Source organism: Anguilla anguilla, chromosome 12 (genome assembly GCF_013347855.1).
Source record: "Anguilla anguilla isolate fAngAng1 chromosome 12, fAngAng1.pri, whole genome shotgun sequence".
In the NCBI taxonomy this organism is placed as follows: Eukaryota; Metazoa; Chordata; class Actinopteri; order Anguilliformes; family Anguillidae; genus Anguilla; species Anguilla anguilla.
The window spans coordinates 2885416-2950054 of NC_049212.1; the positions used below are offsets into that span (position 1 = coordinate 2885416).

General features: G+C 45.4%; 2 protein-coding genes and 1 long non-coding RNA gene across 5 annotated transcripts; all 3 read left to right on the forward strand.

Moving 5' to 3' along the window:
• Positions 1-16046: 16046 nt before the first annotated feature.
• On the forward strand, positions 16047-35846 carry pld3 (phospholipase D family, member 3). 3 transcript variants are annotated; one of them, XM_035385289.1, is made up of 12 exons: positions 16047-16201; positions 20977-21069; positions 21776-21832; positions 23164-23279; positions 23434-23614; positions 23712-23835; positions 26740-26867; positions 28787-28987; positions 30652-30791; positions 32869-33034; positions 33239-33338; positions 34006-35846. In XM_035385289.1, exons 2-12 carry the CDS (start codon positions 21031-21033, stop codon positions 34191-34193), a joined length of 1440 nt encoding a protein of 479 aa, XP_035241180.1. In that variant the 5' UTR covers positions 16047-16201; positions 20977-21030; the 3' UTR covers positions 34194-35846. The 3 variants fall into 3 exon arrangements, with proteins under 3 accessions (XP_035241180.1, XP_035241181.1, XP_035241182.1); XM_035385290.1 differs by lacking the exon at positions 16047-16201 and adding an exon at positions 16260-16387; XM_035385291.1 differs by lacking the exon at positions 16047-16201 and adding an exon at positions 16402-19014.
• Positions 35847-37318: 1472 nt separating this feature from the next.
• Positions 37319-40196, forward strand: LOC118209721. The gene is made up of 3 exons (XR_004761753.1): positions 37319-37384; positions 37589-37688; positions 38356-40196. It is a non-coding gene; the product is annotated as an uncharacterized LOC118209721 (long non-coding RNA).
• Positions 40197-44126: 3930 nt separating this feature from the next.
• LOC118209558 (elongation factor 1-gamma-like) lies at positions 44127-57518 on the forward strand. The gene is made up of 13 exons (XM_035384974.1): positions 44127-44230; positions 45423-45581; positions 45788-45848; positions 48682-48824; positions 51791-51934; positions 52134-52254; positions 52505-52662; positions 52852-53046; positions 53170-53405; positions 53725-53897; positions 56227-56351; positions 56894-57078; positions 57159-57518. Exons 1-12 carry the CDS (start codon positions 44225-44227, stop codon positions 57050-57052), a joined length of 1680 nt encoding a protein of 559 aa, XP_035240865.1. The 5' UTR covers positions 44127-44224; the 3' UTR covers positions 57053-57078; positions 57159-57518.
• The last annotated feature ends 7121 nt before the right edge of the window (positions 57519-64639 follow it).

A 64639-nucleotide genomic window follows, 5' to 3' on the forward strand; every position in this document is an offset into this window, starting at 1 on the left:
TTTTTACATATTTCCATGCACACGTAAATTTTGATCTCAGATAAGAAAAAATGATGAATGCCAAAAAGTTTGTGGAAACATTTGCAAGCACAGTTGAGGATCAAATCTGATGAAATGCCTGTTTCCTGTTTCTTTAAAGGGGCACTTTTTTGTGGTCTGGATAGTTAAAACCAAAGATTGGTAGCTGATTAATGAGACGGAAGAAGTCTCTCCCCCCTAAAGGAGCTGAGTAAAACAGAAATATTTAAAAGCATTTATTTCAGAGTGCAGATAAGGTTTCCATGACTAGAAGTAAAACAGGCTTTAAAAGTACAGGGCAGATGAACAACAATAGTGCTCAGATAATTTCTGCACCAATCAGAAGAGGGCTTAGGTAATCAGTGACTTATCACTGCCATGTGGGGTGGTGCTCACCGGCGTTGATAATTACTATAATATATTTGAGATTGTCTGAAGATTAGTTGTGGTGCCACATTGGTTGGGGGGGGGGGGGGGGTTAAGAGAAAAGCAAAGATAGATCACACAGTGCCAGAACAATGCTGTGCTCTACCTTTCTACAAGTTTTATAAAGAGACATGGCTTTTGGTATTTTCATTGGCATTTTTCTGCCATCATGGTGTATATGTTTATGTTTTTGTGCAACATTGACTTCATTCATACATTTTTGACATGTCATCTATCCAGAATATATCAAGTCTAATAATAAATGTTATATGATCACCTGTTCTCAGTCAGAGTTTCTGGATTGGGAAGACGCAAAGAACAAAAAATTACCAGTTACCAGAGAGCTACCAGGCTTACCACCGTAAGTCGAGTTAGCACAGTTACCACAGTTACCAGGCTTACCATAGAGTTACCAGAGGTACCAGAGTTACCAAAGAGTTAAAAGTTACTACAGTTACCAGAAAGTTACCAGAAGCACAAGAGTTACCAGAAAGTTAACAGAAGTACCAGAGAGTTGCCAGAGTTACCAGAAAGTTAACAGAAGTACCAGAGAGTTACCTGAACCTGGAAGCAACATTGGTGTGTGCATTCTCCATGTGTAGGAAAGGTTCCTTTGTCTGCCAGATAGGTGACGATCTCCTGCTGCTGACACCCAAAGTGGCACGCAGAGCTGTCAGTGTGTGGGCCTTTAAGTCCCAGACCTGGGGGGAGGAGGCGGGAGGGACGTTTCTGCTTTACGGCCCTGGCAAACAAAGCCCTGATCGCTTTAATGGGATCACAGGGAGGCTCCCTGAGCCCAAGAGCTCTGGGCCTGTGTGTGACTATGAGGGGACTGGCTGATTGTGCCCTGTGTTTGCGGGGGCCTGGGTGCGAACTCTGTGTCCACACACAGGTGGGTCCACAGCTGCTATCAGAGGGCCCACACAATGAGCCCCGCCCCCTCCTGCCACCACCGGGTGGGGGGGGGGGGGGGGGGGGCATGGCACCGCTGCACACAATGTGAGGTGTAGCATTGTTCAGCCGGTCAGACAACGGATTAGGCCACATCTTAAGCTCTTTAGCCTTCCTGGCCCACCTGTGTGCTGCTGGAAGGAATGATGACAGAGCCACACGCATCCAACCCCAACCCTGATAGGGTTCTTCAGGGCAGCACACCGTCCCTTCCAGGGACCTAGTGTCTTTTCATTATTAACCCTGTTTTAATATTAGGACCCTGGAGCAATTACAATTAGGCTTATCTGAGAAATATTCCTGCTTCTGCAGAACTTTACCAACTGCAAATAGGAAAGCAGGAGCATTTTCAGAGCATTGTGTTAGCAGAGCATTGTGTTAGCAGAGCATCCTGTTAGCAGAGCACTGTGTTAGCAGAGCATCCTGTTAGCAGAGCATTGTGTTAGCAGAGCATTGTGTTAGCAGAGCATTGTGTTAGCAGAGCGTTGTGTTAGCAGAGCATCCTGTTAGCAGAGCATTGTGTTAGCAGAGCATTGTGTTAGCAGAGCATCCTGTTAGCAGAGCATCCTGTTAGCAGAGCATTGTGTTAGCAGAGCGTTGTGTTAGCAGAGCGTTGTATTGGCAGAGCATTGTGTTAGCAGAACATTTTTTTTAGCATGGCATTGTGTTAGCACAGTGTGTTACAGTGCTGCCACTGCCATTTCAAAGGCTGAACCTAATTGATGGAATTGCTTCACTGCATCTTATCTAACAGCCCTACAACGTCATTCTCCCTGCATTGACCCCGGCTTTGAGCTTTTCGGGTTAATTTCTGAAACGTTCACTGCACACCGTGATGTGGAAGTGTGCTTTCTGTCACTGACTGCCGTTAACAGTGGCAGGGATGCTGTGTGTACTGACCTGACGGAATGCAGGTTTAGTTGCATCATAGCTGCCCATTCAACCACCCACTACTCTGAGATCCCTGTGGGTGTACCGTAGTCCTCCAGAGGATTGCACTGAAACTAATTCAACATTCTATTGATTGAAGCAACAGGAAGGTGTAAGTGACAGTGAATGAAGGTGTTTGCCAAGCAAATAACAGCCATGACAATAAAGTAATAATGATTACTGTTATCCTAATAATCCCTCTATCAGAGTATACAAGTTCATGACAAATCATTAGAGTTGGATGCTTTCCATTGAAGCGCACGCGTGCATGTACACACACAGACACACAGACACACACACACACACACAGAGCACACGCACACACACACAGAGCACACACACACACACACACACAGAGCACACACATAGACAGTATATCAAAGTTATGAATAAAAGTTCCTTTGGTAAACATATCTATCTATTTATCTATCTATCATAATTTACATAGTACATTTTTTACTAGGGTCTGTTTATTTGAAATGTAATAAAAAATAAAATTAAAAAAGACATGAGTTTATATTTTAAAGCAAAACTTTCAGATCCTCTGGTAGCTGTCCACAGCTGTAGTGAATCTACGCTGCCTCTCTGTAGGGTTTCACTCCATACTGCCTCTCTGTAGGGTTTCACTCCATACTGCCTCTCTGTAGGGTTTCACTCCATACTGTCTCTCTGTAGGGTTTCACTCTACGCTGCCTCTCTGTAGGGTTTCACTCCATACTGCCTCTCTGTAGGGTTTCACTCCATACTGCCTCTCTGTAGGGTTTCACTCCATACTGCCTCTCTGTAGGGTTTCACTCCATACTGTCTCTCTGTAGGGTTTCACTCCATACTGCCTCTCTGTAGGGTTTCACTCCATACTGCCTCTCTGTAGGGTTTCACTCCATACTGCCTCTCTGTAGGGTTTCACTCCATACTGTCTCTCTGTAGGGTTTCACTCCATACTGTCTCTCTGTAGGGTTTCACTCCATACTGCCTCTCTGTAGGGTTTCACTCCATACTGCCTCTCTGTAGGGTTTCACTCCATACTGCCTCTCTGTAGGGTTTCACTCCATACTGCATCTCTATAGGGTTTCACTCCATACTGCCTCTCTGTAGGGTTTCACTCCATACTGTCTCTCTGTAGGGTTTCACTCCATACTGCCTCTCTGTAGGGTTTCACTCCATACTGTCTCTCTGTAGGGTTTCACTCCATACTGTCTCTCTGTAGGGTTTCACTCCATACTGCCTCTCTGTAGGGTTTCACTCCATACTGCCTCTCTGTAGGGTTTCACTCCATACTGTCTCTCTGTAGGGTTTCACTCCTTACTGTTTCACTGTCACTAGCTAACCACACCACAGCATCTGAGGGGTCTGCTGGGAACGTACCACAACAGCGTAACAGGCATGTACTGACATGTGTTAGGCCACGTAAACCCGAGTCAGCAGATATACAGCACACTGTACTAGCTGTCCAATAGCAGACCCAAACGCAGCGCATTACAGTCTCCTAACCTGTGGGTAATACACACATACCATAGCCTCACAGTGCTTGCCTGGGATGGCCAGATTCTTTCTACTATTTCTTCAGATGTCATGTGCCTCAAATTTCAGGTGACCTTTTTTGAACTTTGAGGCTGTTGCTCTGTGTTTTGTCCCGGTAGGATAAGGCACAGCTACATGCAGTGGTCCTTTGCAGTGTTAATGGATCAACTGGAAGGGTGCCTAAATTTTAGCACAAGCCACATTTTATGCTTCATTTTTTCATTCTGTTGAATCCAGCAAATGGTAACCGTGCATTAAAATTTACAAAAATATGTTGTGTGGCCTGCAGAGGCTGCGCTTCTTTTCACTTAGAAACCCAATGCAAATTGACCAGTGATGCCCAAGCTTTTGCATACACATATTAACCCTCTAACCTATATAGCTTAAGCTGCTGTTCAAATGTGTGGTAATGGTCAGTTTGCCTGATGAACCTGTCTAACATAGAACAGAGATTCAGTGGAATCGCAGTGGTTTTGATGCTGCCTTAAAGACATCACCATCACCTTCAAGATGAACTGTTCCTGTTTGCTCCTGGTCCCAGCTCCTGGTCCCTGCTCCTGGACCCAGCTCCTGGTCCCAGCTCCTGGTCCCTGCTCCTGGTTCCTGCTCCTAGTCCCTGCCCCTGTTCCAAGCTCCTGGTCCCTGCTCCTGGACCCAGCTCCTGGACCCAGCTCCTGGTCCCTGCTCCTGGACCCAGCTCCTGGTCCCTGCTCCTGTTCCAAGCTCCTGGTCCCTGCTCCTGGTCCCTGCTCCTGGCCCCAGCATCCCTCGGCGTGTTTGGACCCCCCTGACGTGCAGCTCTTTGGGGGGTCTGGCCGGCCGGCCCTTGCGTCCCGCTGAGGGCCCTTCTGCCGTCACCACGCCCGAGCAGAGACGCTGACAAGGTGGAATGTTTGCCAGCAGAGTTGGATGGGGGGTCACCTCAAGATAGATGCGTTCCCCCTCTGTTGATTGGTTTGCTCAGCTAAGAAGGGCTTATCCTGAGAACCAACAGTGAGTTTAGTGAGGATCAACTGTGACTCTGCACTGACACTTGGCCAGGTGAAGAATGGGGATCGTCCACGGAAAACCTCCCAAACAACAGGGAACATCTCATCATCTCATCATCCGTCAAACCATTGACCAGGGGAACGAGCGCTAAGCACCTCTGCCCTGCCTGAGGTTGAAAAGCGAGTTCCCCTTGTTCTCTTCTCTCTCTATCTCTCTCACTCACACACTCTCTATCCCTCCCTCCCACATTCTCTGTCTGTTCTCTGTCTCCCTCTCTCATAACTGGTCTTCCCCCATGACTTGTCAACTCAGATCCATCAGGTAAACCTGTAGAAGGTGTCATCAGCTGTGGCTGAAACGCTCCTCAAAGATCATCTCTGAAATCCTTCCTCTTCATCTTCTACTCAGTGACAGTTGTATCATTAAGCAGTCCCCTGTCTTGCCACATGGAAGCATTCCAAAAAACATGCAGCTAGCATGGTTTCAACCTTTATTTTGCAACCTCTGTGCAGCGACGTGCGCGTGTTGATGGGCATTTCAAGGTAAGGGACTGCAGGGGCCTAGTCAGAACACTGAAGGGCTGAAAGCTATCAGATATACACTGCCTTGGTCCAATGTGAACTGATAAGAGCTTTTTTGAAAGAAAAAAAAAAATCTCCCAGTCTCCACACTGGCCTGGCTTCGTTCCAACTGATAAAGGGGCAACATACCACATTTATTAATGATTGGTCAACTCCTCCCCCCATGTGGGTGATGACCGCAGAACACAGCGAAATCATGTGGAACCTCACTTCTGCAAGAGCGTCAGCGCTGCCATGCAGAATAGCTGCCGCAGACAATGCCTCTGTGCTGCAGCTAGCTCCTCCACCGCAGCGCCCTCAGAGGACTGCACTCGCCCAAGCACAGCACTGTCCTCACTGCTCCGTCACTGTTTTTTAATACAAGCTGTACGTTGAAATGACTTGGAAAACCATCATTAAGAATCTACGCACAAGACCTTGAACTGATTATGTAGAGCAGACAGGCAATATACTGTCACTTATGTTGACTATTTATTTGAATACTGGAAACCGCCCTTCAACAGTTATAAATAAAATGCACAATGTGTATAAGCCTTCTAAACTTGCCTCAATTGTGCTTTTACTGTATGTTTTGCTTAATTTGGGATTACTGAGGTCTGGGATTACTGGGTAAACTAGCAGGATGGCACATGTAGGCCCGGGCCAGCCCAGGGTCCAGACCGGCTCGCCTGCGGGTTTGCCCTAGCCCTGGGTCCAGTCCAGCTCGCCTGCGGGTTTGGGATTACTGGGTAAACTAGCAGGATGGCACGTGTAGGCCCAGGCCAGCCCTGGGTCCAGTCCGCCTGGCCTGCGGGTTTGCCCTAGCCCTGGGTCCAGTCCGGCTCGCCTGCGGGTTTGCCCCGGCCCTGGCGCCAGTGCCTGCACTGACGGAGCAGCCCTGATGGATTAAAGGAAGTTGTGGTTAATGAGTAGCTCTCAGTGTGCTGTAGCCTTCTGTAACAGGTGTGCTGGCCAAGGACAGGAACAGATAAGGCAGCAGACGAGGGTGGGGGGAGGAAACAGAATGCAAAAGAAGGCCTGGGGGGGGGGGAGGGGGGCAGTTTTTGTCGCTAGACACCACATATTGCCCCGTGGAGAGGGGTGCAGCCAGGGGTCACAGCACCCCGTGCCTAACCCAAACCACAGAGGTGAACAGTGCAGATGATGATAAAGGTCTAAAGGCTGACTCTGAGAAGTAGCCGCTACCACTGTGTCCTGTTATCTCCGACCTCTGACCTCTGACCTCAGCCGAGAGCTCCCAAAGTTCTTTTGCAGCCGGTCACTGTGAACAGTTATGTTCCAGGGGATTTACTTCACCCGTAAGCAACCAGTAAAATACATTCTACAAGTATGAGACATGTACAGTGCTCAGAGGAGACAACCTTAATGAATGGTCGGTTATGGCTTCTAGAGTAGAGGTGGTGATATCACCACATATTCATGAACATGTCCTGTGAAGTCTTTAAATGTCGTGCAGGGTAGTGTAACATTTCAGTTTCATTTCAAACCATCTGAAGCTGAGAATGAGGCCCCCTTCTCTCTAAAGGACACACTTGTGGATCGATAGTGACCAAATGTGGACAATGAGGCAATGCGAAGTGCCTGTTTATGTTATTGTTGGGACCGGTTTGGCAATGCCAGGGCTTTGTCAACAGAGCTGAGGGCAGTCAGAAGCCTGGGTGAATTGAAGGGACCTAGAGATGCCAGTCACACATTTGCCATCTTCAACAAGCGGTAAGTTCAATCAAAATACACTGTGGTTAAGTTTTCAGCTTCAGTGATGACTTTAAAGTTTTTTTTTTGTTTTTTTTTAATACTTTTGACATCTTTTGATTAATGCTGAAGTTAAGTGTAGACATTCCATTGTTAATAAGACAAATAAATGCTGTCCTTACTTTGCCAGAGGTTGTGACCAAAAGCTTTTTTTGTGTGTGTGGCCACTGGACCTGTTTGCGTGCCGCAGCTAATCTCAGTGGAATCTGGACTGTAGGGGCTCGAACCTCCCTGCCCTTCCTGTGCGGACTCCTCGTTCGACCGGATTGGGCAATGAATTACCTGGAATCGTCCCCTCCTGTTCCCAGTCAAACCCCCCCCCCCCCCCCCCCCCCACTCTCTAACAGCCCACCACTGACCCAGCTTTCATTTCCAGAACTTTATCTGCCAGACTTCACTCAGATGAACACACTGTTCCATGTTCCCCCAAACCTCCCCCCCTCCGCCCCCATACCCCCTCTCCATCCAGGGTTACCTGGTCCAAACCTCTTACAAAAACACAACTGTTAACCCACTCCCGGCAGGGCTGGTAGGCCAGTTCTGAAGCGCTGCCTCTCCACTGACATTAAATCCTTGTTGCTGCATTTGATTGATCTTCCCTGTCTGTGCAATGTGATCTTGCCAGGGCGAGGGGGGGGGGGGGGGGGCGGGGGGGCGGGGAATCAGGGGGGCGGGGTGCTCTGGTCTCACTTGGTAAACATTTGCCCTGACATGAATTTGAGTGTGTGTACAGCAGAGGGAAATTTTTGGATGTAACAGAGAGTCTGGACAGGTGGACATCCCAGGTTCTGGCCAGTGTTCCCACCTCTCAGCGCCATTGTTGCGCTGCTTGATAACCATGGAGATGAAGTTGGGTGGGGGGGGGGGTCAGCTGTGTGCTCAGCGACGTTGGATAAATAGGAGGGGCAGCTGCACACTCCCAGGCCTGGATTAATGGTGTAAGTTCCTACTCCGCCCCATCACCAGTTCACAATAGCTCTCAGTCTCCGGGATTACCTGCAGAGCCACATGCTTTCCTTCCCCAATCACACCCCCAACTGCTGGGAACATCCTGGTGGCTTGTGTAACACCCTCCACAGAGAAATGTCCCAACAAACTTTCCGTTGCTGCATGCACGCCTTGCAGCAAAGGATTATGGGTTCAGTTCTTCCCCGTGTCAGTTGTGTGACGGTACTACATCCTGTCTGCAGACCTGCGGCTCCCAGCCTCCGAGGCTCAGAAACAGGTTGAGTCATTGCACAGAGGGCTCGAGCTTGCCCTGCCATTATCTGCGTGTAACACACTTCTGTATGAAATACAGGAAAATGCCCTTAATAACCACCCAGTAAATCTGCATCTTTACATCTTTCCACAAGGGTACAGTTTTCTCATTTTTTGTCCTATTCATGCAAGAAGAACCTGAAAGCCGGGGACACAAAGGTAAAAACTGGCTCAGCGTCCACCAAAGTGACGACCATGAAAACAGAAAGCTCGCTTGCTTGATGAATGTCAGTTTCAGATTCAGAGATCCGCGGGGTTTTTAAACTCTTTGGCGCACAGAAGGCCAATCAGAAATACGCGGCCAGAGTGTTGATAAACTACAGCTTTATCACGGCGAGGAGATAACAGGGCGGGGAACTGTAAAAGGAGAGACGTCACCTGGGGGGGGGGGGGGGGAGAGAAGGCAGGCAGGACAGGACGCTGGGGGGAGATGCGTCACCTGGGGGGGGGGGGGGGGGGAGAGAAGGCAGGCAGGACAGGACGCTGGGGGGAGATGCGTCACCGGGGGGGGGGGGGGGGGGGAGAGAAGGCAGGCAGGACAGGGCGCTGATGCGTCACCTTTAATGACTGCGCGCGGGGCCGGGCTCGCTGTCATAAAAGTCCCCGCCAGCGCCTCGCCGCGTCTTCCGCACGCTCTCCTCGGAGCGCCGGGGCGCTGTTACTGTTGCCGTCGGGTTGTGTTCTTGGAACTGGGTTCATGCCGCACACCTGTCTTCCAAGCCAGTTTATCACTCGCCCCCTGACTTTACGATCTCCAGGTGAAGGAAAGGTCTTAGGATAGGTCCGGGAGTCTAAATATGGGCGTGCTTCCAAACCGGATCTCCAACAGTCGCCAGTTTTGCATTTGAAAGACACTCGTCTGTCTTTGTTTTGTAGTTATGGAAAAGTATAAGAAAAGAAAGATAGTCAGACACCCTATAATGCTCCCAAGTAAACAATTACAAAAAACAATGTTTCTTTCAACACACACACTGTCTTCTTCAGGGTGTAAGGTGTGGTTAGCATACATCCTGAAGAAGACAGCATGTATCCTGGCTTTTGTGATAAATTTATTGAGAGAATAACAGACTATCTTTCTCTTTTTATGATTGCTCTACATCGGTCAGCACCTTGCTCCACTTTGGGTGTGTGCCCTCCCTCCCTATCAGTAGTTATGGGAAAGAAAAGGAAATGCACGGTTTTCCTCAAACTGAACAGAGGATGGGGGTTTTTCCATAGCTGAGAGGAACATCAATAACATCTCAGCTTCCCTTGAGCAGGTTTCAATCACACTCTGTCAACATTTATATCAGAATGTACTCAATGTGCTTTTCATGTCCACGGGCTCCGCTGGTGGCACTGTTCTGCGGCTCGTATTGTGCGTTTGGAGAGCTCACAGCCAGCCTCTGTTAAACAGCCTCCATTTATCACCGAAGCTGCTTCAAAGGGTAAACATTTGACACCTTTTTCTTTGGCTGTCCCGAGGTTTCTTTGAAGCGGCTTTCCAAAGCGTGGGCTATTTGCCTTATTTGAAGAACATTTTTTAATAATGCACATGCCTGTTTAACTGACAGGAAATTGCCAGAGAGCAAGGGCGGGGTCATGGCATGGTTCAAGAGAGAGCCTGAGTGTTAGCCGAACAGGTTGAGAAATGAACACTTGTGTCACAGCAGAAACCAATACCAGGGCAATATTTAAAACAGGGAAGGAAAAAACTCAACTTTAGGGACGTATTGGGCCTGAATCATTCATTTCGAAGCAATGCATGGTATTTACTGGGGTCTGAATCCCTGGACTACCCACCTGACCAGACCTCCACCCAACACACACCCCTGATACCTGGATTAGGCCTTCCAATTTTCTACAGATTAGCGTGACTGTCTCTGGGCTTTCCAGTGGTGTCCTGTTTTTTATTACTCCTCACTAGCGTTAAATAGTAAGTCCATTAACATTTTTGTTATGGTTATAAAATGAGGTCACGTGCAGACAATATTCTGAATAATTTCACAATTATGCACTTGATGCACACTGTGATTCATAAGCTATGGTACAACAACTGCATCTATTGATGTTCGGAGAGTAAAAAAAAATGCTTGTCTATCAATTGAACAAATAGCCTACTACAAAACAAAACGACAGACGCAACCCACGCACACTGTAAACCGGTATTGTGTCCGGTTACAATAAAATCACGTTTAGCAAAGAAACAAATTTTAAAAATTCACCAAACATCATAATATACGCTCCCTGTCATATCCAGTTTGGGCGTAAAATGTAGGTTTCAAGAAGTAGGTATTATGTCATGACTATTAAAGTGAAATAAGAGAGTTTTAAATTGATCGTTGAAGATCGAACGCTGTGGCTTTCCCAAGGCAGCCTACGTTATTTCAGCTTCGTGTGTTCCGATAACAGGCCACCTAAGGAACCCTTATCCCCGCCGGATTCGGACGCTGGATCTCCACATACTGCCATCATGTGGCGATACTGGGTCCGGCAAGAAAGAGTAGTTGGTAGGTGGGGGGAAGGACATGCAGCATATATGTTGTCAATATAATAATTAGATGCAATTTGTTAAGCGCAAACACTGTCAAACCAAGTTCTCTGATTGCCTTCTAGCTAGTCTGTTGAACATTAAACATGAGTTCTATAGTTCAATAAAGGATATTTGAATAAAATCAGCTCTTGTAGCGTTCAGATGCAGTCATCGCTGTAGGTTATTTAATTTCTCGCAATTTAATTTCTCGCGTTTTGCTGATTTCTTTCTTTTTGTGATTGTTACTTTTCAATAGATGAAGAGAAACACTCCAACTCCCCAACTTCAGTTAAATTCTTTTTTAAGCAATGACTGCTTCTTTCGAGTGTGTTTTGTCATTTTTAATGTTATGCATAGAAGTAGGCTAAGCTTTCCATTTGTCTTATGCAGTGATATAAGAAGAAAAATATTATTTATTAGAAAAGCCAGAGGCTGACTGTAATAATTTCGATAGCATGCCGTTTATCCTTCTATTGCTTGGTTTATGTTGACTTTGGCTTTTTTATTATACGGCTTTTTCAGTCATAACAATAATAGTAAGCCGACAGAGCGCATATATTCACCTGGCACGGCTTTCAAGAGGCTGTAAACAGACAGGTGGAAATCACGTGGGCCGTTGCCAGCTTTGTCTGGTTTTAACTGTGTCTTCAGGTCCTGGATACCGAAGCAACAAGGATATGATTAATTAAGAGACGCTTTGTATCCTTTCCACGCGGGCGTGTCCCATTTTCCCGGATAGAACTGCCGCTAAGTCGAAGCCGTTAGCGCCTAAAATATCCTCTCGGCCAGTTTTCCCGGGTGCGCACAGAATGCGACTCTAAACCGCAATCTTTACTTAAGGAAATCAGATGGTAGCATAGAAGATTCGAGAATTAGTTTTAAACAGGATTCCACAAATTCAAACCAAGGAAACCGGGGTCTAACTGGAAACCTATTCGTTGGTTTTCTGAATGCAGTACCCTCCAAAAGTATGGCAACGGCAGAGTAAAATTAGTATTTTTGCAATATGCATAAAGCATTTGAATTTGAGTTTAAAAGATGAATAAAAGTGAGATAAACGTACAGCAATCATTTTATATTTCATACTGTTTAAATGTGCAAATGCTTTACCATTTTACAGACGCTGTTGTTTTTGTGTTGAGTCCCCCATTTTGAGCTGTGCAAAATTAAGTTAACGGATTAAAAAGTAAATGAAAGCAACAAAGTCTAATATTTGTTTGTGTAGTCCTAAAGTGCAATAACTGCATCAGGTCTAAGATCCATTGACACAAACATTAACTTTAGTAAACAGCTGCTTTTAGTTGATCTTTGTTTTTGGGCAGTTTCTGTCTTCAGTCTCCTCTTCAGCAAGTGAAATGCACGTCATTTGGATTTAAATCAGGCGATTGGTTTGGTCAGTCCAAAGCTTTCCACTTTTCCACATTGATTAACGCTTTTGTCACTTAGGGAATGTTTGGGGTCATTGTCTTGCTGCAGGGTGAAGTGCCAGCCGATGAGGTTGGAGAAATTTCTCTGTACACAACCTGACAAAATCTAACGATACACTTCAGAATTCATCCTACAACTGCCACCCTCTATTACATCATCAATAAAGATGAGTGAGCCTGTTCCAGAAGCAACCATACATGCCCAAGCCATAACACTATGTTCTCCACATTTTTGGCTTTCGATCACTTTGGTAAAGGTTTGCTTTGGTCTCATCTGTCCATCAACTTTGTTCCAGAACTGTTCTGGCTCGTCTGTATTTTATTATTATTTTTTTGGCAAATTCTAATTTGGCTTTCGATTTTTACTGCTGATGTAAGGTTTTCATTTTGCAGTGTAGCCCCTACAATTCTGCTCTTTAGACTGTTGTTTGAGGGTTTTTCTTCACAGAGCCTAAGATTTGTCTCTCATCAACTACAGTTCTCTTCCTTGACCAAGCTCTGTTAATTTCTGAGTCCATCAGTGGTTTCTTTCTTTTACAAGTCTTTCCAAACTTCTGTACTTGATATACCCAGTTTCGGTGCTATCCTTCTTAATTCATTCTTCTGTTCTCTCAGCTCACAGATTAGTTATTTATAGTCCTCTGAACTTTACGATGGTGTATGCGTCAGACTCCAAATGCACTCTGCACAGATGAAAACAAAGGCTAAAATCAAGCCTAGACACTCACTGCTCTTTTATGTGTGAACAATCCATGCTGAAGGAAACACCTGAGCAACGGTCATCAACTGTCAGTCATTCTTAATTTTGCACAGCTGAAAATGGGAGGACTAAACACAAAAACAGCTGTTTCTGTAAAATGGTGAAACATACTGTACATTTCCTCTATTATTGAATATTTGTCATGCTGAATGGTTTCAGATCTTTAGACAAAATGAACTATTCGACAAAGGGAACCTGAGAAAACAGAAAACACATTTTTTAAATTATTTCATTTTTTTAATAAAAAAAAGTTATCAAACACCTATATCACCTATATGTAAAAGTGATTGCCCCCATACACTTAATAACTTGTTGCACCACCTTTAGCAGCAATAAGTACAACCAAACACGTCCTGTAATTTGATATCAGTCTTTCACATCGCTGTGGAGGAATTTTAGCCCACTCTTCTTTGCAGAGCTGCTTTAATTCAGACAAATTGGTCCCAAGGAAGCAAAGCATCCATCCCCACACTACCACCACCATATTTGACTGTTGGTATTATGAAATGCTGTATTTGCTTTACACCTGACAGAATGGGACCCGTGTCGTCCATCATCCGGGTGCTTTTCTGCATTGATGTTTCTCTTGGATAGCAGTGGTTTCGGTCTCGCTGCTCTCCCATGAATCACATTTCTGCGCAGCCTCTTTCTTATTGTGGAGTCATGAACACTGAGGCCTGCAGTTCTGTGGATGTTCTTCTGGGACCTTTTGTGACTTCCTGGATGAGTTGTCGCTGCACCCTTGGAGAAATTTTGGCAGGCCGGCCACTCCAGGGAAGATTCCCCTGTTCCAAGTGTTCAACCATTTGGAGATGATGGTTCTCAGTGTTGTTTCGTTGGAGTCCCAGAGCCTTAGAAATGCTTTTGTAACCCTTTCAAAATTGATATATTTTAACAAATTTTTTCTCATCTCTTCTGGAATTTCCATTTCTCGTGGCATAGTGTGCTTGTAGACTACTTAACTCCAATGGTATGTGTCAATATGAGTGAGGTTTAGATTAAACAAGGCTGGCTGCAATCAAGCCTAGCTGTTTTAAATCAGCTGAATCTAATTATCAGTTAAATTTGGTTAATTGGTTTATTGAGTATCTAAGAGGGCAATTCATTTTTCACATGGGTGATATGGGTGATTGATAACAGACATGTGGATGTAAAGTTTTTATTAAATAAATGAAATAATAATTTTTTTAAAGTGTTTTGTATTTAATTAGTTTCCGTTTGTCTAATATTAGCTACATTTTGTCTAAAGATCTGAAACCGCAATAATCATATGTCAGGAAGGGGGCAATTTTTTCCCATGTAAATGTCATACAATAAAAACAGATTGTCTGTACTTTTGTCTCATAATAATCCTTTGATCTCAAATTCAAATTCCTTAAGCATCCGAAAGTATTTTTAAAAATCCAAAAGTATATTTCATTAAGACAAATTTAATTAAGACAAATTTCACTCTACGGATACCGCATTTTTGGAGGGCACTGTAGCTGAAGTTAATGGTCAGGTGGTTTTGCCCAGCGTTATCTTTAGGTCGAAAGGGACCTTACAGGAATGCCCTTCAAATGTTATTCATGTTTTGTTATTCAAGTTGAAAAACATAATACGACCTATACATGGGCATTCCTGCTAAGTTGTTCGAGAATACTAGAAACAGATTGCAGATACGCAATTTTGATACTACTTTCATCGGAATTCCTGCACTACACGGTCTGCATCTTTCTCATTACTAAATGAGACACAATGAGATGTTGTCAGTATTAAGCGACAGAGCCTAACCTACATGGAATGTGCTTTTGTAACGTTTTCTCATAACCTCCCCCAAGTTCCCCCTGTAAACGTTCGACGTTAGCTGGGCATTTTGCGTAGTGTTTCTAACAGTTAAGTCTGATTTGGGGTTTTACGATTTACATTATGTGAGCTCTTGTTTGTCTTATTTGAGTTGGAAAATAAATTTGTATTTGGCAAATTCATCTGCATGTGCATTTTAAGAGTTTTTCTCTCAATGCCAGGCTGAGTCTATGCCCCTAGTTATGGCCTAATGCAGCATAGATATACGGAAATATAAGGTAGGGTAATATATTCCGTTAATTTTAGTTATTGACTTCAGGGAACCTACTGACTCCATATTCTATTTAAACAATACGGTTATAACGGTTAGTGCTGTTACACTTCAAAGGCATTGTTAAGAAACAGACGCTCACGAAGAGCCAGCCCCTTTTATAGGCCTATAGTTGTACTCTGTACTTGGTTACATAGCACCTGGCCAGTATCCTGGTGTTAAGAATGAAGCAACTGACACGGCTTCTTTCTGAGAACGTCTTTTCCTCTCGTATAATTTAAACAAAGAACGATTTGACAGATTGTTTCATAGCCCATATGCTGATTTGTTGCATGTAATACATTTAGAATAATGATTATACATCATTAAGTGAACTATTATTTGTAAGATACCCCAAAAACGGCCAAAGAATCGCAGTTATTGTTAAGAGCAGGGGGCTCAACCACAGATAGCATAACTCTTTAGGCAACATATTCGGTTAAATAATATCATTTTAGAAAACAGAGGGTTCACTAAACTAAACGTGTCTCTTCATTCAATTCAATTTTTAAAGTGACATTGTATATTTTGATATTAGGTCTACTGTGCGAAACTCAGACCAAGATTCAAAATATGAATTAAATCCTGTAGCCTTCTGTCAATACGATGTTAGTAAGAGAAGACATTGTCCTAAATGATCTCTAGCCGTGATGAAAATATTAGATGGCATTACAAATTGGCTATGTTAGTCTACAGCGACCTCTGCTGGTCCATTATTATCAAGACGAGATGCTGATACCTTTGGCAGTTTTGTTAGTTGTGCTTTTACGTCATGATGAGCGTCTGAGATGCCTATAGGCTGAGCTTTTGGGAACGAGTCACATGACCGAACCATGGAATACAGAATCAGCGAAAATAACATTGTTAATATTTTTCTGGAGGAGCTGATAGCTGACTGAAAGTGTGTCATTCAGACCCTGCTGTCTAACTAACAAATACTTCAAAAGACTGGGGAACCATAGCTATAACGTTGTACAGGTAGGTTGCATACTACCGATTAGTTTCCACTTCATCCGAAGAATAGATTTTCTGAGGCAGTTCATTTTAGTTTGCTAGCATACCTAGCTAGCTGGGCTAGTATCAACCAACAGAGCAGAGTCAGCAGACCCGTCCGAATGCAGTTGGTTGAGTAACGCCGGCTAAGTCAGTGACACTTGAGTTCAGGTAAGTTTTAGAAACGTTGAGCAACACTGAGTTAAGGTAAGTTTTAGAAACGCCAAACTGCACCCAATTCATGTAAGGTTTACTAACTACACCGAGGTCACCTACGTTTTCATAACGTTGTCGTAAAATTTCTTCTTACCCCAAAGAATCCCCGACCTGCGTTTTTGTTTACTTAAATTTCTGTGGTTGCAAGCGAATCAAACTGTTTCCCTTTCAACTCTTTCGACACAGACTATGCTGGTGTTTTGTGCCGGCTTTCGACTTCGCTTCACTTGAATGCACGCGTGAAGCTATTCTCTAACTCTCTGCTTTTTTTGTTTAATTTATCCAGTTATTAAGACCAAAATACTGTGGATTGGGGGTAGGAACACGTAGAAAGTATTGCAAGGGTATACGCAGTTTGATTCGCTTGCAGTCGCATCTGTCCATAATGTAAACAAAAACGTCAACAATTCAGTAACTTCACGGTGTGAGGAAGTGGGACGACAACGGTAGACTAGTTAATTAGTTTAAAGTTACAGTTTGTTAGCACATTGTTGGCTGTTGGCTAGCTGCCGTGACTGTAATTGATCCCTTGTCGATTGGTCAGCTAACTTGTCAGCTAAAATAACACATTAACCATATAACGTTAACTTGTACTAAGTCCAGTTGATGGCTTGCTAGTTCGTTGCTTGATGTTTTTTTCAAATGGAAAGTTATCTAGCGCGCCTCGCAGGTAGCTAGGTACGTTGATAAATGAGTCAAATATAATATAGCTAATATAGGCAAACGTGTTAGTCTAGTTGCTAACATTACCTGACGTTTTTAATGCAGTAAGCCGGTTAGAAATTCGCTCGTTTTCAAGTAGGCGTACATTAGCATTAGTCCGGTTACTGTTTTCGAGTTGACACGTTCATATGAATAACTTATTTTCACTTGCAAGGTAGCTAAATTAACTAGCTAAATGATTGGCATATCCCATTTACTTTTAAAATTTGCTACTACTATCTGTCTCACGATTAAGTTGCTCTTTCTAATGATTTTTTATTTAAATTAAGTGATGGATTGGTGACGCCTGGCTAACGCTCATTTGAAGGATTACCGTAAGCACTGAGCAGTGAAGATATCAACCAGGCGTGAGCTTAGGTGCTACCGTTAGAGAAGTCTGTAGGAGTAGGACAGTCTTATTTATTAGTGAGCTAGCTAACCTAACGAACTAGGCTTAGAAAACAACCCTGCATCGTATCTCTTACAAAGCTTTTCACGATATGTTGCCTCAACTTTAACTGTCGGACTCTTTTGGTCGTTCATACGAATATCTGTCTTATAGTAGTTTTTATTATGTCTTCACTTTTTCCTAGTTTTGCTTCACTGCTTTGAAATAATCAAGGCCAGATTTTCCAGATATATTCTCAAATTCTCAACCTGTTTTTTGAATAGCTTTCTCTTTTCCAACATGGCTCTTTCAGATTTGCTGATGATGCAGATATAGGATGGTAGCCTGCTATGCGTTTTGGCCACTGGTCCACTATTGAGGCTGTGTAACGGCTTTACCGCTTTTGTAAATGAACGTATGGCCAAAAACAAAGTTGTGAAGGCAACTGAAGAAACCCAAGTTGTCACATGGTGCCATTAAGCAAAAGTTAAGAAGTTGTGAGTCACATTAGCATTTTTTTTAGGTTCATCATATCTTTGCTTCCTCTTCTGTGGGTGCTTAATGTAGGCTAATGTAAATTTGGACTGTATTGTGGTCCACAGCAGTTCATTCTACCCCAGCATTTATCACACCACAAATTATTTCCTTTTGTCAAAATATGTAGACCTCAAAATATACATGTTCATTATCCTAGAGAGTGACAAGAGCAATATATATTTTCTGTGTAGTTAAGAACATTGTTTTTTTTACTGGTAATTTTTCCCTCTGCTTAATTTTGCCAGTATTTTCCTGACACTCCACAGATTTATTTAGAGATGAACACCAACCAATTACTTCAAAGAATATTGGAATTTCCTTGCCAGAGCAGAAAAACAGTATATCACTGATTAACAGAACTTGTTCAATGATTTTGTGTGGACTGCAGAATTAGTGTTTGTTCTTGTGTTCTGCATCACAGGCAGTGGCTGTGACATGAATGTCAATGTTGTGCTGTATATTTCACGCAGTTTAGCCGACAGTATGTGCGCCTAGCATCGACTAATTTTAGGGATTAAACTGAATACTCACACAGCTTTATGCTACTCATTCAATGAGAAGCACTTGTCCATTTTGGAGTTGGAGAAACCGTCTAAATACCAGGCAGACTCACTCCACTAGCAGATTTTGCTTTTTCCCTTTTCATGGGAATGTGATTAGAGTTCTGTGGTAACATGTAGGTCAGTAGTAAATAAGGGCTTATGTTTTGTGTTAGCGGACGGTGCACTCCCCCAAATCGAATTTGAGGATCACAGTAGGCACTTTGTTAGCTACAATGCTCCTGTTATGCATTTCTTTACTGACCATGGCCTCAGCTGTATGTGAACAGTGGCCTTTGGGGTGGCTTGCTTTCCTGGTCTGTTTTCGTCATTACTGCTTCAAAGGCGAAGATGAGGAAGAGGCAGGAACTGAGGCAGGCCTGTGTATCTTGGACATGCTCAGAATGGTCATGGAGGTAATTCCCAAGTGCTCCTGGCCTGATCTCAGCGTGGTTTAGGCTGCTCCGTTAAGTCAAGTCAGGTCATTCAGATTTATATAGCACTTTTTCTGACTGAGTCAGCACAAAGTGCTTGAAGGGGAATTACACTTTATAACACTTCTGCATCTCATGACTGATATTGTCCTTCTAATAAACGTGTCGCCCTTCATTTTCAGTCATGAGAAGCAGAAGTGTTGCAAAGTGTAATTCCGAGAAGGAGAACTGCATTCTCTCTCTGTACACTTAATATGGAAATCGTCTTATGAAAGCCTACCACTTAAGCAAAGTATTTTACTGAAAGTGGCTGGGTTTTATTAGATTTTTTCCCCCGTTAAGAACGAGGGTAGCTTCCTGCAATGAGAGCAGCAGACACCCTTTCTTGTTTGTGCTGCAGGATTGTACCGCAACCACAACTTTTTAGTGGGTGTGTACCCACAGTATCACGAGTTATCAGGTTCCCTATAGTCATGTGGCGCGTAAAGTGCAGGAATGAGGAATAAAGTTAGGTTGTTTAAAAGATCAAGAAATGTTAGCATAATTTTAATTGAGTCTACCAAAAATATAATCCAGCAGCCTGGAAATAATTATTTGTGATTTGTTGCTAATTTGTCATATGTGTGCATATGTAAACGGATATTTGTCTAGAATGTGGGCTTGTTGCCATTATTAAACATCACGGAAGGTATGGAACCTGGGTGTAGTCAGCTGACTTCTGTGTACGTGTAGGCGTGCATGTATTTGTGTTGTGAATTATTTGTGTTGTATTTCATGCACCATTGTTTACACTTGCCAGTTTACGTTGTTTAAGCTTGTAAGGTCTGCAGAGCCTGTGATTGGGTAGGCGTTGGTTGGGAAAGAAGCGCTTGCAGGCAGCACTGTGCTAGCAGGCCTCGCCCTCAGCGGCGTCGACAGCGTCGCGGCGTTTAGCCTCTAAGAGTTTTCAGCAAAGATGCATCGTCATGGACACCCAGAAGCACGGCCCTGCTCACGTGCCTCTTCCCCGCTGGTGCTGTGCCGACGCCCAGCGCTTTCCTCATTGTGAGCACATGCAGACACGAGCTATAGAAAGGCATGGCTCAGTAAGGACGGACAATGGCGTGTGGGATGACCAGAAACCGGCAGCCCCCCCAGCCACCCACCCCCACCCCCATCCTGTTGTTCATTTACATTTTAGCCATTTAGCCGACACTTTTTATTAAACCAACTTACAGGAAGTGCGTAAGTTTGTCAAACCAGTGCAAAAGTTTGTAAATTGCAAGGGCCTCATTTAATTCAGTGATACTTGACTAATCTGGGAGGCAAAGCTGCAAACACATACTGAAGAACACGATGCTTAGCAGTTCCCTGGAATTGCTGTGTGAACTGGTACCATGGTCAGTTTTAAAATGGCCACACACACAGTCTAAACCCATTCCCCTCTGACGCATCTTATGCTTACACTGTAAGCCAGGAAGGATGCCATGCTCCTTTAAAATAGAGCAGTACTTCTCTTTTGTCAGTGTGTAGTTGAGCCTGTGCAAGTCACAGACTCTGGAATAGGCGAAACGGCTCCAAATCTGAATGCTGCCACCACCAAAAGTGGTTTGTAAAGTGCTACTCTTCCATTAAGGCTGTATTTTGCTAATCATCTTTTTGACTGTAATTTTACTAACTGGGGTAAGGTGTTCTTTGTTCAACTGGCTTTGAATAGTGGATGATGATGCTGTTTTGTCCCATAAGCATGTTCGCTTGATATATTGGTCTTCAGATGGTGTGGTTGCTTTGGCTCTCCCTGATCTTGCTTTGGATGAAAGTGACTTGGTTTCTGAAAACCTCTGTAGTGTGCATTGTAGACTATGTGTAAATGCTGTTTTCTGTTAAATTGGTCGTGTATAATGGTGATTTTTCAGAAAAACCTTTCAATTACTTGAATTGATTTCCCCCCTGTTTACTACGCAGTGCCTCGTGACCCATCGGCCGTTTTGACTGCTGGGGTCTTGTTTGGTGTTCGGGATGCCGATGGGAATGAACGCGGATGTTCCTTATGAGAAGGTAACTGGTTCTCCTCTGTTCTTCACTTCTTCGGGAATAGCACAGACTGGCATTGAAATGTCTGCATTGTAAACCAGGCGCACACGGTCCTCATTCACACTGGAAATGTCCGGCAGCATTCGCAGTCTGTGTGCACGTGTGTGTCGTGAGGAGACCTGAGCCTGTGGATCTGTAGGTTATGGATGTTGTCGTGTTTGGGGCGCTCATCTGGGTGACCGTGTGGCACAGTTCACCAGGTTCACAGGGTACTTTTGATGGTTTGTGGTTTGTTTTTCGCACACCCTACTAAACAGGGGCAGAATCCGAGGGGCGCAGGGTTGGGCGTTGCCTACCCTAGCCTCCATCTAGCCAAACCAATCAGAAAAGGAGAAAAATAAAGTTTTATATTGCATTATTTCATGACTGACAATATGTCAATCTAATTTGAAAACTAAACTGTCTGGCAGGACCTTGTGCCAATTTTTTCTCACTCCACCCACAAAAGCAAATGTATTTACACATACATAAATGGAAAATGTGTTGGAGTTCAAGATTTTGGCTCATATTTCTCTACAGTTATAGCCTCTCAGAAACAAGCCATTGGTCTGTCAGTTCTTTAATTTGTTTCCTTGTCTGCTCCTGAAAGCCAATGTTTGGCTCATTCGGGTGCTAGGAGGCTAATTTAGTGATTGATTTGATTTCTCATGTCATATTTTCACCCTTTCAGCTGGCTTCCATGAAGATGCTGGAGGAGGAGACGCAGCATCACTACAAAACACAGAAGGTATGGGAAACACCAATGGACCATCTCATGCAGTGTTACAGCGCTGGTCTCTCTGCAGTGTTACAGCACTGGTCTCTCTGAAGTGTTACAGTGCTGTTCTCTCTGTAGTGTTACAGTGTTGTTCTCCCTGTAGTGTTACAGCGCTGGTCTCTCTGCAGTGTTACAGCGCTGGTCTCTCTGCAGTGTTACAGCACTGGTCTCTCTGCAGTGTTACAGTGCTGTTCTCTCTGTAGTGTTACAGTGCTGTTCTCCCTGTAGTGTTACAGCGCTGGTCTCTCTGTAGTGTTACAGCGCTGGTCTCTCTGTAGTGTTACAGTGCTGTTCTCCCTGTAATGTTACAGCGCTGTTCTCGCTGCAGTGTTACAGCGCTGGTCTCTCTGTAGTGTTACAGCGCTGTTCTCTCTGCATTGTTACAGCGCTGGTCTCTCTGTAGTGTTACAGCGCTGTTCTTGCTAGAGTGTTACAGCGCTGGTCTCTCTGTAGCGTTACAGCGCTGTTCTTGCTAGAGTGTTACAGCGCTGGTCTCTCTGTAGTGTTACAGTGCTGTTCTCCCTGTAATGTTACAGCGCTGTTCTCGCTGCAGTGTTACAGCGCTGGTCTCTCTGTAGTGTTACAGCGCTGTTCTCTCTGCATTGTTACAGCGCTGGTCTCTCTGTAGTGTTACAGCGCTGTTCTTGCTAGAGTGTTACAGCGCTGGTCTCTCTGTAGCGTTACAGCGCTGTTCTTGCTAGAGTGTTACAGCGCTGGTCTCTCTGTAGTGTTACAGTGCTGTTCTCTCTGCATTGTTACAGCGCTGGTCTCTCTGTAGTGTTACAGCACTGGTCTCTCTGTTGTGTTACAGCGCTGGTCTCACTGTTGTGTTACAGAGCTGGTCTCGCTGTTGTGTTACAGAGCTGGTCTCGTTGTAGTGTTATAGCACTGGTCTCTACAGTGTTACAGTGCTGGTCTCTGTAGTGTTACAGCACTGGTCTCTCTGCAGTGTTACAGTGCTGTTCTCTCTGTAGTGTTACAGTGCTGTTCTCTCTGTATTGTTACAGCGCTGGTCTCTCTGTAGTGTTACAGCGCTGGTCTCTCTACAGTGTTACAGTGCTGGTCTCTGCAGTGTTACAGCACTGGTCTCTCTGCAGTGTTACAGTGCTGTTCTCTCTGTAGTGTTACAGTGCTGTTCTCCCTGTAGTGTTACAGCGCTGGTCTCTCTGTAGTGTTACAGTGCTGTTCTCCCTGTAAGGTTACAGCTCTGTTCTCGCTGCAGTGTTACAGCGCTGGTCTCTCTGTAGTGTTACAGCGCTGTTCTCTCTGCAGTGTTACAGCGCTGGTCTCTCTCTTTGCAGCTCTACTGGTTTGTCTTGCTGGTGTCTGCCCTGCTACTGGCTGTGCTGGTCCTCCAGGCCCTGCTGGTGCCCCTCCCTGTACACATTCATGGCCAGAGCTGCTCTGACCCCTGCAGGTGTGTTAGCAGAGTGCCCCATCCGCACAAAGTCCATCAATGATGACGTTTCCTGCTGGAAGGTCTTACTGCAAATGTGGCGGTGGTTTTAAGGACTGAAATGGAGAAATGGCAGCCGGTTGAGTTTGTATATCATGTATATGTATCATTATAGACTCGTCTTGGTGGAGAGCATTCCGGAAGGGCTCAGTTTCAACTCCAGCACAACCAACCCATCCATCTACCAGACGTGGCTCGACCTGATTGGCGAGGCCCGGAGCAGCCTCGACATTGCCTCTTTCTATTGGACGCTCACCAACAAAGACACAGGGACCCAAGAGCAAACAGCCAATCAGGTGCGTGATCAGTGCTCCCTGTTGTGGTCAACGCCCAGGACTCGTATTGTGAAATGTGTAGTCGCGCTTTAGCGGGTTTCGCTTTCTTGCCCTTCAGGGTGAGCACGTCCTGGCGGAGCTCGCCCGTTTGTCCCAGGAGAGCGGCGTGTCCGTGCGCGTCGCCGTCAGCATGCCACAGGAGTCACAGCCCCAGGAAGACCTCGTCGTTTTACAGAACGCAGGTAACTGCATTTTCACAATGTGAAAGCCCCAAAGAATCTGCAATAAAATGTAACTTATTTAGCAGCTATCATCAGACATTGAACAAAATGTTAAAAAGTATTTGTATTGGCATTAGATGCAGATCCATCTTGGATTATGAATTCAGTTTTTGAACTGAATCAACTGCAAGAAATAAAACAGTTTGTAACATGGGTTTTTGTAGGGATGTATGGACAGACTAACAAACGGGGGTTTTCTTCAGGCACTGTAGTATTTATTATTGGCGTTAAACATGAAATCCAGGCCAACAGTGAAAGTAGCAAAACAACAGACAACCCACCCAACCGCGTGCGTGCGTGCCTCTGTGGCCGCCCGGTCTCACTGCAGGCAGAGCAGATAAAGGCTGGGTGTGATTACCTAGTGGCCTGCACCTGTGACTGCTGGTCCATTAACCCCTCCCCTCCCTCTGGCCCTCGGCCTGTAGCGACTAACCATGCCCCTCCTCCTCAGACTGTTTATGTAAATGAGTATGACCGATGGCCGGCCGGAGTCTGCAGCACTAACATTCCAGTTGTGTGATTAATCTGTGGTCTCCGTAACCTAGGTGATCCGCCAAACTTCTTATATTCTCACACACAACTTTGCTTCTGCGCTAGCTTAGAATTCAACAAACTAAACAGAATTAGCCCTGAAATGGGCTGGTGGCTGAGCAATTTCACTTATCCCACACTTTTTGTTCACTGGGATTTACCTTACCCAAGTGCTATAGTTGAACCCTGCCTTTGAGTAGGATGTGAGGTCTGTAGTCAGTCATGAGATGGGTATAAGCCTGCCGCAGTATGACTTGTCTTTCACTGGCTTGGAAGCCATTTGATTGAAAACCCTTCTGTCTTATCAAAGCCACTCTAGATACTGTGTACACAGGACAAACTGTGAAATTCAGTAGGCTGGTAAATTGGACTACATTTTTCCTGTTGTTGTTAAAGGGGTATTTCTGATGAACAGCTGGTTTTACCATTGCTAGTATCCGGCTTTCAGGGGTTTGTGGTCTTCGGAATTTTAATAGCCTTGAGATTTGCATGTATGCAAATCTCAAGGCTATTAGAGACAAATTGAGGTAAAGAGGCACTAGTATTGTACAGTCCCTTTCTTAACTGTATGAACCGTAGAGTACTAGACCCCACACAAGCACATTTCTGCCCTTTATTTCAGACTTTGTTCTGTTCATCTTATGTTAATCTCCTTTCCACAGAAGTTAAAGGAACAGTATAGCTGGGATTGTGCTTTCTACTGAAACAAACTTCTGCCAGTTCGTAGGAACTAAATTACTTAAAATGACGAGTTTGTGGAGAAAATGAAACTCCAAGTTGGCTTTGGCCCCAGAATGGTGCACATCCCTCCAGGCAGAACTAGTCAAGATGTTCGTAAACCGACATCAGTGCAAAGATTGCCTGCAACTAGTCCAAAACATCTCATTGGCTGTGTCCCATCTCCTCGTTTGATTGAGCGGACATAAATACCATTTTCTCTTTCTTCTAGGCTTGTAAAGGTGTTACTGTTTAGTGTTTCTTAACGGTATCAAACGACCCTTTAAAACGATCATTGGTCTCACCCTGCATTCATTTAACTTTATTAATAAGCGTGCTCACGATCCAAAAAATCCATTGGCAGGTAAATACAGCTTCCTTCTTCAGATCATGTTCGGGAGATTACACTAGGCTAGAAATTCCATTTAGAAAAAATCTGTTTTAATTACTCAGTAGCCTACGCTTAAGGAAAAAAACTATAGCCTACACCACTCTCTTAACTACTGCTTTAGCTTTAAGCACAACCTGCAATAAGGGTTAACTTTAACAAAACATGTGGCTTCAACATGGTTTAAATTGCAAAATCTGCACAGCTTTGCCATGAATGATCTCCTAAGTGCCAGTGCGGAGTACATGTATCCACAATTTTAAATGGGCTAATGTTGATAAAATGCGCCCAGTTTCATGAAGCTAATAAAATGATTTTATTACCTGTAGCCTGATTGAGGAGAACTGGATATATGATGGTATTGAGTATTATGTGAAAGTAATTAATTTCATAACATCAATATTGAAGCTCTGAAGTACATTTGTTTCTTTTTTTTACTTTTACTTTATTTTTAAATTGTAATTACAAAATACCGAAATTGACAGTGTGGAAATAACTCCTGTTTAGGCTCACGCACTGCATGTCACTCATTAAACCAAACATCATGAAAAGCCAACATTATTCTTTTCTTTTTTTACCTTGCTAAATAAGCTGAAGCAACTTTGAAATCACGGATGTTGATCAGTCGGACGTTTCTGTTTGTTACTGAGCTATTGTCTTGTGTTTGGTGTGGCAGATGTTGTCACTTCTGTGTTTTCTGTGGTTGTGACAACCACAGAATCTGAATCTGCACTGTCCACTGGCTTGAAGCCGCAATGAGTATACTCACGTTTGTATGTGGTGCCGCGTTCAGCTGTGGTTCCATTTCAGCTGAGCTCTTTTTCTTATCAAGTATACTCTGAGCCTAAGGGCTGCTTCTTAAGGTGCTGATGTCACAGACCCATGTGACTGTAAGGGCTGCTCTTTAAGGTGCTGATGTCACAGACCCATGTGACTGTAAGGGCTGCTCTTTAAGGTGCTGATGTCACAGACCCATGTGACTGTAAGGGCTGCTCTTTAAGGCGCTGATGTCACAGACCCATGTGACTGTAAGGGCTGCTCTTCAAGGTGCTGATGTAACAGACCCATGTGACTGTAAGGGCTGCTCTTTAAGGTGCTGATGTCACAGACCCATGTGACTGTACGGGCTGCTCTTTAAGGTGCTGATGTCACAGACCCATGTGACTGTAAGGGCTGCTCTTCAAGGTGCTGATGTAACAGACCCATGTGACTAATGGCTGCTCTTTAAGGTGCTGACGTGCGGAAAGTGAACATGCGGGAGCTGACCACTGGCGTGCTGCACACTAAGTTCTGGGTGGTGGACCGGAAGCACATCTACATCGGCAGCGCCAACATGGACTGGCGGTCCCTGACCCAGGTGAGCGCCAGCTTTAACCAGCTACAGGCTACAGGAAGTAGCCAGCTACAGGAAGTTAGCTCGCAGGAACTCAGTGTCTGATTGGTATAACACATGAGCTCATTTTCTGATCAGTGTAGAGCAGCAGCTCAGGTACTGATTAGTGCAGAGCAGCAGCTCATCTTCTAATTGGTGTAGAGCAGCAGTGTCTGATTGGTATAGAGCAGCAGCTCAGTTTCTGATTTGTGCAGAGTAGCAGCTCAGTGTCTGATTGGTATAGAGCAGCAGCTCAGTTTCTGATTGGTGCAGAGCAGCAGCTCAGTCTGATTGGTGTAGAACAGCAGCTCAGTCTGATTGGTGCAGAGCAGCAGCTCAATTTCTGATTGGTGCAGAGCAGCAGCTCAGTTTATGATTGGTGCAGAGTAGCAGCAATGTCACAACAATGCAAGAGTTGTCTGCTATCAATTATCAACTGTAAGCTAACATGATGGATAGATGGCTTAGTCACCAGAACATAAGGAAGCCTTGGTGGTAAATGCTGGTATATTGAGATGCATCAGTTTCCGTTTGAGTTAGTGTTGTGTATCCTGTGTTAACCATAAAAAGAAAGATGCCCCATGCACTAGGGTTGGGTCGGTTTCTGGTTTTGCCGGTTCGGTGTACAAGCTTAAACCGGTTTGATATTATGCGAACCGACTGAACTGCCATTTGTCATTATGAGACGTAGCCTACTGGCAAATTAAAAAGTAGCCTACATCAGCAACCTGTGCCGATGGCGCTAAATCCAACTTGTATTGCATTAGTATTAATAGCCTGAGCAATATGGCAACGTGATTAACATAATATTATGTTTGTTTATAAACGGAGCCACTAGTGTCTGAGTGCAAAGAAAAAAAAGAAAAAAGATTGACAGGCACAATTTAGTGCCTGGTCGCGATCGCCGTCGTAGACGTCAGAAGGAAATGTCACTGACAAAATTTTAAAAGTTCGCTCTCTTTGCAGTGGTTCGGGCTGGAAACGAGCTGCACTGCCTACTGATCGTAGATGAGATCGCTGTGAGGTTGCTTTCCGTAGAGGATTTCAGCTGCATGCTCATATTCCTGAAAATGCTGCAGCGGTGGCTAGCTAGCTATAAGTGCATACCACCGTATGAGTGCTGTGTGCGATGCCGATCACGACCACAACATTTATTTTGCCTTTTTGTATAGCTATTTCCGTGGATAATCCGCATTTATTATTATTATTATTATTATTATTATTATTATTATTATTTTCTGTTAAAAACATTTAATTCATATCCAGGGAGCCAACTACTTGCAGGTTAGATGACGTGTAGCCATTTACAAATACGATCGCATTTCAGGCTGGAAAATAACCCGTTAAATCAGTGAAATTGCTGAGTTGTCTTAGAATCTTTATGCAACAGAATGTATCAAGGCTGGCAGCGTCCGCATAGTAACCGACGCTGTAACGGAACGTTAGATACGTCACAGTGGGTATAACAGCTGTTTTAGAATGTCATTGTGTCACCCAGATCACAGGGCGACGCGGTTGGCTCTAGTGTTACCCAGGGAGGGAGGGCTCCGGTCACCCAGGGTGACAGCGCCTCACTGGGCACCAGCAGCCCCCACTGGCTGCTCTGGACCGGGTGTCCAGTTACATGTCCAATTTACAAACCTGCTGCTGACAGCAGACCGTTCTATATGACGGTGTGGGTGAAAGTGTGAATCACCAATCACATCGTGAGTTTCGCCTGAACGCGTTAAGGCTATTTAAGGGCAGGTGTTTGGTTGAAAAGGAGTCCAGTGTGAGAGTCTTGGAGATAAATCATGTGCTTGCTGGGTCAGGATTAGCTCCTCTGTGTCTATACGGGTGGTGTGGAAGCCAGCTCCATCACAGGTGTTTGAGGATGACCCTGCTTGTGTTGCCTACATTCTCAGGTGAAGGAGCTGGGGGCGGTGGTGTACAACTGCAGCTGTTTGGCAGAAGACCTGGGGAAGATCTTCCAAGCCTACTGGTACCTGGGAGAGGCCGGGAAGACCATTCCCTCCCATTGGCCGTCCAATTACTCCACCCCTTACAATAAGGACACACCCATGGAGCTGTCACTCAATGGAACCCCATCGAGCACGTACCTATCAGTAAGCAGGTCCCGGGCGTCACTGTCGCTGTTCTGCAGAGGGACTGCCCTTTGAGCCACTCGTCCAAAAAGTGTCAATATGTCTCCTCATAATTATCATTTACAGGGCATTTATGGATGCTCTATAATCTGCCCACAGTTGTTACTTAGTATTTATGTTTAATCTTAGCTTTAAGTTAATTGTGTCTTTTCTGAGAACTATGTCTCCACATATTTATAAACGAACCCCAGGGCAAGTACCAGTTACACACCAAATAAATGCAGCTTAAAAGCGTGTGCCCTGATGGTGAGTTTGCGTGTGCCCTGATGGTGAGTTTGCGTGTGCCCTGACTGTGAGTTTGCGTGTACCCTGATGGTGAGTTTGCGTGAGGTTTGCCGGTGAGTTTGTGTGCGCCTTGAAGGTGAGTTTGCGTGTGTCCTGACTGTGAGTTTGCGTGTCCTGACTGTGAGTTTGCGCGTGCCCTGACGGTGGGTTTGCGTGAGGTTTGACGGTGAGTTTGCGTGTGCCCTGACGGTGAGTTTGCGTGTGCCCTGGCGGTGAGTTTGTGTGCGCCTTAAAGGTGAGTTTGCGTGTGTCCTGACTGTGAGTTTGCGCGTGCCCTGACTGTGAGTTTGCGTGTGCCTTGAAGGTGAGTTTGCGTGTGTCCTGACTGTGAGTTTGTATGAGGTTTGATGGTGAGTTTGCGTGTGCCCTGAAGGTGAGTTTGTGTGTGCCCTGACGGTAGTTTGCGTGTGCCCTGAGGGTGAGTTTGCGTGTGCCTTGAAGGTGAGTTTGCATGTGCCTTGAAGGTGAGTTTGCGTGTGTCCTGACTGTGAGTTTGCGTGTGTCCTGACGGTGAGTTTGCATGTGTCCTGACTGTGAGTTTGCGTGTGCCCTGACGGTGGGTTTGCGTGAGGTTTGACGGTGAGTTTGCGTGTGCCCTGACGGTGAGTTTGCGTGTGCCCTGGCGGTGAGTTTGTGTGCGCCTTGAAGGTGAGTTTGCGTGTGTCCTGACTGTGAGTTTGCGCGTGCCCTGACTGTGAGTTTGCGTGTGCCTTGAAGGTGAGTTTGCGTGTGTCCTGACTGTGAGTTTGTATGAGGTTTGATGGTGAGTTTGCGTGTGCCCTGAAGGTGAGTTTGTGTGTGCCCTGACGGTAGTTTGCGTGTGCCCTGAGGGTGAGTTTGCGTGTGCCTTGAAGGTGAGTTTGCATGTGCCTTGAAGGTGAGTTTGCGTGTGTCCTGACTGTGAGTTTGCGTGTGTCCTGACGGTGAGTTTGCGTGTGTCCTGACTGTGAGTTTGCGTGTGCCCTGACGGTGAGTTTGCGTGCGCCCTGACTGTGAGTTTGCGTGTGTCCTGACTGTGAGTTTGCGTGTGCCCTGACGGTGAGTTTGCGTGTGTCCTGACGGTGAGTTTGCGTGAGGTTTTACGGTGAGTTTGTGTGTGTCCTGACTGTGAGTTTGCGTGTGTCCTGATGGTGAGTTTGCGTGTGCTCTGACTGTGAGTTTGTGTGTGCCCTGACGGTGAGTTTGCGTGTGCCTTGAAGGTGAGTTTGCATGTGCCTTGAAGGTGAGTTTGTGTGTGTCCTGACGGTGAGTTTGCGTGTGTCCTGACTGTGAGTTTGCGTGTGCCCTGACGGTGTGTTTGCGTGTGCCCTGACGGTGAGTTTGTGTGTGCCCTGTCTCAGAGCTCTCCCCCAGGCCTGTGTGCTGACGGCAGGACCGAGGACCTGGACGCCATCCTCAGCGTGATCGAGGATGCCCAGCAGTTTGTGTACATCGCCGTCATGAACTACCTGCCCACCATGGAGTTCTCGCACCCCAAAAGGTCACCAGCCCAGCCTGTGTGGCACGCTCAGCTGTTTGATTTTTCCTGACCGCTCTTGTTACATGTGTTACTGCTCTGTAATCGCTCCGGTAGAAGGCCCTCCTGTCTGAACAGGAACAGCCAATGAGACTAGGGTGGTACGTGCGATCCTTGGCCCTGTAAAGTTAGCATTGTTGCTGTCATTGCTAACATTAGCCAAATTTTTAAATGCTGTATCTAGGGATGCACGGTGATATTGGCATTGTGTCAGCATTGCCCAATTATCGATTAAAACCAGTCTATCAGTGCTAGCCAATGAGAGCAGATTTCAGCAGATACAATGAACTGATATGATAACAGTCATGCACCGGACAGGCGATGCTTTTGATGTGCCGCTGATGCCGTAAATTAAGTGAGAATGTCAAAAAGTGCCTTATCATAATCGTCCAATCCTCTTATTATGTTTTAATCAATTTTACCAGCCAAACAAGTATAGCTATACAGAGAATCAATAATCAATCACTTATTGATTCGGACGGCCGCCTGTCGCCGCGTATAGTGTGGCTCCACCATAAGTGCGCGTCCCCACAATCGGCTGTTTGTGGGTGTCACCTATTTTTGACAGACAGTTGTGTTTGTTAAATGTTGACCGGGTTTAATGTTCTGTTTCATATTCATTGTCCTGTCTGAATAAAAATCATTTTTGCAGTAACCTAGATCTGAAAGATGTTAGTCAGCTGCCTAGCTATGCTGTCTAATGTCTAGCTGCTGTGAGTAACAACCAACAACAAAAACATTGTCTGGATAATTAGCCAGCTAATGCCTTCAAAGTTATATCTGGTTAGCTAGCTAGGTGGCTGGTAGGAACGAACAACTAGCAATTAATACATTAGGAAGATTTTTTTTGTTGTTGGTTGTTACTCACTAGCTAGACATTAAACAGGCTAGCTAGGGAGCTTATTAACATTTCAGAGCTAGGTTACTGCAAAAATGATTTTTATTCTGACCGGACAGTGATAACTAATAGTAACGGCGATAGCTAGGCTACATAGCAGAGCCACCGACAATTTCAGAGACTATTCTCCATGCTGCGTTCCTCTTATCAGTGTCTCTGTAGGAGATTTTATTAAGTTGGGAAACCCGATACGGCAATTACGAGTTAGGTCCTCCATTGTGGAACGATAAAATGTGGAACTTAAATTAGAAAAAAATAGGGACAATTTACTTGACGGATCATTAGATCAAATCACATTGGTTACCGCGACGCGGCGAGGGGGTCAGAGTTGAACGCGGCAGGGCTGCGTACAGTGTGGCTTCACCGTTAATAAGCAAGATAAAATATTTGGTTATACAAATAAAATTTGTCGCATTGCTCTTTCATATGTTGACATTCCTGCTCACCTGCTTCTCACTTGAATGGAATCCTGGAAGGGGGTAGCCTTTGTGCTGTGCTGTAAAAGGGAGACATCGGCATGGATCAGTATGACAGTAATATGTGTTTGTGTGTAGGGTTAGGGTTTGGCCACTATTGGATGCAGAATATCAATGATGCAGATCTCTCGGATTGTTTTCCCCATCTGGAAATCCCATTCGTGCTCACACTGCGGTGCTCCGTGTCTGCTCTGCTCCAGCGTGATGTCACCCCCCAATACACCCCCCCTTTCCCTCGGCACTGTTGTGCGTCACCCTGCAGGGCTACTGCTACAGCACTGGCATGGGTTCCATAGGAAGCCATGAAGATTAATAGCTCATTTTTTTTATGTAAATGCTTGTTCAAGGTATGCTAAGCTAACAGTTCTTAGACTTTTCTGTTTCTATGAGCTGCTGTAATTACAGTGATTTAAACAACCATTTTACTCAGATGTCTTTTATAAACCGTTTCTTATTTTGTAAGAGTACCACCTGTAAAATATGAGCCAGAGACTCACTTACCAGAGAAATGCTTTGAGACAGAACGCTAAGAGAAGCACTTTGAGACAATGCTAAGAGAAACGCTTTGAGACAGAATGCTAAGAGAAGCGACAGAATGCTAAGAGAAGCAGCAGAACCCTGTGGTCCGAGGTGACCTCTGACCCCGGCCGCTCCCTCCCCCCGGCAGGTACTGGTCGGACATCGACACGCAGCTGCGGCGCGTGGCGTACGAGCGACGCGTGCGGGTCAGGCTGCTCATCAGCTGCTGGGCCAGCACCCAGCCCGTCATGTTCCCCTTCCTGCGCTCCCTGGCATCCGTCAACGACCCCAAAAGCAGGCTGGACATCCAGGTGGTGAGTGGTCCCCGTGTCCCTCTGCCCTCTGATGTTATGGGGCCCTCAGCAGGGGGGGGGGGGTTTATAAAAGGTGCTGTCTATATATACCAATGTGATTTTAATGGACTGGTAAGCACAGTGATGTCAGTTCTGAAGCCCCTCCCCCTTTAGCTCTCTCTCCGCTGTAACTGCAGTTCTTCACTCTGTTCCTCTGCCTCACAGAAGCTGTTCGTCGTCCCCGCCAGCCCTCACCAGAAAGAGATCCCCTACGCCAGGGTCAACCATAACAAGTACATGGTCACAGACAAGGTGGCTTACATAGGTACGGGTCTGTTATCCCCGTCATTCCTGCGTGTGTGTTCACGGAGGGGAGATTTACGAATCAGTCCCCTCTGTGGTTCTTGCTGCAGGGAGGCTCCTGGACACTTAATGTTGTTTAAAACGTCCCCTGAATATACACGATTAATATATATTCCATAATCCCCTTGCCACGCTGCAGTTTTGTCTCACTGTCATTTGTTTTGGATTTGCTTTGAGCTTCTAATTGTTACAGAAATGGTTTAGTTTAAGCAACCTGGAGTTTGAGAAAGGTGCTGTACGAAGCTCATTATTGTTGTTATTTCCGCTATCAGGACCTCACTGATTGCACCTCTCAGTTTATAAGAAGAAGAAATATGAGTTATTTGCCAAGTAGCCCTTCAAATGAAACCATTAATTAATGAATCTGAGGGATTAAAAGTGCTTGGATGCAACTGTGGGACATTTAGTGACGTAACTACTTATGACATAATGCGATCTTAAGAGGGTAGCTGGGTTGCAATAGTGGCTGGAAAGATGTCTAGCATATGCCTGAGTCTGAGAGCCTGTGATTGAGAACAACTGCAGGTGGTCAAGGACTACAATACAAACCTCACAATGGAGTTTTGTGAATAAAGTAGACGTTCTGGGGTACACTGTTTATCTAACCTCTCCGCACGCTGCTACCTCAGGAACCTCAAACTGGTCCGGTGACTACTTCCTGCACACGGCCGGGTCTGCGCTGGTGGTGAACCAGACTGCGGCCCAGTCCACGGGGCCCAGCGTCCAGGAACAGCTCCAGGCCGTGTTCGAGAGGGACTGGGACTCCTCCTACAGCTCCCCCCTCAGCCAGCACACCAACCGCCGCACCCTGTGTTAGACTGGCTCCACGCTGCCGTTCCTCCTCACTGCCAGCAGGGGGAGACATTCTGCAGGCAAGCGGAAGGACTTCCTCTCCAGTGTCTGTCTTCTTCACTGATGCCTCAAGCAAATACCCGGAGCACACTAGTATTGCCAATCCATGGAGCGGGCTTTCATTCCTGCTAAGGTTTAGCCAGCACAGCCATCAAGAAGGCTAACACTGATTTTAAATGGTTTACGCTGTATATATCAAGGTTTCAAATATAGATGTACTTTTTAGTAGCCAGGCACTCCTAATTGGATGCTTTCATATAATGTTTTTTAGGTATCGAGTACACAAAACTACTTCCTTAGTTGTTTTATAGATTTCATCCACCAGGCTGCAGTTACTTGGACTGCAACCTGGTGGATTTTTTTAACAGCTGAAAACATACAAGTCAATGCAACGAGAAAGAAAATGCAACTAGAAAATGCAACAACAAAGAAAAGTCCCCAGTAAAAATATTCAAAATATTCATATTAATAAAAATATTTTATAAATAAAATAAAAAATGCTCTGAAGAAGGTCATTTTGACCGAAAGCTGAGCTAATTAAACTAGATTTGCAGTATACTCGGTGTGCCAAGTTCTTCTTTTATTAATCGATTTTTGTTCTTGTAACTGAGCCATAATTGGGCTGAATGTGCGGAAATAGTCTTTTCACTATTTACATATTTTATAAATTGCAAACACACATGTCCTAGGTCATGTTATGATTACGAGGTCCCTTGAGAAAGAAACTTGTCTTTGAGCGCGATCTGGCAAAGACAGCAATATAATACAACATAAGATTTCCATGTTAAAAGCAAACGCACTACAGTATTTTAATACAAAGTACCTGCACCGTGTCCGTGTCAAGAAACACAGTGTCCTACAACATAGCGTATTTGCAATCTTGAAAATGTTTTACGAGCATGGGATTTAAAGTGGGATTATTTCCCATCCAAAGTGAATCCTCGAAAATGGCCTTTTTAAATATTTGTGAGTGACCTCGGGGCATTTAAAAAAGTCACTTTGGTGAAGCGCGGCTGATAACTGCTCCGTAGTGAGAGGGAGGCAGGACGTGACCCAGTATTGATTCTGAACTAAAATACGCCCATGCAGCCCCGTCTCGCAGGTGGAGGCTATGTGTGTGTATATAACATCGCCATAGTGGATGACTTCCTTCAGTTCTTTTTTTAAGACGTGGTGCTCTAGGAAATAATGAATCTCAGGGAGAAATGTAACTTTTCTATTCAAGGCTGGACTTTTTAAATGTAGCGATTAAGAAACGAATGTGATTGTGTTTGCCTTGTCAGGAGGACCTTCACTTTTAATTGAGCATTTGGTTTAAATTTTTGTTTTATTCTGCTAGTGTTTTCACTTTATCTTTCTTACTATGACTCTCTATGGTAGCTGATTTGAATGAACCTCACGATGATTTCATACGTACAGGAAATGGTCTGGGTAGCCTTTGATGGGTAAAATTTTGCTGTACTTGTAAACAAAACCATTTATATAGGCCTACCTCTGAACTTTGGAGCATTGAGTACAAAGAGCTGAAAGCAATATGAAATAATTGAACAACGGTCTGGAGGGACAACCCCCAGAAAGTGTACATCGTTGCAGTTTAAATAAAAGCACTTTAATATTATTGTGTGTTTACTCATTTCTAAGATGTACTATTACACAAACGCTTCATGAACGCATAAACACTGTTCCTGACTCGCTGGTGTATGTACATTAGGCTAATGCATGACATTGGGATAGTAGGTATGCCATCCCACCAAGTTACGGCATGGTGGATCGGCATGCCCCGTACCTGTAGGCTACAGCACCAAGGGTTTGGCCCTTTTCAGGGGTCCCTATAAATAGCCACAGTGACCACAGACTCCCAGCCCTTAAAAACAACTTCTCTACCTTCTGACCCCATGTAAACATAATTCATTTTTAAAAACTTAACACACCCACACAATAAAGCCTCAAACTTGGGGGATTTAGCATTTTTCTGCATCTTATTTTTCCTGCTGATTACATCACAAATGTTTCAGTTCCACAATCAATAATTCTGCCCATTGGACATTTAGCTAGGCCTACATCGGTAGTAATAATATCCGATATTGCAACTAGCCAGTTGCACACGCAAAATGGACATATAGCTTAAGGAAGTGTACACTTTTTTAAAAAAATTTTGGAGTGGCCATCTTTGGTTTGTATGGATGCTAACTTGCTTGCTAACCAATGATTAAAAAAAAAAAAGAAAAAATTAAACTATTGCTTTTACACCTGTATAATCTTTGTGGAAAACTCATTAATATTTATGAAATGCATTCTCTATCATTTTACATGCAAACCCCACATAATATTGTTTCATGACTAGGGGTGGGTATCCTTTAGATTTTGGCAATGACCCTGTTCAATCGATAACTTTTGAAATGGTACGGTGCCTGAAGGTAATCTGGGTAGCCTGCTACCTTCTTTAAAATAAGTAGCAAATGACGATTGTTTGAACCCTTGAGGGTAAAATCCAGTCACACTTTAGACAGTTTCACTTTTTCCATTCTGAGTTTAACGTTAGTTAGCTTGCTAATGGCACCTGCTGTCAGCTGTCAGCTAGCCTACCTAACGATACCCCTTGAAACCGAGGAGGGAGTCATTGACACGAAAATTCAGTAGCCCAGAAACTACCAGTAGGCCATCTATATTTCTGCAATTACTCAATTACTTGAACCAGACATAACAAGACCAGGTCAAAACCGAGTATATGGCTGGACCAGCCGACCAATGGTGTAACTTCATAACTCGGCCGGCCAACCCGCTGTTGCGGTCCAGCCAAAAATAAGTTCACTGCAAATACTTTTCCAATATAATAAACAGTAGCGGTCGACCGATTAATCGGGCCGATATCTGGCATTTTGAGATAATCGGCATCGGTCGATTCCTGCGCTCACGAGGCCGATAAACAAAAAATGTCTGCAGGCGCATCTGCAGGCAGCCTTGTCAGTGTGGCTGCTGTGGAACGATGCTAGCACTCCCCCTTGTGTCAGTTTCGCCATTCTATGGGCAGACGTCAGTGGGTGCTGTGGAACAGTGGGAAACGTGCCAACGCTGGATGTACCTGAGAGAATGTTCCCCTTCCTGCGCTCCCTGGCATCCGTCAACGACCCCAAAAGCAGGCTGGACATCCAGGTGGTGAGTGGTCCCCATGTCCCTCTGCCCTCTGATGTTATGGGGCCCTCAGCAGGGGGGGGGGGATTTATAAAAGGTGCTGTCTATATATACCAATGTGATTTTAATGGACTGGTAAGCACAGTGATGTCAGTTCTGAAGCCCCTCCCCCTTTAGCTCTCTCTCTGCTGTAACTGCAGTTCTTCACTCTGTTCCTCTGCCTCACAGAAGCTGTTCGTCGTCCCCGCCAGCCCTCACCAGAAAGAGATCCCCTACGCCAGGGTCAACCATAACAAGTACATGGTCACAGACAAGGTGGCTTACATAGGTACGGGTCTGTTACCCCCGTCGTTCCTGCGTGTGTGTTCACGGAGGGGAGGTTTACGAATCGGTCCCCTCTGTGGTTCTTGCTGCAGGGAGGCTCCTGGACACTTAATGTTGTTTAAAACGTCCCCTGAATATACACGATTAATATATGTTCCATAATCCCCTTCCCACACTGCAGTTTTGTCTCACTGTCATTTGTTTTGGATTTTCTTTGAGCTTCTAATTGTTACAGAAATGGTTTAGTTTAAGCAACCTGGAGTTTGAGAAAGGTGCTGTACGAAGCTCATTATTGTTGTTATTTCCGCTATCAGGACCTCACTGATTGCACCTCTCAGTTTATAAGAAGAAGAAATATGAGTTATTTGCCAAGTAGCCCTTCAAATGAAACCATTAATTAATGAATCTGAGGGATTAAAAGTGCTTGGATGCAACTGTGGGACATTTAGTGACGTAACTACTTATGACATAATGCAATCTTAAGAGGGTAGCTGGGTTGCAATAGTGGCTGGAAAGATGTCTAGCATATGCCTGAGTCTGAGAGCGTGTGATTGAGAACAACTGCAGGTGGTCAAGGACTACAATACAAACCTCACAACGGAGTTTTGTGAATAAAGTAGACGTTCTGGGGTACACTGTTTATCTGACCTCTCCGCACGCTGCTACCTCAGGAACCTCAAACTGGTCCGGTGACTACTTCCTGCACACGGCCGGGTCTGCGCTGGTGGTGAACCAGACTGCAGCCCAGTCCACGGGGCCCAGCGTCCAGGAGCAGCTCCAGGCCGTGTTCGAGAGGGACTGGGACTCCTCCTACAGCTCCCCCCTCAGCCAGCACACCAACCGCCGCAGCCTGTGTTAGACTGGCTCCACACTGCCGTTCCTCCTCACTGCCAGCAGGGGGAGACATTCTGCAGGCAAGCGGAAGGACTTCCTCTCCAGTGTCTGTCTTCTTCACTGATGCCTCAAGCAAATACCCGGAGCACACTAGTATTGCCAATCCATGGAGCGGGCTTTCATTCCTGCTAAGGTTTAGCCAGCACAGCCATCAAGAAGGCTAACACTGATTTTAAATGATTTACGCTGTATATATCAAGGTTTCAAATATAGATGTACTTTTTAGTAGCCAGGCACTCCTAATTGGATGCTTTCATATAATGTTTTTTAGGTATCGAGTACACAAAACTACTTCCTTAGTTGTTTTATAGATTTCATCCACCAGGCTGCAGTTACTTGGACTGCAACCTGGTGGATTTTTTTAACAGCTGAAAACATACAAGTCAATGCAACGAGAAAGAAAATGCAACTAGAAAATGCAACAACAAAGAAAAGTCCCCAGTAAAAATATTCAAAATATTCATATTAATAAAAATATTTTATAAATAAAATAAAAAATGCTCTGAAGAAGGTCATTTTGACCGAAAGCTGAGCTAATTAAACTAGATTTGCAGTATACTCGGTGTGCCAAGTTCTTCTTTTATTAATCGATTTTTGTTCTTGTAACTGAGCCATAATTGGGCTGAATGTGCGGAAATAGTCTTTTCACTATTTACATATTTTATAAATTGCAAACACACATGTCCTAGGTCATGTTATGATTACGAGGTCCCTTGAGAAAGAAACTTGTCTTTGAGCGCGATCTGGCAAAGACAGCAATATAATACAACATAAGATTTCCATGTTAAAAGCAAACGCACTACAGTATTTTAATACAAAGTACCTGCACCGTGTCCGTGTCAAGAAACACAGTGTCCTACAACATAGCGTATTTGCAATCTTGAAAATGTTTTACGAGCATGGGATTTAAAGTGGGATTATTTCCCATCCAAAGTGAATCCTCGAAAATGGCCTTTTTAAATATTTGTGAGTGACCTCGGGGCATTTAAAAAAGTCACTTTGGTGAAGCGCGGCTGATAACTGCTCCGTAGTGAGAGGGAGGCAGGACGTGACCCAGTATTGATTCTGAACTAAAATACGCCCATGCAGCCCCATCTCGCACGTGGAGGCTATGTGTGTGTATATAACATCGCCATAGTGGATGACTTCCTTCAGTTCTTTTTTTAAGACGTGGTGCTCTAGGAAATAATGAATCTCAGGGAGAAATGTAACTTTTCTATTCAAGGCTGGACTTTTTAAATGTAGCGATTAAGAAACGAATGTGATTGTGTTTGCCTTGTCAGGAGGACCTTCACTTTTAATTGAGCATTTGGTTTAAATTTTTGTTTTATTCTGCTAGTGTTTTCACTTTATCTTTCTTACTATGACTCTCTATGGTAGCTGATTTGAATGAACCTCACGATGATTTCATACGTACAGGAAATGGTCTGGGTAGCCTTTGATGGGTAAAATTTTGCTGTACTTGTAAACAAAACCATTTATATAGGCCTACCTCTGAACTTTGGAGCATTGAGTACAAAGAGCTGAAAGCAATATGAAATAATTGAACAACGGTCTGGAGGGACAACCCCCAGAAAGTGTACATCGTTGCAGTTTAAATAAAAGCACTTTAATATTATTGTGTGTTTACTCATTTCTAAGATGTACTATTACACAAACGCTTCATGAACGCATAAACACTGTTCCTGACTCGCTGGTGTATGTACATTAGGCTAATGCATGACATTGGGATAGTAGGTATGCCATCCCACCAAGTTACGGCATGGTGGATCGGCATGCCCCGTACCTGTAGGCTACAGCACCAAGGGTTTGGCCCTTTTCAGGGGTCCCTATAAATAGCCACAGTGACCACAGACTCCCAGCCCTTAAAAACAACTTCTCTACCTTCTGACCCCATGTAAACATAATTCATTTTTAAAAACTTAACACACCCACACAATAAAGCCTCAAACTTGGGGGATTTAGCATTTTTCTGCATCTTATTTTTCCTGCTGATTACATCACAAATGTTTCAGTTCCACAATCAATAATTCTGCCCATTGGACATTTAGCTAGGCCTACATCGGTAGTAATAATATCCGATATTGCAACTAGCCAGTTGCACACGCAAAATGGACATATAGCTTAAGGAAGTGTACACTTTTTTAAAAAAATTTTGGAGTGGCCATCTTTGGTTTGTATGGATGCTAACTTGCTTGCTAACCAATGATTAAAAAAAAAAAAGAAAAAATTAAACTATTGCTTTTACACCTGTATAATCTTTGTGGAAAACTCATTAATATTTATGAAATGCATTCTCTATCATTTTACATGCAAACCCCACATAATATTGTTTCATGACTAGGGGTGGGTATCCTTTAGATTTTGGCAATGACCCTGTTCAATCGATAACTTTTGAAATGGTACGGTGCCTGAAGGTAATCTGGGTAGCCTGCTACCTTCTTTAAAATAAGTAGCAAATGATGATTGTTTGAACCCTTGAGGGTAAAATCCAGTCACACTTTAGACAGTTTCACTTTTTCCATTCTGAGTTTAACGTTAGTTAGCTTGCTAATGGCACCTGCTGTCAGCTGTCAGCTAGCCTACCTAACGATACCCCTTGAAACCGAGGAGGGAGTCATTGACACGAAAATTCAGTAGCCCAGAAACTACCAGTAGGCCATCTATATTTCTGCAATTACTCAATTACTTGAACCAGACATAACAAGACCAGGTCAAAACCGAGTATATGGCTGGACCAGCCGACCAATGGTGTAACTTCATAACTCGGCCGGCCAACCCGCTGTTGCGGTCCAGCCAAAAATAAGTTCACTGCAAATACTTTTCCAATATAATAAACAGTAGCGGTCGACCGATTAATCGGGCCGATATCTGGCATTTTGAGATAATCGGCATCGGTCGATTCCTGCGCTCACGAGGCCGATAAACAAAAAATGTCTGCAGGCGCATCTGCAGGCAGCCTTGTCAGTGTGGCTGCTGTGGAACGATGCTAGCACTCCCCCTTGTGTCAGTTTCGCCATTCTATGGGCAGACGTCAGTGGGTGCTGTGGAACAGTGGGAAACGTGCCAACGCTGGATGTACCTGAGAGAAAACGGTAAGACTTAAATGCCTAGCTTTCAAAGCTCAATATATTTAATTGGCCACTCTTAATAACATATACAATGTTTACTGTCTGTATAATTAGATTGATTCCGGTCTTTTAGCGAGAAAATGCAAATAACTTTATTTGGGAATTGTAACGGTAACGTTAGCAAGCCTTCAACCAGCTAAACTAGCTTACAGGGCTCAAAAAACTATTGTATGGCGTCCCCAGCCCCAACTCCTACTCCCAACTTGCCGTTTATTTCTCACAAAAGGAAAGAAAACCTGTTTATGGGGGTAGTACCAAACAACTTACGTTGAGCTTCTTGCATGCGTTTCTCGATTCAATTTAAACTAGTTTATTCCTCTTCATTTAGATATCTTCCAGTCATAGTCAGTTTAAATGGTAGCTAAAAGTAAACCAGGTTAAAACCTAGTATATGGCTGGACCTAACACACGGCCGACCAATGGTGTAACTTCACAACTTGGCCGACCAATGGTGTAACGTAAACACTCACTCAGTCAGTCAGTCAGTCAGTCACAGACATTCGCGTTTGTAGGGCTGGCCCCACTTATTATTATCAGTTACTCATAACAAACACAGTACAAAAAGAAATGATATCTCATGAAAAACACATCTTCAAAGTATAAAAATGCCAAGTTACTCACACATACAAAGCACTGTCTGTAAGTCATTCATTAAAACTTGCTAAATCCAGTGCTACCATTAAAAGTATTGGTATCAAAATGAGGCTAAGTTACAACAAACAATATTGGCTATCTTATCTCACACTAATTATTATTATAAAGCAATGCTACCCAATATTTCCTAAATTATTTAATGTAACTTGTGTTTTTTCATCTTACCATCTAAAGAGAATGTGGTAATTCAAGCTTTGTCACATCAAAGTGTCAAATAGCCTAACAAAAAATTCCTCATGGAAGAAGATTAAAACTTTAATGAATGTTTTAAATAGCTCATGAAACGCTCCAGAATGGATATGTTTGTGTTTGGTTGTCAAGTTAATTTTACAAAAATTTATTGTATATTTGCAATTTTAAATAAATACCAATTGTAAAATAGATCACGTAGGCTGCATAGATAGATAAACAGATAGAATACTTATCCACTTATATAAGAATAATTTTAAAAATCTTATTTGTGAACACAATTTTCTAATAATCATAATCATAATCACACTGATGCATTTTATGAATGATGTGCTTTTCATACACCTAAAATACTGTATGCAGACAATTGCTCAAACATAATGATCAAGCATATAATGTATCATGTAAAAAAATTTTAGGAGTAACTCAGCTGACAGGTTATTTGCACTATAAATGATTGCATTTGATACTTTCATGTGACATATAAAGTTTAAATGATCATATTCTCTTAATATGGTAAGATGAAAAATCACAGGGCAAAGTTACATTAAATAATTTAGGAAACATTGGGTAACATTGCTTTGGAATAGAGCTTGTTTGATTTGTTTTAACTAAGATAGCCAATATTGTTTATTGTGACTTTTTGCTATCAATATCTTAAATGGCAGGCCTGTGGTTTTAATTAATTACTTATACACAGTGCTTTGTATGCTCGAGTAACTAGGTACGTAGAAAATGTATTTTTGTTGAGATCTATATTACTGGCATTGGAGCGACGCTTTCATCCAGAACAACTTAACAGATTTACGTTTGTACATTTATACATTCATGAATACAGTATAGTTAATTTTAGGTTAAATAACTTGCTCAAGGTTACAGCGACACCGTCTTACATGGAAATCGAACTGGAAAACTTTGTGCATGTGTGTGTGCGTATATATTTTCACAGTTGGCATGGTTTGGATGTTTATATTAGAGTAACTATAAAGGTATTAACTGGAGAACACCTATTTTGATAGCGATCCTCCTTAAGCGTGCGCCCGGAGTTAACGGAGGTAGCCATCTGAAAAGGGGCGTGTGTGTAGGCTGGGGTCGCTGACAAGCTTGCGTTGGCCAGTGATAGGAGGGAGGGAAAGTTGCAGAAATCGAGAGACACTTTTGCTTTTGGCATCTGTGAGGGGGGAGTGAAATAAACATTCAAAGGTGGAAAGTCATGTCGTGTTTCCTCCGTCCAGAGTTTGCTTCGTTCCTCCAATTCAACCATCTGATTAATTAGTTCTACCTCCTGGCTGAAGAATTGTGCTAATTAGCAAATCCAGTTGCTTGGAACAAAATACTGGGGAGGACTTCCACTTTCTGAACCTGGATTTTCCACCTCTAGGCTAAAACCACGGCTACTAAAACAAGTTCGTTTAGAAATAGTAATGTAGCTTATATATTTTCCCCCAAAAAATGTATTTATTTATTTATTTATTTATTTATGTATTTATTTATTTTTGTGAACAATTATTTTGTTTAATTGTCTTGGGGGGCAATTGCATGTTTGAATTAAAACCACGCCCTGAATCTCGCCACCTCTTTATTACTAGTGGTCCCCATCCATCATTAGGCCTGCTATACCCCTAAAACGAAGGAGCAGTGTTGGGCGTCTGCAGTTGTGCAAGTAGTAAAGATGGCGGTAGGCTGCTTCGGCATTTCATTTCAGGACCGTAAATTTTCTTTTTCTTTTAGCCTAATTAATATGAATTTAAGGTAGGTCTGCATCTTTAGTAGACGTACTAAGGAAATGTAGTCGGGTAAATACTTTCTGAAATCAGTTTTACGGCGATATTCTGGAGTATTATACATTGCTCACTGATTCAGATGTAACTTGAACTTCAACTTTTTCGATCAGACTTAAAAGCATCTTAAGTTATTGGTATTTAAGGGAATTCAGTTGCGGCGACTCGGATGCGGGTAAAAATGTGGTAAATAACGGAAAAACCTCACTACTGCTCGCATTTTAATGATGATAAATATAAGAAATATGCTTATTACAATGCGCGTTTGAAATCTGTGCATTTCCATTTGGCAGCTTAAATCTCTGTATTTCCATGTATTTCACTGTGGTTAAATGTAGCTAGTGGGTTGAAAAATGAAAGCTTGTAGCAAAATGTCGGCCTTTCAGTCGTGTGAATAGTAGAGTGATTGCACTATTGTTGCCTTGTCCAGTGCATGTGTCCCGACATTTTTATTTCTTAAACGCTTAATTTTTAAAACCTCCGACAATAGAATGCGCGTGTTTCACGCTCCGCTTAATTTTTTTAAATCGATATTATTGTCAACCCGCCATGTCTCGTTAAGGTGACATTGCACTGGTGGGGGTTTGGATTCAACGCACTTGCGGTGCGCTTTTGGAATTCGAGAAATGTAACCCTGGAGTGGTTTATAAGAGCCAGTGCAGACGCGTCAGCACGTAACTTAACTTTTTTCACAGCGTTGACTATGAAGACTACTCAAACCTGTTCGCCCGTGGATTTTTTTCCCTTTCTGCATAGCACGCCTAACTCGCTGTTCTAAACGCACAAAGGTCATTGTTTTGCACATTTTCCCCTCGTTACCGCATGTTGTAGCCTATAACCGTTCTAAACGTGGCGGTGCCTTTCTTCTATACCCACTTCCAACTTTGCGTATCTGGATCTAAGGTCTAAACTTTGGAACTCTTTTGAATTGTTCAAAACAAGTTTTTTGCTGTGCTATAAAAGGGGGGAAACTAACTATGTATTGGGTGCTCCATCGCCTTGTATCGACGTAGTTTGGAAAAACATTGCTATTTCTTGTGAAATTCACACCTGTTCTGGTCTAATGTCTGTCTGTTGTCTGCCATATAGACTCTGTACACTCCCCGTGATTTCTGGAGGTCTTACCCAATCCTCATCTCGGCTCAGTATAGCGGGGCCCGGATAACGGTGGACCCTTCCTTCCCTGGCTTTAAAGGGGAGGACAGCAGGGAGACGGACTGCTTCCTGTCTGACTTCCCTCTAAGAAAGGTTAGCTTTCCATGCAATGAAAAGTTTCTAAGCATGAAATGCAATGGTGTGCTTGCATTGGGCAATTCCTCGAAGTGCAGTCTTTAAATGTTAAACTCAGCATTTTTTGTTATTGTTCAGTGTTTGATGCCAGGAAAGTATTGGACTACTGACCTGTTTGCTTCTGTAGTTGTCATGTAAAATGAGAGGTTTTTGTTTTCCTCTAGGTACCTACTTTTGTGGAAAATGGCTTCTGGATCCAGGAGGCCAGTGCCATTGCTAATTATGGTAAATTTATCTGACATCAGAGCACGTTTAAAAGACCAGATGATAAAGAAACCATATAATCCTTCACAATCTTGTTGATTTCTTTACCGGTCTTTACTTGCCTGACAAGCCTCTGAGCACAATCTTGTAACTTGAATAACTTAATGATTTTGTTGGCATTGAGAAGCCGTGCAATTTCAGATACGCTGGTTTTCTGTATTGCAGTAGCCCATTTATAACACCAGTGGGCAGTGTTGATGCATTTAAAATCTTGTTAAACTGGTTGTCCAAGCTGAGTTTTCTAGTCTGTTTTGTTTACCCAAATCAGTCCTGATCCCAAGAGCATCGAAATCAATTTTGCGTTTGTGTTTGCACACTATTTTCAGGATTTCTCAATCCATACACTTATTTCTAAAATCCTGGAAAATATAAAAAGTATATAGCTAACTTTGTGCAGCATAGGTCCATAGTTTGTTTTCCACTTCATTGGTTGTGGGAATTACACATTATGTGGTTCCCTTGGTCATGTATTACTTGTTTACTTTGTGTTGCAGACCCTCAGTATGTACTCATTTGCCTGTGAAGAGCATATAAACTGAAATTTGCCTCCTGTTGGGGACCGCGCAATTCTAACGCGTTCAGATTTTCAGATGGTTTGTCTTTACATCATGATTTCTTTATATATTTAAGTGCTTTTCATAATTTATAAATCCTGTTGGGCCAAATGGAAGCATTCATTTTTTCAAATTTGCAAGATGTAAAATTCTGTTCTGCAAATGCCTCTTCTGCTTTGGATTGGTCGATTTATTAATTTTTTATTCATTGATTATTATTAAATTTTTTTGTTTTGTCCACTTCCTGATACTGAAGTAGATGTGATAAAACACCCAAATTATGGCCAACAAGTGTTTATTATGCACATTGTTGCTGAACGAGTCCAGACAGTCATGGTATTCTCAGTGCTCAGGCTGTGATGACACCAGTCTCCTTCCTGGTCCTTGGGTTTAATTTTAACCCCACTTCTGCCCGTTTGTTGCCCTTCATGTCATTGGCTGAGCTGCTCTGCTTCCCCCTGTGATTGGCTGCATCGCAGGGATGAGCCTGCTTTGCTCTGACCCTGTAGATCCAGGGGTCAGTGTGGTGAGCTCTGGGGATTTGTGCTTTGTGGCATTGCTGTAGAAAGTGTCTGTGCCAGTTAAAACACAGGGGAATGCTAGCTAGCATGCAAAGCTTCTCTAGGTCCCCACTTTTTGTAATTTGTATTTGTCCTAATATTGTAGCTTGTTCTTCCTTGTTCGGCTCGGCTTAAGTTAGGTCAGAATAATGTTCACCGCGTGAACTGAACTGTGTTCTTGGCTATAAATAGCTGTACGAAATGAGTATTGTACCTTATTGAACCTGTGTTTTGTAGTTGTCCATGCTGTGCACTTTTGTACGTCGCTTTGGATAAAAGCATCTGCTAAATTAATGTAATGTAGGTCTGCGCAGTGTCTGGTTATGTCTTGTAACGTAGTACAAATGAAAATCTGCACACACTGTCCTGTTCTGTGATTGGATCATTTAACCTATGCTTCCTAGGCATAAGGTGTGGTCTCATTTAATGCAAATGAGAAAATTTCACCCAACAGAGTGCCAGTCAAACCTGTGTATCTGACAGTAAATTTACATGGTAGAATTTATTTGTGGGACTTTTGGGTGCGATTAATTTTGGTGCCCCCACCCCCCCAGCTGTCGGTGGTGCTGTTGGACCTCCGGTGGCATTATAAATCAGTGGGCCCGTGTTGGTTACGTGCCGATCGGCAGGGTGGGTCCCGTTTCGGTCTGTCCCACGCCAGGAAACCCCCCGCCCTTGATGAGGATGTCCTGTGTTTACAGAGCAGCCACGGCACCCCATCCACCGCGAGAACCCGCCCGAATCGCTCAGGAAATGTTTGGCAAGGCCCCCCTCCTCTGTTCACCCAGAGGTGGAAAAGCCCAAGGCCTCACGGGAAGAGCAGCTGTTATTGGGGGAAAAAACTGCTAAATTCTTCCCCCTCCGTCGGGCCTTCCTGTGCTGCTGCTCTCTGAGGCGACGAGCCGCTCGTGTGTCCGGCAGCCTTTCGGCTGTTAAACCCGCGATCTGTCTGCCGACGTTTGTGATGTTTTCTGAGTGACAGCTCGGCGTGAGCGGCTCTTGGTGCAGATTTTTTTTACTTTTTGCTGTCCGATGATTGTTGTGCGAAAACGCAGCAAGCCTCATTCTCCTTGTTTAGCCGAAGATCCGATACAATGCGCGCAGTATATGTTTGTTTGGCCGGACTTGGCCGCCTCGTCCCGCTGGGTGGGGAATAATGGCTTTCTTTGTGGTGCTAAATTCCTGTCCCGTTTGAGCGATGGGATGTGCTGTCAGGACGGAGGGTGGGCTGGGGAGTGGGCACTGCAAAACTTTCCGTTCCACCTTTCAGTCGACCCCTTTGTCTAAACTGCTTCCACAGTGGCTTTTTATTTGGATTGTTCTGGAAGGGTATTGGCAACAGAAGTAGTCTTGATCAGCTGGGGGGGGGGGGGGGGTTGAGGTGGCCTGCCTGTCTGCCCTAGGTCGGCATGCGTTTCGCTCTACTGGCTCTGTATCTCCAGACTGATCCCTGGTCAGTGCAGTGTGTGATTGTATTGGCTCTGTATCTCCAGACTGATCTCATGTCAGTGCAGTGTGGGATTGTACTGGTTCTGTATCTCCAGGCTGATCCCTGGTCAGTGTGATTGTATTGGCTCTGTATCTCCAGACTGATCTCATGCCAGTGCAGTATGGAATTGGATTGGCTCTGTATCTCCAGGCTGATCCCAGGTCAGTGTGATTGTACTGTGTTTGTTGCAGTGGCCAGTGATGTGCTTCGTGGAAGCGGCCCTCAGGACCAGGCCTTGGTGCAGCAGTGGGTCAATCTCGCCGAGGGGGAGATCGTTCCCTCCATGGCCACCTGGGTCTACCCAGCAATGGGCAGGGCCGCCTACAGCGAGAAGGTAAGGGTGCTCACTGTCAGTGCAAATGTCCTGTGCTGAATTTCAACAGATTAGATCCGCGAGTTGGGATGTGCTGCTTTTCTTTGAATGCCAAAGACATATTGTGTGTGCAGGAAGGTGGTACATAGGGGTTCATCTGGCTGTGTGCTTGCCTTGAATTCCAGAAATGCTGCACAACAATCTCTTCTATCTGTACTCATGGTTGGTGGGCATTCCAGAACTGTACCCTGAAGCGTCAGCGCTAGTCCTGAAGCCTGAGAGCCACAGCAGTGTCCACTGGCCCTTAGTTTAAATTCCTGGGCAAATTAAGATGACTAAAATAACCAGATGAGGTGGCGTCACCATGTAATCAACTTTATTCATGGAGGTACTGAGTCATGACAAATCAGCACGCCCTGTCTTTCTCCAGGCCCAGGGTTGAAGAGTGTTCTGCAGTCACCCTCCCAACTGAACACCGTACCGTGTCTCAGTTTACCAGCCTGCCATATGATTCTCCCCTGGAGCACAGTCCTAGGCCTGTACATTTAAAGAATCTCACCGAAGTGTTGATCCAGAATCAGTTCTGCCTTTTCGATCATATTTGGATCCACCCGTGTGTGTCATGATGGGATTTAAAATTGTACTTCTGTCGTTATCTTCCAGGGATTCATTCAGGAAATCTCATGATAGAATCAGTTATGAAATTGTACCACAGAGTGGCTATTTGTGATATTTTTACAAAGCATTGAGTTGACCAAATACTGGGAGAGTGACAGAAAGGGAAGTGGACATGGAATGTGTCCCGTCCTAGCACTTGGAAAAACTTGTTTGAGCAGATTAGGGCAACCATATCTGCTTTGTACACTGCACACAATTCTGCATAACTTCTGCATAACCATTTTAATAGCAAGTCATGCAATGATGCACTGACATTTGAAAACAAATTAGTTATGGCTCGCAATCTGTTGGCCCAGAATCCACCAGTGGATTGTGAGCAACATCACCACACCCTCAAAGACTCCAATGAGGACGCGGTAATATTAAAGACAACAACAAAGGGGCGTTATCTATCTAAAGATGTGAAACGGTCTTATCAGCCTGCATACCAGCACAGTGCATGTTGCACAGTCTCCCTGGCAGCCAGTGTGCAGGTCCAGAACCCACGCCCATGTGAAGTGGTGTTTGATAGTCCGGTGACCAATCCCTCGCAGATGTTCCAAAATAGGAATTTGAGTAATTATTGACCTCTTGTTGTAACCTGTAACGTTTTCCCAAATCTTCTTTAACTAAGCATAATGCTTAAAAGCAGGCGGTTTTACCAAGCTCATGGTTGAGTTATCCATATCGTTAGAATCATCAGATGAATCAACCTGCACTGGCTCCTGACAGACTATCTAATTAGGCTGCTCCACAAGGGTCCTCTGGCACTACTTAATAATAATAATAATAATAAATATAAAATATTATTATTATTATTTATTTTAAAAGTCTGGTTGCTATGCGATGGTCAGCAGTACCCTCTAGTTCGTGTCTCCTGAAGAGGGTTGCCAGGCAAGTGTGTGTTTCTCCTGAGCACCTCCTGTCCTGGATGTTGGCAGCAGGACCATGTCGTCATCTCCACCTGTAGGGGAGAGGGAAACCAATGCAATGCAAAAACCCTGAGATGGACAGTAACATTGACCCTAAGGGGAATTATCAGTCACCTGGAGTGGGAAGGCCTTGTCCCCTGTAATCCTGTTGACTAAAGTATCTGCACACCCCTTGGTCTGAGGCTGTTTTTCATTGTTTGGGCTAGGCCCCTTAGCTCCACTGAAGGCAAATCTTCATGCTACAGCTTACAATCACATTCTAGAGGATTCTGAGCTTCCCCAACAGTGCCCGACATCACTAATGCTCTTCTGGCTGAGTGGAAGCAAATCCCTGCAGCAATGCTCCAACATCTAGTTTAAAGCTTTCCCAAAAGAGTGGAGGTTGTTTTGGAAGCAAAGGGTGGGCCAACTCCATATTAATGCCCATAATTTTGCATGAGATGTTTGATGTCAGGGGTTCACATACTTTTTGCCAGGTAGTGTATTTTGTGTATCACTTTTTAAATGTGCTGCTGCTCTAGTCTATTGAATATCTGCTCATTTTTCCCACGCGCACAGGGCTGCCTGCCGCGGCAGGCTATGCATGGCAAATTGTGGTCGCTCACTCACTCATGGACAACCCAACGTTGTCACTATGTCCCAACGTTTAGTAGGACGCATGCGCAGGTGCATCTCCCAAAATCACCACTTCGAACGGCACAAGATTTTTAAGCATAAGCACAGCTTTATTGCCTAACGTTACTTTAGTTAACCCTAACATGTTAGCGTTTCACCTAATTTAGTTAACCTAGTTGGCTCGTACCACCGATACAGATGTATGGACACACGGAAGACAACAAATAACGTTACAGAGGTGAGGAAATGCCATAGTTAGCTAGCTATATAGTTTTAAAGTTTTACTCATGACACTATGTGCAGGTGCACCATGGGTCTGGACGGTTTCGTGCTTGTTAATGCAATTCCCACTTCAAATAAAAACTAACATCCCCTATTCAACATCAACATACTACTGCATGTTTGTGGTATTAAAAAACCACGCTGAGTTTAACATGGGTGTTGCTTGTATATGCTGTCAGTTATCTGCATTTAAATTGGTGGTGGTTACTTTATCAAGGTAGATGAGTTGGTTGGTGCAATAAAGTGGTTAGATGTGGCTTCATTAAAAAGGTTGTTGTCCTCTTGCTGGTGGAGGACTACGATTGGAGAGAGCCTCAGGCACTTGGTGGCCCTACCTATAATCCATGAGATCATGATATGGACAGGAAACCTGGATCAGTGCTCCTGTGATAAGGCGCTATAAACGCTTGGCTTGGTCTTCTTTGGTAAGGGCTTGGGTCATTCGGTACTCTAGAGATTTGGTTTGTGCCCCTTCATGACATCTTGTTTGCTCTCTGATAGGCCAGCGAGAAGGCGAAGGAGGTGCTCCTGGGACTCCTTTCTGTGCTCAACCAGCACCTCCTCCCGCGGACCTACCTGGTTGGAGATGCGGTAACGCTGGCGGACATCTCTGTGGCCTGCGCCCTCCTCCTGCTCTTCACACAGGTGCGCTGGGGCGGCTTTTATACGAGCAACCGCTGGCGTTTACGTCAACCTGCGGGGAGTTTGGCCTCAACGTGTAACAACCCTTAAGGGTCCTCCTGAACTATTGCAATGATACTGATCGTGCTCAAGGCAAACGGATATGCGTCTGGATTGGTACACACACACACCTATTGAGTGTTGAAATTGTGTGCGTTTGCAGGCGATGGAACCCTCGATGCGGCAGGTGTACCTGAACGTGACGCGCTGGTTCTGCACCTGTGTCCACCAGCCCCAGTTTCACGCCGTGCTTGGGGACGTGGTGCTGCGTGAGACTGCAGCAGGTAAGCCCTGCACCACCCAGAGCCTGAGGTTCCGCGTGGGAGAACGGTCGCCCGTCGGCTCGAAGTCGGTGACCAGAGCCAGTGGCGCTCGGCAGCAAAATAACCTCTGTCCAATAACAGTGGGTCAAACATAGGTGTTGAAACCCACTGAAGCCCTAGAGCACATGGGTTTTTGTATTCTACAAGCTATTTTACTTTGATGGTGCAGGTTGTTTTTATTTTGTCCATTTTAATGTGGGGTTTCATGCAGTCCCAGGGAAGCTTGACGCTACCCCAGCAAGCTCTGAGATCCTGAAGGCCCCCCAGCAGGAGGAAGTGAGTGTGAAGCAGCAGCAGCAGCAGGAGGAGGTGCCGCAGCAGCAGCAGGCAGAGGAGCAGAAGCAGCAACAAGTGGAGGAGCAGGAGGACCAGAAGCAGCCTCAGGTGGAGGAGGACCAGAAGCAGCCTCAGGTGGAGGAGGAGCAGAAGCAGCCTCAGGTGGGGGAGGAGCAGAAGCAGCCTCAGGTGGGGGAGGAGCAGAAGCAGCCTCAGGTGGGGGAGGAGCAGAAGCAGCCTCAGGTGGGGGAGGAGCAGAAGCAGCCGCAGGTGGGGGAGGAGCAGAAGCAGCCGCAGGTGGGGGAGGAGCAGAAGCAGCCGCAGGTGGGGGATGAGCAGAAGCAGCCTCAGGTGGAGGAGGAGCAGAAGCAGCCGCAGGTGAAGGAGGAGCAGAAGGAGCAGCCGCAGGTGAAGGAGGAGCATAAGGAGCAGCCGCAGGTGGTAGAGGATCAGAAGCATCTGCAGGAGAAGCCACAGGTGAAGGAGGAGCAGAAGCAGCAGCCGCAGGTGGAGGAGGAGCAGAAGCAGAAGCAGCCGCAGGTGGAGGAGGAGCAGAAGCAGAAGCAGCCGCAGGTGGAGGAGGAGCAGAAGCAGCCACAGGTGAAGGGGGAGCAGAAGGAGCAGCCGCCGGTAGAGGAGGAGCAGAAGCAGCAGCCGCAGGTGGAGGAGGAGCAGAAGCAGAAGCAGCCGCAGGTGGAGGAGGAGCAGAAGCAGAAGCAGCCGCAGGTGGTAGAGGATCAGAAGCAGCCGCAGGTGGAGGAGGGCCTGGATGCTACTGAAGAAGCTCTAGCAGCTGAACCCAAAGCCAAAGACCCCTTTGCCTCTCTGCCCAAGAGGTACAAACCAGCCTGAGCAAACTGCCATTTTGTCTCAAGTCACATGAGCCTTTTCTGTAGAGTTTTATTTAACCTTCAAAAGAACTGGGCACAGTAGTCCATGACTGATTCGTCTTAATGTGGAAGGAGGTAATTGGGCTGCGGAGCTTGACGCAGTGGACCTTGTTTGCATACAGATTAGTCACATGACATTAGTTATGGCCCATGCCGTTTAGTCCTGGGGGGCCCGGGCCGTTTAGTCCTGGGGGGGGGCCCGGGCCGTTTAGTCCTGGGGGGGGGCCGGGCTGTATCTAAGGGTTTGACTGCCTCTGCTCCACAGCTCCTTTGTGCTGGACGAGTTCAAGCGGACGTACTCGAACGAGGACACCCTGAAGGTGGCGCTGCCGTACCTGTGGGAGAAACTGGACCCCAATGGCTGGTCCCTCTGGTACTGCGAGTACAAGTACCCTAGTGAACTGAGTCGGGTGTTCATGAGCTGTAACCTCATCACAGGTGTGTGTCTCATTCCCAGAAGAACCCACAGAACATTTGAGTGATTTATCCTTTACAATAACTAACTACTGAAGCTCTTTGGAGAGTTTGAATTTCAGGATCTCTAGGGTGGTTCAGTTTTGAATGTTGCGAATGGCTATATTTCCACATACCCAGAGTGCTATTGTTTTAAAACATTGTTTCAACATTGTTTTAATGTTGACACTGCATACTTGCTTGAGAGACATTGCTGTTGAGGCTTTTTAAAAAATTTTATTAAATTAAATTTTCTGGCGCTTTGAGTGCCATATGCGTTGGTCCTGTTGATGTTTGTTGCATTAGTGAGCTGTAGTGGATATCTAGAAAGCCTAACCGATTTGATAAATTATCTGGATGGATGGATGGCACTCTGGTAATAGAGCCATTTAATGTTTGGATGAACTGCCCCTTTAGTGAATGAGCACCTGCAGTGCTGCTGCATGGTCAGCTCTTCCCAAGTGAAACTGGAAGGTGATGTCACTTTATAATCCACTTGTAAGCCACTGGCATAATGGTATATTGCCCAGTTTTAGTTAGTAGTTGTAATGCTTCTCTGTTTTTAAATGGATGCTTTTAAAGTTTAGGTCTTGTTAGTGGCTATGTGGTTAATGCTAGTTGTACACTCATTGGACTTAGACACTGAAGGCAAGCCCTGTTCTAACTATACTGCATATTTTAAGTTCAGTGCCATTACTGCATTAGAGCACTAAGTTTTATGGGTTATAGGCCTCAACCTCACTGGCTCTGATGTAGTTCTGATTGTTATCAGTGCTGGAAGGGGACAAACTGCAATGTAACATGGTGGAAGGTTTGCCCATCAAGCTCACTGTTTGGGTGTAGCTCTCCAGGGCAGGGGAGGGTCCCCAAAGGGAAGTTATGCTCGATGACCTTGAGATTTTTAATTGTTGGGTCAGCCTGTTCCTGTGAGGGGGTGGTGAGCAGCTCTGAGCCCGACTGCGTGCTCCTGAGCAAGTCTGCACAGGGTCGCCCCAGGTCCCCTGATCGCGATCAGCTCAGGGCTCATAGCAGGCTCATAATTACATGGGGTGTGTGGTCTGTGTGTGTGTGTGTGTGTGTGTGTGTGTTGCACTTTAATTACCAGCCTGCCGGTGTACCCATGGGCAGGCATGGTGACGAGGGTGCAGACAGCAGTTAAGGTGGGCCCCCAGGAATCCCCCGGTTGGCCCCCATTCCGTGGCGGACCCTGGGGACCCCACCACAGGGGGTTGCTTGGTGTGGATGTTTGTGTTTGTGTTAGCGGTTTGCTTTTTCTAATTGGAATGGGAGGGCGTTGGGTGTACATACACAGGCCTACAAACTGCACCTTTATACACTCCATGGCCAAAAGTATGCAGACACCCAAACAGCACAACCATTTAACATCTCATTCCAAAACAATGGGCATTAATATGGAGTTTGTCTGCCCCTTTGCTGCTGTAAAAACCACTCCTCTGCGAAGGCTTTCCAGTAGATTTTGGAACATGGCTGCAGATGGGGGGCAGGTAGGTGCTGGCACCATGTTGTGATTGGCTGTACTGTTGGTGAGGAATGATAGGGCACTGGCTTCAGGACAGTGAAAGGGTCGAGCTGCCATGTAGCCCCTGATCAGTGATTCACCGCAGTTGCAGTCTGCAGAAAAACATTTGATTCTCAAACCCAGGCAGTGACAGACCGCTCATTGTGGCCTCATCCAGTAAGGGGTTTATTGACCCCGCCCCCTCCCCTGTCCGAATTACTGCAGAAAGGGCATCGGGTGTGCCCCATGTGGGTGGAGCAACAATGTGATGTCATCATAACTGATATTAGGTATTCAAGCCATATTGATCTGAACAAATCCGTTGCTAATGGGAGTGTTACCCTGTGATGGCTCTCCCTGTTTCAGGGAGGTCTTGCTTCACAGCACACAACCAGTAGAGGAGCAGCACTGTCTGGCTCTGCCCCCATGAGTCTCTTCTGCCCCCTCCCCCTCAGGAGCAGCACTGTCCGGCTCCGCCCCCATGATTCTCTTCTGCCCCCTCCCCCTCAGGAGCAGCACTGTCTGGCTCCGCCCCCTCCCCCTCAGGAGCAGCACTGTCTGGCTCTGCCCCATGAGTCTCTTCTGCCCCCTCCCCCTTAGGAGCAGCACTGTCTGGCTCCGCCCCCATGAGTCTCTTCTGCCCCCTCCCCCTCAGGAGCAGCACTGTCTGGCTCCGCCCCCATGAGTCTCTTCTGCCCCCTCCCCCTCAGGAGCAGCACTGTCTGGCTCCGCCCCCTCCCCCTCAAGAGCAGCACTGTCTGGCTCCGCCCCCATGAGTCTCTTCTGCCCCCTCAGGAATGTTCCAGAGGCTGGACCGCCTGCGTAAGCATGCCTTTGCCAGCGTGGCCCTGCTGGGTGCGGACGGCGATAGCTCCATCTCCGGCGTCTGGCTCCTCCGCGGGCAGCGGCTGCCCTTCGAGGTGGGTGGCGCAGTCTCGTGCCCGAGCCCCGGACCCTCCCCTGCAGCTCTCTAAAGGCCGTTCGTGCCGCTGCGCTGGGTTTGTCTGCGTGCTGAAGGTCCTCCATCGTGTCAGGCAGACATTGCCCTGGGGTTTCTGTGCAGACCGGTGTTTGGCTGGCTCTGGAGTTCTTCTCCCTGTGCTTCTACTGGATGAGGGGGTAAAACGTGTGTTCTGTACAGGCATTATCGACCCTGGTCCTGATACGTACCCCTGTGTATGCTGATCTTTGGTGTTGAAAGTTCCATAATATTTTGCCCCCTTGGCACTCCAGAGAAACGCTGACTGCTGGTAGTGGTGTGAATGCTATGTTTTAGGATGGTAATGAGGAAGGACATGCATTTTGTAGGCTTATTTAATCTGATTTAATATGAGCTCCATAACTTTCTCCAGTCAGTATCCTCGGTTCGAGCTGTCCTGTACTTGGCTGAAACCTGTCAGTGTTGTAGGACATTCAGAAGGTGTCCCAGGTACTAATGCTCTCTTGCTCTGCGCTCACACAGCTGTGTGAGGACTGGAAGGCGGACTACGAGTCCTACTCCTGGAGGAAGCTGGACCCTGGCAGCGAGGAGACCCGCACCTTGGTGAGGGAATACCTGAGCTGGCAGGGAGACTTCAAGCATGTGGGCAAGACTTTCAACCAAGCCAAGATCTTCAAGTGAAGCTCCAATGATATGCACCTCCAACCACCTGCCTGCCCCCCCCCCCCCCCCCCAAAAAAAGCACTTTAATAATGATAATAAAATGACTCCTCTGGCATTCCATTGAAGAGAAGCAGTGCCTTTGTGTGGCGTATTGTCCGGGATTACCCAGCCTGCCCTGCTGTAATGCTTGCCTGAGCAGAATATTACACAGGTCCTTGTCATGGTATGCCACAGTGTGTGATTTGTGTCATGGATTGTAGATCTAGTCGGTTTGATTTTTGCTGCTGTGTTCTCTGGTCAAGGTCAGAGCATAAACGGCAAGTGAATTCCCCCCTGATGGTCACATGACCCTCAGATTTGACGCTGATGTTTTGTATGTATTAAGTGCTGAAAGACCTGAAGCAACTTCTCAGCCCTGACCGTCATGTAACTGAATGTCCTCTTCCACTGCTGTGTTAATAAAGTGAAACTGTATTGGGCTGTACCCTGCGCCTCATTACATTGGGCTGTACCCTGCGCCTCATTACACTGGGCTGTACCCTGCGCCTCTGTCTCTCATTACATTGGGCTGTACCCTGCGCCTGTTTCTCATTACATTGGGCTGTACCCTGCGCCTCATTACATTGGGCTGTACCCTGCGCCTCTGTTTCTCATTACATTGGGCTGTACCCTGCGCCTCATTACACTGGGCTGTACCCTGCGCCTCTGTTTCTCATTACATTGGGCTGTACCCTGCGCCTGTCTCTCATTACATTGGGCTGTACCCTGCGCCTCTGTTTCTCATTACATTGGGCTGTACCCTGCGCCTCTGTTTCTCATTACATTGGGCTGTACCCTGCGCCTCTCTCATTACATTGGGCTGTACCCTGCACCTCCCATTACATTGGGCTGTACCCTGCGCCTCTGTTTCTCAAACTACATTTTGGTGTTTTCCCCCTGCCCCTGCCAGCCCCTCTGCTACAGTCTAATTGAATTGGCCATTAATCCAAATAAATACTTGTCAAGGTTTTGCATTCCATCTGATTAACTTTGGGGTCGTTGGCCAAAATGAATACAACTTAACAACGTGGATTTGGATAAATTAGATTTTGATTCCATTATGGCAGTACGTTTTTGGCTCTAATGAAGTTAAGCTACATTTTAAATTGTCAGGGCTAGTTTTGATCTGTATCTGAAAGATTTCATTGCTTCGTAGACGACAGTGGTTACAGCCATTGGGCAAAAAGCAACCCTCCCCCCCCCCCCCCCCAATAAAAAAAGGCATGTCTGCTCATTTGTCCTTAATTTGTAGCATTTTTTTTGTTGTAATTCTTGGAATCTAACCTCCCCACCAGTCCCTCCATTTGAACTGCAATTTTCTCCTCCTCTGCCCTCATATCCTCAGGGACCCTACAAAGTAAAATATGCTGCACCCCACACACACACGCACACGCAGCACAAGTGCACTCGCGCACACGCACACGCAGACACAGGTGCACGCACACACACGCAGACACAAGTGCACTCACCACACACACACTCCGGTGCAGGCGCATTGGGATGCATGATGCATCCTCGAAGCTCATCTGGCTAATGCTGCAGGGACGTTTGTCACTTCCACACATTTATCTGTGACTTCATTAGCACAAGGCGGTTTGTTAATCGATGGAGAGCGTACCCTCAAGGCTTTCAAAGTGCTCTTCTGTGGAAACCAGCGTGTGCGGAATCGATTTTCACAGGCTTTTCTGCCTGGAGGAAACTGTTTTAGCCAGGCATTAATAGAGCTGCATTTAGTCAATTGTGAAAACCAAGTGTCAGCAGATTAAGCAAAAAAACAAATCAATGGAATCTTTTTCTATTGAACAGAACATTCACCGTTGTGTAATGCAACAAGTCTTGTTATGAGGGGGAGGGGCGGGGGAGTAATTCTGTAAAATGAGTGTGAAACTGGAGATGTCATACAACAGAAGTGTAAAACCGCAGAGCATTTTCAGCAGAAAATACCTTGTGTGGGCAGCTTTGGACCCAGTCCTGCTTTGTTTGCCATTTTTAATGCCTACAATTGCTGTTATTGTTTTGAGTCCGGTCATATAAGGGCTATAGGTTCTCTTGACCTCTCCCAAGAAATAAACGTTTTTAAATGATAAAGTCTCTGGTCCTTTTGTGTGTGGAAAACACCCTAAAGCTGCAGTGAAGTGTTCTGCTTGTAGTTTCTCCTCCTCTCCTTTCCTGTAAGACACTGGAGAATGGTGATGAGGTTTAATTTGTAGGTTATCTGGACGCAGTTTCACGACGCACGCATTTGTAGGAATTGTTAGAAACGTCTCCGGTTTCCATGGCACCAGCACATTCTGCTGTGTGTGTTTTTGCGTGAGCTGAAGACCCTTGCGCTAAACGTGGCAGCCTGTTTACAGTGGCCGGGCAGGGGAATGTGTTTTCCTTTCCGTAACGCTGAAACTGATTCGGGAGTCCAGTCACATGGGTCCCTGGCTACTTTTCACTAAGCCCAGTAACAAGGCCCTCCACAGCCAGAGCTAAACCCAGCCTGTCCCAGACAAAGGGTCAGGGCTTTGTCACTGGGGTCCAAAGTGCTGACTGTGGGCTTGAGCTAATGCAGTCCTTTCTGTCCAGTCTCTCTCGTCGCCCCTCTCTCTCCTCCCTCCCGTTCGGGGGCTACGTGTGTCAGCCAGAGTACCTATGGTCCTGGGGCACGGTGGCCACGCTCCCTCTCCCTCACAAACTGCCCGTTTTCTTGCATCCATCTTGTTTTTTGTGTTTTTTTTTCCTGTTTGTGACGCGTCTCTCCTTGGACGATGTGCGAGTGTCTTCGTGGGATATTCAGAGTCACCTGGACGCCCTCTTCCAATGCCGGTGGGTCAGTGGTGGCCGGGGGGGGATTGGGGGAGGCTGGCGGTTGCCAGAATGGATGTTTATGGAAAAAGTGTGGAGTTTAATATCTGATTGGCAGATTTGAATGGTTATTGTTTATTTAACTAATTGTACAGTACCCCCTCTGCTGGTCAGCTTCGGTTGTGCTCAATATGGAGTTTCATTCCTCCACCATGAGCTGCTGTCACCATCTTCTCAGACCATGTTGTGGAATTTTTTTAATGCAGTTAAAACACATGACACCAAACACACCTACAATTGGCTTATAGCATGAGTAGTTTTCCATATCGTTTTACCCTGGGCATTTACACTTATACATACTCTTATCCACAGCAACTTCAGTGTATTGTGCATTGCAGATGGTTTAAAAGTAGCATAACCTCCTAACTTTTCCATTTGGAGCTCAGAGGTAATGGAATGAAAGAGTTTGTGTCAATAATTACCAGGCAATTAAAACCAGAATCAATTGCATCAGATGTACCAAGATGTCTTGTGCAGGCTTGCTTCATACATTTTCAACCAAGTGATTTCCTGTTTAGCTACAGCAAATTGGTCAATTTAAAAGCAGGGCCAATCCCAACACCCATAAAAAAACTCCTGTAGTGATGGCTGTGTGCTTTAGGGATGGAGCAAGCTGAACTTCAAGTTACTGCAACGTACATTCAGTACAGGCTTAAGATTTGTGGTTCACTTCCTGCCTTGCTTTGCCGTCACTTCCTGTCCTTTCAACTTCCTGTCCAAATCACATCGCAGCCAAGGTTGTGCCCTCTCCTTATTTAGGTTCATGGGCAGTTTAGCTTCTGCTTCCTGTTCTATTAATAATCCCAAAGTTAACTGTCTCTCTGTGAAACTTGTGTAATGGAGAATTTGAGCCTAATATAATGGCTGTGGTTATTATAAGAGAAAGTCATGGGACCATGCAAAGTGAATAAGCAAATAGTTTGATTTGCAATTAAGTTCAGGTAGCCATGAGCTTTGACATCCATTGGAGCAAATCCCCATGTCCGTGTTAAACCTGAGCATTTGCCAAAGAGCTAATCTTTGGGGTCTACTTCTTCTGTGGACTTATTTTAAAAATCTGGTGTGCAGTACTGTGGTTGTTTTATGGTTGTTTGGTTGGCTCAAGGTTTTTTCAGAAAATACACATAAGGATGCTGGATGTGCTTGTTAGAAAATTATGGGTGGCCTTTGGAATCATTTATTGTTTTACTCCAACTTGAAGCATGATTAAGGTTGGATTTTGATTTCAGTTTTACCAGAGAAGTTCACATCCAGAGCAGTACTTTTATGCCCTGCAGTTCTTCACAAAATCAAGTGATCAGTCTATAATTTTCCCATTGTCAACCTAATCACATATTTTTGTGGTGGCCAAATTTTGTATTTTAGCAATCATGATTCATATCATATGATATGAAATTTGACAAACGGTTTCAAACAGACGGCTCATGCTACATCTGAGCATCAACTCCCAATTTGTAAACATCAAGACTACTTTGAAATCATCAGCAGGAGCTTCTACATCAGGGCTGCCCAACCGTGCTCCTGGAGATCTACCATCCTTTAAGTTTTCATTTCAACCCTAGCTTGGCACACTTGATTCTACTAATTAGCAGCTCTCTGGTTGAATGAGGTGTACTTTGTTAGTGTTGTAGCGAACAAGGTTGAGTAAGCCTGTTCTACACATTAGAAAATCTTGAACTTTTCTTTCACAAGAGAAATCACATTGGTCTTCACCAATTGTTCATCTTGGTATCTGAATGCAGAATGTGTCTATATCTTTGTTATTTCTTTTGATTCATTTGAATTGCTGATTCAATCGACTGCATGGTTTGCACAGCGATTTCAGTGAGGCTGGATTGCTTTGTGATTTTAGTGAGGCTGGTTTGCTCTGTGATTTCAGTGAGGCTGGATTGCTCTGTGATTTCAGTGAGGATGGTTTGTGCTGTGATTTCAGTGAGGCTGGATTGCTCTGTGATTTCAGTGAGGCTGGTTTGCAGTGTGATTTCAGTGAGGCTGGTTTGTGCTGTGATTTCAGTGTGGCTGTGTTGCTCTGTGATTTCAGTGAGGCTGGTTTGCAGTGTGATTTCAGTGAGGCTGGTTTGTGCTGTGATTTCAGTGGGGCTGGTTTCTGCTGTGATTTCAGTGTGGCTGGATTGCTCTGTGATTTTAGTGAGGCTGGTTTGCAGTGTGATTTCAGTGAGGCTGGATTGCTCTGTGATTTCAGTGAGGCTGGTTTGCTTTGCAATTTAAGTGAGGCTGGTTTACTCTGATTTCAGGGAGGCTGGTATGCTTTGTAATTTCAGTGAGGCTGGTATGCTTTGTAATTTCAGTGAGGCTGGTTTGTGCTGTGATTTCAGTGAGGCTGGTTTGCAATGTGATTTCAGCGAGACTGGTTTGCTCTGTGATTTCAGTGAGGCTGGTTTGCTCTGTGATTTCAGTGAGGCTGGTTTGCTTTGTAATTTCAGTGAGGCTGGTTTGTGCTGTGATTTTAGTGAGGCTGGTTTGCTCTGTGATTTCAATGAGGCTGGTTTGCAGTGTGATTTCAGTGAGGCTGGATTTCTCTGTGATTTCAGTGAGGCTGGTTGGCTTTGTAATTTCAGTGAGGCTGGTATGCTTTGTAATTTCAATGAGGCTGGTATGCTCTGTAATTTCAGTGAGGCTGGATTGCAGTGTGATTTCAGTGAGGCTGGTTTGCAGTGTGATTTCAGTGAGGCTGGATTGCAGTGTGATTTCAGTGAGGCTGGATTGCTCTGTGATTTCTGTGCAGGTCGTTTGTGCTGTGATTTCTATGCAGGTAGTTTGCGCTGTGATTTCAGGATGTAGAGATGTTCTATGGAGGTGGCTTCCTGGTGACCACATGTGACCTGATGGAGTCATCATTTCACCACATGATGCCTCCTTGAGATGGTTCTCTGCTGCCCCCCCCCCCCACCCCCACCCCCACAGCCAGCATCCACCTCCCATCGGCTTTGGTTTCCTGGCACCCGTGATTCGCTGACAAGGTGTTTGAGGTACTATCAGAATGCCACACTTATGCCAAGGGATCCGCCCGTCCCGGTTCCCCACCCCCCGAGCCAGCTAAATCCCAGTTTTGTTTTCCAATAGACGCCAACAATGGTGGAGTTAGTTCAGTTCAAATAGCCTGATCCACTGGCAGGCTTCATTGGCATGCCTGTTCCTCTGTATGGCGACTGTGAGTGGTATGCCACCTGCTAGTCACACGTCAGGGCCCCCCATGGGTGGGGATGCCAGCGGCCACTCCTGATGGCTCTGGGGCACCGTGGGCAGCTCCCTGGCCGTTTTGGCACTGGCACGGAGTCAAAGTGCTCTAAAAACAAATGGTCGACATGCATCCAATGCACCGTCAAAACAACAGCTGCTACATCTCAAGAAAACAGAAGAACACTTTCCCTGCAGGGAGAGGAGCTCTGCTGGGCTTTGATCTCTGTGTGTTGGTGTGTGTATATATATAGGCTCTGAGGCCACCCTTCTGTTTCCTGTTTTTGAAGTTGCTTTTTGTGTTTTTGTTGATGTTATTCCTGTTTTAAAATTGGACACTGCAGGGACATCAATGTCCAAATGCCTTCAGCCTGGCCGCTTGTATCTGCTCGTATGTCAAGCAAAGCATGCAGGGTTTTTTTTCTAAAATCAGCAACCGTGCTACCGCTGCTGGGCCCAAGCCCCGCCCCCTCCCCTCTGCCGTCCTCCCTCCTAATTTGGGGGCATCCCAGCTTGCCAATCGGCTCGCAGGCTGCCTCCCCTTGCAGCGGCTGGAGGGCGTGGCCAGCTCTCCGCACGGAGGGTACAGTCCGGGATTAGGCTGCTGGAGACAGGGGGTCAAGGAGTGAGTGAGTGAGAGAGCGCGAGCGAGCCAGTGAGAGAGGGAGGGAAAGAGCGGTCTGGGTCTCGCTTCTCATCTCCACCAGGGAAAGAAAGAACAGAGGGGGAAGAAGGTAAGGGCTGTCTCTCGTTCAATCCCATCTGTCACTGGAACTCAGGGTGCTGACCACTCAGGTGGAGCAGCTCAGGGTGTTGACCACACAGGTGGACCAGCTCAGGGTGTTGACCACACAGGTGGACCAGCTCAGGGTGTTGACCACATAGGTGGAGCAGCTCAGGGTGCTGACCACATAGGTGGAGCAGCTCAGGGTGCTGACCACACAGGTGGAGGAGCTCAGGGTGCTGACCACTCAGGTGGAGCAGCTCAGGGTGCTGACCACACAGGTGGAGGAGCTGAGGAACTCCGAGTGCTGTCCACACAGGTGGAGCAGTTGAGGATCTTTGTGTGCTGACCACACAGGTAGAGCAGCTCAGGGTGCTGACCACTCAGGTGGAGCAGCTCAGGGTGCTGACCACTCAGGTGGAGCAGCTCAGGGTGCTGAACACAAAGGTGGACCAGCTCAGGGTGCTGACCACTCAGGTGGAGCTTGTGCAGAGGCAGGTCAGGGAACATCCCTCTGGAACATGAGCCTGGGTGTTTTTGCATAGCCACACGAAAGCGCTCCGCGGTGTGTGCCGGTATCAAAAGCGGAGGAAACTGTCCAATAAAAGGCAGGTAATGAAGGGTGAATGGATTTGATTGGCTGAATGGGGGCAGGAGAGAAAAGCTTTGTTGCATGTCTGTGCAAGGATGCGCAGTCGTCCAAGCTTGCACACTGAAGGTTGAAGCATTTTGACATGTTTGATGAAAGAACCGCATTTCTAAGAATGTCTGTTGAGGTCTAAACTAGGGAATCC

Bases quoted from the DNA above. Each gene is read 5' to 3' on its own strand.
- pld3 (XM_035385289.1), top strand. From the start codon at position 21,031: ATGCCGATGGGAATGAACGCGGATGTTCCTTATGAGAAG. The intron at 23,615-23,711 runs GTGCGTGATCAG...CTTGCCCTTCAG, and splicing joins AAGAGCAAACAGCCAATCAG to GGTGAGCACGTCCTGGCGGA. The intron at 23,836-26,739 runs GTAACTGCATTT...CTGCTCTTTAAG, and splicing joins CGTCGTTTTACAGAACGCAG to GTGCTGACGTGCGGAAAGTG.
- LOC118209558 (XM_035384974.1), top strand. The intron at 48,825-51,790 runs GTAAGGGTGCTC...GCTCTCTGATAG, and splicing joins GGGCCGCCTACAGCGAGAAG to GCCAGCGAGAAGGCGAAGGA. The intron at 56,352-56,893 runs GTGGGTGGCGCA...GCGCTCACACAG, and splicing joins GGCAGCGGCTGCCCTTCGAG to CTGTGTGAGGACTGGAAGGC.